The sequence below is a fragment of the Odocoileus virginianus genome, chromosome 3 (genome assembly GCF_023699985.2).
Source record: "Odocoileus virginianus isolate 20LAN1187 ecotype Illinois chromosome 3, Ovbor_1.2, whole genome shotgun sequence".
Classification (NCBI taxonomy): domain Eukaryota; kingdom Metazoa; phylum Chordata; class Mammalia; order Artiodactyla; family Cervidae; genus Odocoileus; species Odocoileus virginianus.
In genome coordinates, this window is record NC_069676.1 from 44,109,296 (window position 1) to 44,162,915 (window position 53,620).

The 53,620-nt window shown below is 40.7% G+C and overlaps 2 protein-coding genes across 7 annotated transcripts; one reads left to right on the top strand and one right to left on the bottom strand.

The window, feature by feature from the left end:
* The first annotated feature begins 21,163 nt into the window (after window positions 1-21,163).
* Window positions 21,164-39,444, top strand: FBXL21 (Putative F-box/LRR-repeat protein 21). Of its 6 annotated transcripts, none has more exons than XM_020875530.2 (6): window positions 21,182-21,255; window positions 27,222-27,317; window positions 29,675-30,041; window positions 30,496-30,618; window positions 36,714-36,885; window positions 37,520-39,444. In XM_020875530.2, exons 2-6 carry the CDS (start codon window positions 27,256-27,258, stop codon window positions 38,161-38,163), a joined length of 1,368 nt encoding a protein of 455 aa, XP_020731189.2. In that variant the 5' UTR covers window positions 21,182-21,255; window positions 27,222-27,255; the 3' UTR covers window positions 38,164-39,444. The 6 variants fall into 6 exon arrangements, with proteins under 6 accessions (XP_020731190.2, XP_020731189.2, XP_070321499.1 ...); XM_070465398.1 differs by lacking the exons at window positions 21,182-21,255; window positions 27,222-27,317 and adding exons at window positions 21,342-21,506; window positions 21,865-21,920; XM_020875531.2 differs by lacking the exon at window positions 27,222-27,317 and having other exon boundaries at window positions 21,164-21,255.
* Window positions 39,445-41,747: 2,303 nt separating this feature from the next.
* Window positions 41,748-53,357, bottom strand: LECT2 (leukocyte cell derived chemotaxin 2). The gene is made up of 4 exons (XM_020875535.2): window positions 53,094-53,357; window positions 50,934-51,030; window positions 49,126-49,271; window positions 41,748-42,011 (listed from the first exon to the last, which is right to left on the bottom strand). Exons 1-4 carry the CDS (start codon window positions 53,137-53,139, stop codon window positions 41,845-41,847), a joined length of 456 nt encoding a protein of 151 aa, XP_020731194.1. The 5' UTR covers window positions 53,140-53,357; the 3' UTR covers window positions 41,748-41,844.
* Between the last annotated feature and the right edge of the window lie 263 nt (window positions 53,358-53,620).

Sequence of the window (53,620 nt, forward strand, 5' to 3'; positions counted from 1 at the left end):
CCAGGTGAACATCCTCTCATGGTAGGATGCCCAACCAGCTTTCCCTTACTTCAATCCTACCTGAACCATTCCAACTGAAAACTGATAAAATGACAAGGTTGGCATATTAGTTACTGACTGCTTATTGTTCAGTCGCTCAGTCATGTCCTACTCTTTGTGACCCCATGGACTGCAGCATGTCCATGGGGCCTCCCTGTCCTTCACCATCTCCTGCAGCTTGCTCAAACTCATGTCCACTGAGTCAGTGATGCCATCCAGCCATCTCATCCTCTGTCGTCCCCTTCTCCTTCTGCCTTCAATCTTTCCCAGCATCAGGGTCTTTTCAAATGAGTCAGTTCTTTGCACCAGGTGGCCAAAGTATTGGAGTTTCAGCTTCAGCATCAGTCCTTCCAATGAATATTCAGGACTGATTTCCTTTAGGATGGACTGGTTTGATTTCCTTGCAGTCCAACAGACTCTCAAGAGTCTTCTCTAACACCACAGGTCAAAAGCATCAATTCTTCGATGCTCAGCCTTCTTTATGGTTCAACTCTCACATCCACACGTGACTACTGGAAAACCATACTGGCTGCTGTATAACAAATTACTCCGAAACTTACCAGCTTAAAAATACACACGGTTATTATCTCATAGTTTCTGTCAGGAATCAGGAATGGCTTAGCCGGGTCCCCTACTTCAAGGTCTCTCACAAGATTGCAGTCAAGTGTCAGCAAAGGCTGTGTGACCTCAATCAAAGCCTCAGTTTTGGGGGAGAAGGACCTGCTTTCAAGCCCACATGGTTTGGGCAGGAATCACTTCCTCAGGGGTGGCTGGACTGAGGACTTTGATTCCTATCTTGGTGAAGGCTGTCAGTTCTTGTCACAAGGGTCTCCCCAATAAAAGACCCATTGTCACCAAAGTGGCCTATAGAGAGCATCTGCTAACAGGAGTCACAATCTTTTATAACCTAATCACAGAAATGATACCCTATCACTAGGTCCAGCCCATACTCAAGGGGAAAGGATCACATAAGAACCTGAGTACCAGGAGATGGGGATCCTTCGGGCTATCTTAAAAGCTGGCCTACCACATGTAAGGATGGGATCCTACTCCAGTCTCCAGTTGGGATACATAATTTTTTCTCAGGTATAGTTGGGTTGATTCTGTGGGATGTTGGGAAAGAACACACATAAGACAAGTGGTCGTAAAACATTGTCTCTGTCCTGGACACCATGAGCTTGCTTTTTTATGTGCTGAGTTTGAGATTATGGAAAGAGCTTCTGGTGAAAATGGTCATCCTGTTGTTTGCATAATAGTAATTCTTTTAACATTTCCTGCAAGTCAACTGTTAAGTTAGATATTCTGTATATACTGTCTCTTAAAACATCACACCAGTTGTTTGAGAAAGGCATTGCTAAGTGGAATGTGGGCTTCAGAAAGTTGAGAAATAGGGAATGGAGGTAAGTTCCCAGTGTCTGAGCAACGTGACATCCTAAGCAGCTCCCTGCTAGCCCAGGGCTGGCTGACTCATCTCAGAGGGGCAGGGCTCTGTGTAGTAACACTTCCAGACTTCAGTGGAGTCCACTTCCTGTGCTCCCCTCCCATCTGTTAACTCTATCTAATCGGCCTCATATGCAAACTATTGCCTGTTTCAGTTTCCACCTCTCTATCTGGCTCCCTTGATGACGGAATGCATCAAGATGACAGTCTCCTCAGTTCCTGACTCAGTCTCCTTATAGGCATGGCAAGCCCTGCCCCTTCTCCGTGACTCGTGACAGGTCTCAGAAGCTCAGCTCAGCTCAGAGGGCTGGTTTCTCACTATCTACTCCATAACCCACCAGATTACTTAGACCTCCAGGGTCACTCAGCTAGTGAGAGGCAGAGCCAGGCTTCAACCCACATTCTTTGTATTATCTCATTTTGTCTCTCAGGTTGACCATTAAAGTAAACAGATAGTTCAAACTAAGCACTATTTGTATTGTTCTCTCCATAGTCTGTGTTCATGCTCAGTCACTTCAGTCGTGTCCAACTCTTTGCGACCCCATGGACTGTAGCCTGCCGGGATCCTCTGTCTATGGGATTCTCCAGGCAAGAATGCTGGAGTGGGTTGCTGTGGCCTCCTCAGAGAGATCTTCTGGACCCAAAGCAAAGAAACAAAGAGTCACCTTGCTGCTGCTGCTGCTGCTGCTGCTGCTGCCTAAGAGGTAGACTGGAGATCCTGTGCAGGACTTTTAAAAGTTCTCAGTGACAGTGTGGATCTCCAATAGCCAGTGATCATCACTTCAGTCATCCTGATGGAGTTTCACTTTGGCTCAAAGACTGCAGAAATTGTTGAATAGAGTATCATCTTAGTTAAAAAGGATTACATGATATTATGAAGTTTTGCTACTAACTAATGGTCCTTTTAGATAAGGTATTATTTTATTCATTCCAGCTCATTCTTATTTTCCTTCTAAGGAAGAAGTTGGGGCCTGAGATAGGGTCAGGATCAGAGTGGAAAGGGTGCTTTCTTAGGCTTGTTCTCTTGGGAATGTTTGATTCAGTTGAACACTCCCTTTTTCTGAAGGCTTGCTCCTCTTGTGGGCTCAGTGATGCACATGCTCTTAACTTTCTCCTGTCTCCTGCCTGACTTCTCAGTGTCCTTCACTGGCTCCTGCCGCCTGTCCAGCGTCTCTGTACTGAGTTGTCCCAGCACTCAGTTCTGGGCTCTCAGCTCTTTTCTACGTGACTTAGCTGCTCTCCCTCACTCCTAGCTTTATCCCATCCACCATTGCTGGTTACTCTCAATTGTATCTGTAACACTGACAGCTTCAGCAAGCTATACACTTGTGTTTTAAGTGTAATGTATTTAAAGATGTCTAGGTTGTGTTTCCCTCTGAATAATTATATCACCATTTCCCACAATCCCTTGGCCATAGCAATGTGACTGGAAAGAATTTTTATATCCTTCAGCATATTAGAATTCTGCATATAGGGAGATTTCATGTCCCCTACCCCATCTCTGCTATCTGGGCTGTGATGCTTGCTTCCAAGGACAAAAGAAGAGTGGACCAGGATGAGTGAAACTTGGAAGCCCATTTCTTCTGGGATGAAGGGCTTGTTGGGGAAAGAAGGTGGGGCAGAAGAGGCAGATAATTAAAGTTTTTATTCAGCCTACTTTGAAGGCTAAAAGAGGAGATTGTCACCCATCTGGCCCTTATGCCAAACTGGGTGATGGTAGGCAGGTGGTGGACAAGCATATCAGAGTAAAATCAGTGCTGTGGTATAGCCAGGCAGAGACAGGGGTGGGTGGTAGCTCTCTATAGCTACCCTCAGTTCCCATGTGGTGAGCATGGGACTCAGAAACGCCCACATGTTACCAAAGTGTCCATGGATTATGGCTGGGTAGAGAACCAGTAAACATGGTCCATCTAGTCAAAGCTATGGTTTTTCCAGTAGTCATATATGGATGTGAGAGTTGGACCATAAAGAAAGCTGAATGCCAAAGAATTGATGCTTTCAAATTGTGGCACTAGAGAAGACTCTTGAGAGTCCCTTGGACTACAAGGAGATCAAACCAGTCAATCCTAAAAGGAAATCGATCCTGAATATTCATTGGAAGAACTGATGCTGAAGCTGAAGCTCCAATACTTTGGCTATCTGATGCGAAGAGCTGACTCATTGGAAAAGTCCCTGATACTGGGAAAGATTGGGGACAAGAAGAGAAGGAGGCAACAGAGGGTGAAATGGTTAGATAGCATCACTGACTCAATGGATGTGAGTTTGAGCAAACTCCGGGAGGCAATGGAGGACAGAGGAGCCTGGCATGCTGCAGTTCATGGAGTCTCAAAGAGTTGGACATGACTTAGCGACTGAACACCACCCATCCATAGGGCCACAGTGTGAATTTGGGTAAGGAGCTAGGCAGAGGATATGGCAGGTACCCAGAGGGCCTTACAGGGCCAGCTGACCAGAGGCTGAATCAGCCAGGGAGTCCCAGAGCCTTTACTTTACTCTCATCAGCCCCTGGCCGCTGGTGTCAGCAATGAATGCCAGCAGGGCAAGCAGTGACCAGGGCCATACACACAAGGTCCGCTGCTGTAGCGTCCAAAGGCAGCAGAAGACACCACGAGGTGTGAGGACTCCTTCCAGGCACAGCTGAATGTGCATCGTGGGCACCCACCGCCTTGGGGGGAGAGCAGTGTCGGGGTGGAAAGCTGAGAGATTGAATCTGTTTGAATTTTTCCCTCAGTGGAAAAGAAGCAGAACCAGGCTGACTCTAGTTCTGTTCCTCCACCTGTCCCCATCCCTCAGTGAGTGAGGAATCTTAAGGAAGATCTGAGAAGAGGCTACGATTTCTTTGCACTTGTGAGTTATATTTAATGGAATGAAAAAAGACCTCAACTCATAAGTCTGACTGTTCGACATCTAACATGTATCTTAGGCTAACATTGAATTGAATTGAATTCTTGAGCCCTGTCTAAAAGTAACCTGGCCCATTCCCCAATGTCTGTAGCTCCATCAGTGACAGTAACATACCCCATGGGTTTAAGGAGCACCATTGATTTCCCCTTTCCCCTGGCCCCCCACATCTAATCCATCAGTAAGTCCTGCCATCTCTTCATCCAGGCATATCCTAAACCCATTTCTTTCTTTTCCACCATAACTATTATCTCTGCAAAGGTTATTTCAATATCTTACTCTCTGTTCTCATTCCTGAGGGTGCTTCCTGCCCATATGATGCATTGTGTGTGATAGAAAAAGATACCCCTTTCTCCAAGTGAATGTAGCCCCAAGCTGGACACAAGGCTTAGTCAATGGTGCAAAAGCTGGATTTCAACCCCACTCACCTACTCTGCCTGCCTTCCTCACATAGAATTCAATCTGCATGAACAGTACCAGCAGCCCTTCTCACTCCTAAACTTCTCCCCGTCATCCATACCCACCAGCAGCCAGAGTGAACCGTCCATGTCTTACCCAAGCCCTTAGCACAGAACTTCAGCTTCCCATCCCTGTCACCTCTTGACCTACAGTGTCCTGTGTGCTGGGACCCCTGTTCCCTCTCCAGCTTCATCATACTCCCTAGGAGTCACTCGCTCTCTTCTGTCCAACATGATGCCAGAGCTTTCTCTGTGCTCCTGATGTTCCCTCACACTCGGAAATGCAGCCTGGCTCCTTCTTGTCATCCAGGTTCAAGCTCAAATGTTACCTCCTCAGTGAGAATTTTTCTAAATGCCTCTCTATTCACACCACCCTCCTCCCACACCCTTTATCATATTACCTGTTTTGTTTTCTTGTGAGGCTTTCAGTTCAGTTCAGTTCAGTCGCTCAGTCATGTCCAACTCTTTGCGACCCCATGAATCGCAGCATGCCAGGCCTCCCTGTCCATCACCAACTCCCGGAGTTTACTTAGACTCATGTCCATTGTGTTGGTGATGCCATCAAGCCATCTCATCCTCTGTCGTCCCCTTCTCCTCCTGCCCCCAATCCCTCCCAGCATCAGGGTCTTTTCCAACAAGTCAACTCTTCACATGAGGTGGCCAAAGTATTGGAGTTTCAGCTTCAGTATCAATCCTGTGAGGCTTTACCAACCTCTAAAAATCTAAAATTTGTGTCGTCTCTCTCTGTCTCTCAAGAATAAAGGTTCTAAAGGCAGGAACCATTTTTGTCTGATCTCTCTTGGTTTTCAGTCTTGAACAATAAATAGCACTTATTTGTTGAATGAACACTTAAAGAATGAATGGTGAAGATGCATGTGGTGCCACTGTAGATGTTTCATAAAAAGACTGCACTGTTGATCGGCAAAGCCAAGTCTTTAGTGTTTCTCCGAGAGACAGTGATGTGGCCCTAGGCATGTACAGATGGAAGAATAAGCACAGGAAACCAGTGAGCAGTTTGCTGGACAGTGAACCATGCACTCATGTTATAAATTTCTCAGTGATAAATGATATGGCAAATTGATATCAGTGACATTGTTGAATCTTTTTTTAGAAAAATAAATGTATTTATTCATTGGCTGTGCCGGGTCTTCTGTTGCTGTGTGCAGGCTTTCTCTAGTTGTGGAGGATGGGGGTCACTCTGTGTTGTAGTACACGGGCTTCTCATTGTAGCGGTTTCTCTTGTTGCAGAGCTCAGGCTCTAGAGTGCTGGCTCAGTAGTTGCGGCGCACAGGCTCTGGCACGAAAGAGTTTCAGTAGTGGTGGCTCGTGGGCGTAGTTGCCCCTCTGCTTGTAAAATTTTCCTGGAGCAGGGATCGAACCCATGTCCCCTGCATTGGCAGGCAGGTTCTTAACCACTAGATCACTGGGGAAGTCCCAGTGATCTTAACAAAAGTCATACTTAGGTCAAGTTTTATCAGTATTTTAAAAGTTCGGGAATAATTCTAATAGTGTACTCTGCTTGGAATATAAAACCTTTGATGAAAACTATTGTTGTCTAGATTACCATATGAGTTAAGGCAAAGCTTTCTTACCTAAAGAAAAACTTATTTGAACAAATAATTCACATACTATATTCTATTTTGCTAATTTAATGAGGGTGAGAATGAGATCTCTACCCCCTTCCTTTTAAATGTCTGTATAACATGGTAAAAGATGCCCTCGGTTCTGTGTTTGTGATACTAAGAAATCTTGGCGGGTATTGTCTTTCATTACTGAATTTAAAACTAGAAAGGAGCAAGTTTTAAAGTCTCTGAGTACTTTACAAAGTCATGCGAAACATATTCTCCTGGTGATCATCTTATTTTCTGACTCTGAAACTTTTTTTTTTCATTATTTGTCCTCATCCTGTTTGTGGTTTAAAAAGTCTGATCACAAAGAATGATATAACATATACTAAACAATAATTCAAATAGAGTAATCTTAACATCTATTCATCATCAAGTGTTCAGGTTTTCTAAAACATTATTCACTGTGTTACTAAATCCAGGAACTGACCACTTTCACACAGTTTACAGTTTACTCTACAGTCCTTGTAAATGAACGTTACTCCTTGTGACTACCTGCGTTGTAATCAGTTCATGGAACTATTGCAGTTAGGGCATTCATCAAGAGTCAGCATCTTCTGTTACCTCATTTGCTCCTAATGTCCAGTCCTCGGCAGATGAGCTGTGGCCTGAGTCTTGACTTGACTTCCAGTTTCTTCTGTTCAATTTAGGAAACACTGTAGTTGCATAACAGGCTCGGTTTCGTGGTGCTTATTGAGATTACTATATGATACTAGTCATTAATACATACTCAGTTGAATAGTATAAAAAACAATTAATTTGTACTTGAGACCCACTCTCCTTTTCTTCTTCTTTCCTCTTTCTCCTCCTTATTGCCTGCTTTCCTCCCTTCTTCCGTATGTCTGCCATGCATTAAGCCTGATGTGAGGCAACTCCACATGAACACATTCATAAAATACCTATTCTGTGCCTGAAGCACAGAAGATATTCCATTGGCAAAAGAATAGAATCACGTACGTGCTTTTTGCTTTTGATCCCTGATGTTACTGAATCTTTTGTTTGGTCTTAACCTAGACAGAAATCAATTAGTCTAAACTCACGTGTTCTATCACAGAATCTTTGGTAAATGGTCCTCTGTATTTTGCTTAAATAAATGAATTTTGCCATGATGTGGTATGGTATGAATAAAGACCTGAACTACCATTCAGCAAGTGTTGAATAATTCACAAGACAGAGCATATAAAGCACAGTGCAGTAGAAAATGTGTTGGAATGGAAATCAGTAGATCTGATTTCAAGTCCAAATTTTGTCCCCAATGTGCTATGTAACCTTTAGGCAATCACTCCCTTTGTGTGAACCTCACTTTCCCCATTTGAAAAATTAGAAGATATATTACTCAGGACTCTTTTAATCAAAAGTGACAGAAATCAAGATAAAGGTAATTCAGGCAAAAATAAAGAAAAATTTCCAAGTCAAACATCTTCAGGCATGGCTGAATCCAGGAACCAAATAGCTTCATTGGAACACTGTCTTTCTCTCTGCTCTGCTTGTCTCTGTATTGGCCTCACCTCTCCTCCTGCAGATGGGATTCCCATGTGGACTCAAGGGAAGGAGCCACTGTAACCTCAGGTTTGTGCCATCCCAGCTTATTCACTCTAGAGGAAAGGACTCATTGCCTAAGACCTGTATACCAGTATGAGGAAATCGGAGACTGGGTCTGCTTTATTCCTGGGGCTATCCTTTGGCCCTACTTCTGTGGCTGAGGGAGTAGCTGTTATCATTGTCCATGTATAGACACCATGTATACCACTGACATTGGCTTGATGTGGGATCTTCTTGGCTGCCACCCTGATATCTGTTTTCTGGCCCCAGAAAATAACTGGAAAGATGAGGGATAGCACTAGTTGTGTGCTTTGCACTCAGCCTTTCTAGGCAATCTGTTTCTCCAAGTCTTTGCTAGATGAGGAGACACTGAACTTTAGAGAGCCTTTAAAGTAAAAACTTCACCTTTAAAGTAAAACTATTACCCATTTACTTTGCTCATCTCTCCATCCTGCCCTCGTGGACGATACTAAGTTTGATTGCTTACTAAGAGGGTTTCTATTGCCCAAAGAGATGAGTGAAGTGAAAGTCACTCAGTCATGTCTGACTCTTTGTGACCCCATGGACTATAGCCTGCTAGGTTCCTCTATCCATGGAATTCTCCAGGCAAGAATACTGGAGTGGGTAGCCATTCTCTTCTCCAGGGGATCTTCCTAACCCAGGGATCAAACCCAGGTCTCCTGCATTGCAGGCAGATTCTTTACCATCTGACCCACCAGCCCAAAGTGAAATGACTAGACTGCGATGAAATCTGGGCTAAAACTCATACCTGCCTTCTCCCATCCAGTGTCCACTTCATACCACCATGCTTCTTTGCTTATACTGATTTACTACTTGGTGCCTGGGGTCATGGGCTTCTCTAGTTTGGAGGCAGATGAAAAATAGCTCCTTACAGGCCCAACTTGAAAATTTTATTATTTTTTATGACTTGTATTCCTAGAAAACAGGCATTTTTGGAGCATCCTGGCTGTCAAGCTCAATCAAATAGCACTGCTTTTGACTAAGAAGATGTCCAGAATGACTGTGTTGAATTATGGGAGCTTTAGCAAGTCATTTACAAGCACACATAAATCAAGGCATGAAATGTGCACTGAGGGGCCCACAGGACAGCAGTTAACATTTAGGAACCTCAATTTTCTCACCTATAAAGTGGGAGAGTTAGACTAAATGACTTCTAAGGTGCTCCAGAAATCTGTGCATATATGATTTAAAGCTGTTGGAGTTTCTTTCAGACTTTAGACCCATGTGGCAGAGTTTGTTTTGTTTTTAACTTGGAGCAGCTACCTGCTGGAGATGCTTGGGGTGTAGGGGTTGTGGGTGTCCAGCCTACTAGACTCTTTCTCCAGGGCACTGGCAGTCAAAGCCCTGACCCCCCAACACAGAGATCTGGCTCATTGATTCCTGAAACCTCACCACTGACACTTCATTCATTTGGTTTCTGGCTTTGATCCCTCCAAAATGACATATAATAACTTTGGAAGAGCCAACTTGTTTAAGCTGTAATCAGGGGCTTTCCTGTGTGTTAGTCTGAAAGCAAGAAGAGTGAGTGTTCTGGGTATCAGAAGAGGGCATTTAAGGTGCTAGAAGCATGCTCTTAGGAAACCAGGGCGCCAAAGCCATATTCTAAACATTCGGCAGCTTTGTAGGGGCTCAGTCTCATAAAGAACACTTGCCTTTACATTGTAAGTGTGGTCAACACAGAGCATATGTCTCACTCACACTTTGACCTCAGAAAAGCACTTTTGGTTAAGAAAAAAGTGCCAAGAGTGAACCCCACTTCCTTTTCAGCGCCTTCTCTCAGCAATCTGCTCAACTGTGATGTGCTGAGTAGACAGGAAGAACCAAGTAAAATCAACTGAGGTCATTGGTTCGCCCAAGGTTAGCACCACACTCTGTCCTACGTGTCAGTTCACTTTTTTCTTATGCTAATGAGCAAGGCAACAATAGACTTTCTAAGGCTTAAATGACATACTGTAAATGGCAGACTGCTGCTGGGGCTTTTCTTGCATTTTTTGTTCCATTACAAAGGTGTCAAAAGCAGTGAGATCTTGAATCCATTAAGCCTTCTACTGCTGCCTGATTTTTAAAGTGATGTATAAGTACATGTAATTATGGTACTCTTTTTTTAAAAACACATTTTAAGCTGTTCCAATGAAAGGTATTATTTAACACTTAATTTCTAAGAAATATAAAATGTATAATGATTATATGCTATCCTAAGGCTAGAATGAGGAGTTCTATCTGTAATTCTGTAGTGGCGTTTATCCTGCTTTTCCTGGAGTAGGAGTGGGGGAGTGGTAGTAACAAGTTATACCAGCCTATCTCTATATAGGCTTACTCTGTCCACCTATCCATTCACCCATCCATTTTCTATCTATTTGAACAATTTTGTGAGATGACAAGACATTCATTTACTCATCCCCTTTACAATTGCGCATTGAGTACTTGCTATGTGCCAGGTGCTATTCTGAGTAGTGAGGATACAGCAGTGAATGAAACAGACAAAAATCCTGCCTGCCTGGAGCTTACATTCTAATGGGAACAATAGATAAGAAAAATGAAAAAAAAAAAAAAAAAGAAAAACGTATTTGTGGTTGTTGTTATTGTTCAGTGGCTAAGTTGTGTCCAACTCTTTGCAACCCCATGGACTGCAGCACACCAGGCTTCTCTGTCCTTCTGTTAGGGGAAACACATGGACTGAAACCGCCCACCCTGGCCGGTCACCCTAGTAACCATTTGTGTGAGCTATTTTATGACAGGAGGGCCTAGGAAGGAACACTGAACTAACAAGCCATCACCAACCAAAGGAGTTCAAGAAAGCTCAAAAGGACACACCACATGTCCAGCCACCTCCCAGAATGCTTCTCACTGGCATCCATCTTGGCTGAACAATGCGTGTGCCTCCAGAAGGACTCTGAGTCAGAATGATTGGCTAAAGACAACCCAGAAACTAATCCCATCACCATAAACCTGAGACCCTGAGCCACGTGGAAGAGCAGTTCTCCTGGTTCCTTTACCCTATGGCTCTCTTCCTGGGCACCCTTTCCCAATAAAGCCTCTTGTTTCATCAGCACGTGTGTCTCCTCAGACAATTCATTTGTCAGTGTTAGACAAGAGCCCACTCTCAAGCCCTGGGAAGTGTTCCTCTTCCTGCAACACTTCACTATCTCCTGGAGTTGCTCAAATTCATGTCCATTGAGTCAGTGATGCTGTGTAACTATCTCATCCTCTGCCACACTCTATAGTATATGATACAGTGGTTAGTACTAAGGAGAAAATGAAGCAAGTGACATTTGAGTAAAGCCCTGGGCTTTCTGAGTAGCTCAAATGGTAAAGAATCTGCCTGCAATGCAGGAGACCTGGGTTCAATCCCTGGATCGGGAAGATGCCCTGGAGAAGGGCATGGCAACCCTTTCCAGTATTCTTGCCTGGAGAATCCCATGGACGGATGAGCCTGGCAGGCTACAGACCATGGGGTCACAAAGAATTTGACATGACTGAGCAACTAACATTTTCATTTTCTGAAGGAGAAGAGGGAGTAAGCCTTGTAGGTATCTATGGAAAGAGCATTCCAGGTAGAGGGGAAAGTAAATAGTGAAGGCCCAAGGCGAGAGTATTCTTGCAATATTTGGGGAACAGAGACTAGAGTGAAGGATGGAGGGAGGAAGCAGCAGAACATGAGGTTAAAGGGATGGGGTAGCAGAGGACAGATTGCAGGGAGGGTTCTTAGGTCCTTATAAGGACTGTTTTTACTCTGAGTGGAGAGAGGGACACCATTGGTGGGTTTCAAGCAGAGGATTGACATGAGTTGACATCCTTACAGGAGTCCTCTGGCCCTCCGCATTTAGAACATTGTAGGACAGGAGTGGAGGCAGGGAGGCAATTAGGAGGCCCCCAACACTCCAGGTGAGATGATAGTGGCTTGGACCAGAGTTGTGATAGTCAGGGTGTGGAGAGCTATTTAGATTCTGGACATGTTTTGAAGTTAGAGATGAAATTTGCTGACATATTTTACATAAAATGTGAAAGAGAACAGAGAATTCCAAAGTTTTGGGCCTGTAAAACTAAAAACATGGTATTGCTATTTAATGAGATAGGAAACAGCAAGAGAAATATGTTTTTAAGAAGGGAATCTGAAGTCACCTTGGACACAAGTTTGAGATGACTATTGTAAATCCAGCAGAAGTCAAAGGGAGAATTGGATATAAAAGTCTGGAGTTCAAGAGAGAGGGGAGGACTGGAGATCTAGATTTGGGAGTCAATACTATATAGACTGAGCTTAAAACCAGGAGGAGTGATGTCACCAAGAGAATCAGCGTAAATAGAGAAAGAAATGCTCCTAGAACTGAGCCGAGCCAGGGCACCCCTGCTGTCAAGAGGTTGAGGTAATGGGAGAGGGGGCAGCCTAGCAGAGAAGTTGTTGGAGCAATCAGGTTTGGAAAGCCAGAGACTGCATCCAGACTCTTTGCGGTGGAATAGGACATAATTAAACAGTGTATTCAAAAATGTTTGTTCATTGCAGCACTATTTACAATAGTTAGGACATGGAAGCAACCTAGATGTCCATCAACAGAGGAATAGATAAAGAAGTTGTGGTACATATATACAGTGGAATATTACTCAGCCATAGAAAGGAATGCATCTGAGTCAGTTCTTGTGAAGTGGCTGAACGTAGAGCTTGTTATACAGAATGAAGTAAGTCAGAAAGAAAAAAAAATACCTTGTATTAATGCATATATATGGAAGCTATAAAAATGGTACTGATGAACTTTTTGCAGGGCAGAAATAGAGATGCAGACATAGAGAACAGACTTTGGACACAGCAGGGGAAGGAGCAGTGCCACGAACTGAGAGAGAAGAATTGAAACAAATACACTGTGCTCAGTCGCTCAGTCATGTCCAACTCTTTGCGACCCCATGAACTGTAGCCCACCAGGCTCCTCTGTCCATGGGATTCTTCAGGCAAGAATACTGGAGTGGGTTGCCATTTCCTTCTCTAACATATACATTACCATATGTAAAATAGATAGCTAATGGGAAGTTCCTGTATAACACAGGAGTTCAAAGCGATACATGGAGAGCCTGGAGGAGTGAGATGGGGTTGGAGGCAGGGGGATTCAAGAGGGAGGGGCCATATGTATACTTATGACCTGATTCACATTGAATAGAAGAAGCCAATACAATACTATAAAGCCTTTACCCTCCAATTAAAAATAAATGTAATAAAATAGTGTACTAAAAAAAATCATTACATGTTACTGTCCTATATCTAGAAAAGTGTCTGTGACTTGGGTTGAGAGGAGAAGAAACCAAAGCTAAAAGAACAGGCTAATGCAAAGTAATCCTGAGAAAGAAGAATGGAACTGGAGGAATCAATCTGCCTGACTTCAGACTCTACTACAAAGCCACAGTCATCAAGACAGTATGGTACTGGCACAAAGACAGAAATATAGATCAATGGAACAGAATAGAAAGCCCAGAGATAAATCCACGAACCTATGGTCACCTTATCTTCGACAAAGGAGGCAAGGATATACAATGGGAAAAAGATAACCTCTTTAACAAGTGGTGCTGGGAAAACTGGTCAACCACCTATAAAAGAATGAAACTAGAACACTTTCTAACACCATACACAAAAATAAACTCAAAATGGATTAAAGATCTAAATGTAAGACCAGAAACTATAAAACTCCTAGAGGAGAACATAGGCAAAACACTCTCCGACATAAATCACAGCAGGATCCTCTATGACCCACATCCCAGAATTTCAGAAATAAAAGCAAAAATAAACAAATGGGACCTAATGAAACTTAAAAGCTTTTGCACAACAAAGGAAACTATAAGCAAGGTGAAAAGACAGCCCTCAGATTGGGAGAAAATAATAGCAAACGAAGCAACAGACAAAGGATTAATCTCAAAAATATACAAGCAACTCCTCCAGCTCAACTCCAGAAAAATAAATGACCCAATCCAAAAATGGGCCAAAGAACTCAACAGACATTTCTCCAAGGAAGACATACAGATGGCTAACAAACACATGAAAAGATGCTCAACATCACTCATTATCAGAGAAATGCAAATCAAAACCACAATGAGGTACCATTACACGCCAGTCAGGATGGCTGCTATCCAAAAGTCTACAAGCAATAAATGCTGGAGAGGGTGTGGAGAAAAGGGAACCCTCTTACACTGTTGGTGGGAATGCAAATTAGTACAGCCACTATGGAAAACAGTGTGGAGATTTCTTAAAAAGCTGGAAATAGAACTGCCATATGACCCAGCAATCCCACTTCTGGGCATACACACCAAGGAAACCAGATCTGAAAGAGACACGTGCACCCCAATGTTCATCGCAGCACTGTTTATAATAGCCAGGACATGGAAGCAACCCAGATGCCCATCAGCAGACGAATGGATGAGGAAGCTGTGGTACATATATACCATGGAATATTACTCTGCCATTAAAAAGAATTCATTTGAATCAGTTCTAATGAGATGGATGAAACTGGAGCCCATTATACAGAGCGAAGTAAGCCAGAAAGATAAAGACCATTACAGTATACTAACACATATATATGGAATTTAGAAAGATGGTAACGATAACCCTATATGCAAAACAGAAAAAGAGACTCAGATGTATAGAACAGACTTGTGGACTCTGGGAGAAGGCGAGGGTGGGATGTTTCAAGAGAACAGCATTGAAACATGTATATTATCTAGGGTGAAACAGATCACCAGCCCAGGTTGGGTACATGAGACAAGTGCTCGGGCCTGGTGCACTGGGAAGACCCAGAGGGATCAGGTGGAGAGGGAGGTGGGAGGGGGGACTGGGATGGGGAATACATGTAAATCCATGGCTAATTCATTTCAATGTATGACAAAAACTACTGTAATGATGTAAAGTAATTAGCCTCCAACTAATAAAAATAAATGGAAAAAAAAAAAAAAGAACAGGCTAATGTGATGATTTCTGGTCGGAGAAAACTGATGCCTTCCCATCATTATTCCTACTCTGCAAGAGGCTTCACATCAAAGTTTAAAATTTGAAGCATTTGGTATAAAAACTATTTGGGGATTTTTTTTTTCCCAACATAATTCAGAAGTAAAGTCATTATAATTCTCAACATATTTCTATTGCATATTAGCCAAAAAAAATCTAAATTAAATTTAGGCTTCTTGAAAATAGATTTTATACAGCTTCCAGAATATAGGGGAATCTGAGTTTGTGAAAAGGAATTTTTACTCAAATCCATTATCTTTTATGGATAATGTTCTAGCTCTATACTGAGAATGGTTAGGAAAAGTGCTAGGGATGCCATGAATATTGTAGGAGAAATGCTGTGGTTCATTAATTAATGATTTTAGCGTTCTCTAGGTAGTTAATTCAAGGAAATATAACTAAATTTTACATGAGTCAGTGACATAGTTGCACATCATGACTGTCACTTGTCAAAGGGATCCTATATATGGCATTCTACAAGCTTGGTGTTAGTTAATTTTTTCCGGATTCAAAATGAAACCTTTGCTCCAAAGGGAATACATCAATATATTAAGAATTTGACTTGGTTCCTCTCTGAAGCACACAGTTTTCTGTTAAAAAGAACAAGTCACTTTCAGGATATGACTCAACAGTAATTTGCTCTTAATGAAACACCCTTCATTCAATAGTAGATGGTGTAGTGATTTCCTTTCAAAGGTTTGAAAAGTTCCCTAAAGGCAAGAAGTTGTGATTGATGTTGATAAAGGAAAGTGAGTAACCAAATTTTCTCTGAAGAGAAAACTTCTTTTATTAAATGTAAGCGCAAAAAAACTCAGTAAGGATTTGGGGATCTAAAATACACTTTTTTACTATGATTCAGCCCAAACTGAATACATGCTCTGTGAATCATCATTAAAGGAAGAAAATAGCTCCAACTCACACATGTGATCTGCTTCCCCCTTCTGGAGGAAAATCATTGCCCCTCAGCCCAAAGTTTTGTGCATTCTCAAAAGCTTCATGCGTTCTCAAGACTCTTCCTCAAAGCCCAACTGAGAGCCACACCATGCCACGTACTGGGTATGCATGGGGTCCAGAAAGAAGTGTCACTTAGATTTTTTTTTCACTTTGATTCTTAGTCGACATGTTTTGCATACCTCATCCTTTGTTTGTAAATCTCAAATAAGACTACTCATTTGAAAGAGTCAAAGCTGTAACACTCTCTAAATGTTGAGCTTTGCAATTTTACTCAACACAGGGAGTTCACACAAGGAAATGTAAAAGCCAGACATGCTGTGCTTGGTTTGAATTTCTACCGAGGTAATGCTTTCATTAACACCACCATCTAGGCGACATGGTGGTAGGTGTGTGATTGATCGGCAGTGATGTGAGCAGCAGTGGACATTGTGGTTGTGACACTGGCCTGTGTTGCACAGGTGACTGTGTGGCTCAGTTATTTCTTTAAATTTTACTTATTCATTTATGTATGGCTATGCTGGGTCTTTGTTGCTGCGTGCAGGCTTTCTCCTGCTGTGGCGAGTGGGGATACTCTTTGTTGTGGTGTGTGGATTTTTTATTCTTGTGGCTTCTTTGGTGCCAAACACGGGCTCTAGGTGCAGTTGTTGGGGCACACACGTTCAGTTGCCCCACATCATGTGCAATCTTCCGAGACCAGGCAGCGAACCTGTGTCCCCAGCATTGGCAGGCAGATTCTTAACCACTGGCCCACCAGAGAGGTCCACCTCGGTTTGTTCTTGCTCTGTTCTCTGTGCTAGACTGGTTGCCGTTGCTGTTGAGTGGCAAACTCTTGATGTCTCTGAGCCTGTGTTTACAGGGTCTCCTTAATACCTTGTAACAAAGAGCTACCCTGCTTCTGTTTGCTTACTTATTGGTGTGTTTGCTGCCAGTCTACTGCTATCCTGTGATATTTAAACTATGATTTCCCTAAAATATTGTAGTATCTTTTCCATTTCCTCTGACAGCTGTAATGTAATCAACTGGCAATACAGTGTATTCTTTATGATAATGAATAATAATTATTAAAAACAAAACCTACTTTGGAGCATTTATTTATAAAGCCAGTACATCAAATTAAACTATTGTGTATTTAATTTCCAATCTTAAGACTTGTCATTTTTCAAAGATTTTAAATTGTCATAGGAAAACATAATAAAGAGGAAATTTTAACACATTGAAAGCATTTGCTGTTCTTTATAAGGAAAATATTTTAGTATTAAATTTTTCCTCTAATTAAAAAGCTAAGAAATCTTCATTCTTGCTAATGACTACTTTAGACACATTGACAGCCTTTAGAGATGGCTGATCACCAGGACAGCTATAAAACATGACCTACTAACCTCCTTTATCACATGATTTGAAATGACTGACCTTGTTTCTCTCTATAATCCCAGATTTGTGTGGACAGTCAAATTAATAATACACATTTTGCCTTTCATAGATGACTACAGAAAATTATCTCTAAATTAACTATTTCTATGAAATGTTTAGTTAAACATAGCAATAAATCACTGTCCTTTTAAAATAAAGTGTATTTGCAGAATCATTTACAAATTTATGTTACAGCTTTTAAAACTAGCTAATCTATGTTACAGTTTTTAAAATCAGTTGGAACACACAATTAAATGTTACCAAAAATTATCTTTAAAAATTATAAATTTATGTTACAGCTTTTAAAACCAGGTAATTTATGTTACAGCTTTTCAAACCAGTTGGAACACATAGGTCAATGTTACATTTTATTTTAAAGACTTTGCACTATAAAAACTTGACTTAGAAAAGCATTAGTGAAAAGGAAAATGTTCAAAATTATTTTTCTTCTCTGTTTTAAGAAATGATAAGTTCAGATCCACAAGATGGTACAAAACAAGGCTACCTTATACAAGACAGAACACAGTGTTTATGGATCTTGAGCTCCACACAATCCCCTTGTTTTTATTCACTTTTCAAAACAGGATAGTGGCTTTGAATCAGTATTGTTAAGGATGACTAGCCCTGACCCACTTAGAAATGCTCATTTCATAATTCCCTCTCTTATCAGGAGCTTCATACTATGTCTGAAAACAGCAGCAAGTTCTTCCACATTTAGAGACACACTAGCTGGCATTTCTGATTTTAAATGAAAACCCTTAATTTTTACTTTACTAATTTCACATTTACTAATTTCCTTTGGGGAAAGCTTAATTTAAAGGAATATGAAGCAAAAGCAAAAAGTCTTAACTTATTTAGAATATAGATTATATATCTTTTTAAATATTAAACACCAAATTCTTTTTTAATTAATTAATTTATTTTAATTGGAGGCTAATTCTAATATTGTAGTGGTTTTCGCCATACGTTGACATCAATCAGCCATGGGTGTACATGTGTTCCCCATCCTGAACCCTCCTCCCACCTCCGTCCTCATCTCATCCTGCAGAGTCATCCCAGTGCCCTGGACCTGAGCACCCTGTCTCATGCATCAAACCTGGACTTAAACACCAAATTCGTAAAAGAAAGGCATAATAGATCTTCAGAGCATAATTATATTGGTTTAGCATTCAATTGGGACAAACAATAACTGCCTTTATGACATGATTGTCTATATAGAACATCCAGTGGAACGTACTAGATGCCAATGGAGGTTTCTAGAACTAAAAGTGATTTGAGCAAGTTTGCTTCCTGGTGGCTCAGACAGTAAAGAATCTGCCTGCATTGCAGGAGACCTGGCTTATGATCCCTGGGTTGGGAAGATCCCCTGGAGAAGGGAATGTCTACCCACTCCAGCATTCTTGCCTGGAGAATTCCATGGACAGAGGAGCCTGGTGGGCTACAGTCCATGGGGTCACAATGAGTCTGCCATGACTGAGTGACAAAGCACAGCACAGCAAGATACAAGATCAATGTACAAAAGTCAATTATATTTCTATATATTTGCATCAAATGATTAGGAATTAAAGCATAAAAAGAAATACTGTTTATAGCAGCATTGTAAAAACTACAAATACAGAGAGTGTGTGTTGCTCACTCGGTCATGTCTGATTCTCTGTGACCCCCATGGACGTAGATGCTAGGCTCCTCTGCCTGTGGAGTCTTCCAGGAAAGAATATTGGAGTGGGTTGCCATTTACTCCTCCAGGGGATCTTCCTGACCCAGGGATCAAACTCACGTCTCTTGCATCTCTTGCATCTCCTGCACTGGCAGTTGGATTCTTTACCACTGTATCATGTACGAAGCCAAAAGATTAGAAGGCTAAGGATTTGTGCATGCTCAGTTGCTCAGTCATATCCAACTCTTTGCCATGCCATGAACTATAGCCCTCTCAGTTCAATTCAGTTCAGTCGCTCAGTTGCGTCCGACTCTTTGAGACCCCATGAGTTGCAGAATGCCAGCCCTCCCTGTCCATCACCAACTCCTGGAGTTTACTCAAACTCATGTCCATCGAGTCAGTGATGCCATCCAGACGTCTCATCCTCTGTCGTCCCCTTCTCCTCCTGCCCTCAATCCCTCCCAGCATCGAGGTCTTTTCCAACGAGTCAACTCTTCACATGAGGTGGCCAAAATACTGGAGTTTCAGCTTCAGCATCAGTCCTTCCAATGAATACCCAGGACTGATCTCCTTTAGGATGGACTGGTTGGATCTCCTTGCAGTCCTAGGGACTCTCAAGAGAGTCTTCTCCAACACCATAGTTCAAAAGCATCAATTTTTCAGCACTCAGCTTTCTTCACAGTCCAACTCTCACATCCATACATGACCACTGGAAAAACCATAGCCTTGACCAGATGAACCTTTGTTGGCAAAGTAATGTCTCTGCTTTTTAATATGCTATCTGGGTTGGTCATAACTTTTCTTCCAAGGAGCAAGTGTCTTTTAATTTCATGGCTGCAGTCACCATCTGCAGTGATTTTGGAACCCAAGAAAATAAAGTTTGTCACTGTTTCCATTGTTTCCCCATCTGTTTGCCATGAAGTGATGGGACCTGATGCCATGATCTTAGTTTTTTGAATGTTGAGTTTTAAGGCAGCTTTTTCACTCTCCTCTTTCACTTTCATCAAGAGGCTCTTCAGTTCCTCTTGGCTTTCTGCCATAAGAGTGGTGTCATCTATTATACAGTGCAGCTCTTCCATACTGGGTGTTCACCCAAGAGAAATGAAACAAATGTCCAAAGATGTGTACAGTAATGTTCATAGCAGCTTTATTTGTAATAGCCAAATGTCCATCTTCAGATGAATGTATATATAAACTGTGTTATATCTGTAAAATTGAGTACTACTTACAATAAAAACAAATGAGCTATGATATTTCTCTGGCGGTTTCCCTGGTGGTTCAGATGGTGAAGAATCCACCTGTAATACAGAAGACCTGGGTTCAGTCCCTGGTCAGGGAAGATCCCCTAGAGAAAGGAATGGTTACCCACTCCAGTATTCTTGCCTGGAGAATTGCACGGACAGAGGAGCCTGATGGGCTACAGTCCATGGGGTGGCAAAGAGTCAGACACGACTGAGCGACTAACACTATGATACTCAAAATAAGTATGCTGAGTGCAAATAACCAGATGGAAAGAGTACATACTCTATGCTTCAATTTATGTAAAATTCTAGAAAATGTGACCTAATCTGTAGTGTCAGAAAACAGATGGGGAAAGTGTTGGAGGAGGGATTATAGACAGTCATAAGGAGACTTTTGGAAGAAATGTGTATGTTCAGACTTATCGAATTGTATGTTTTAAGTATGTGCAGTTTATTTTGTCAATTATACCTTAATAGAGTTTGCAAAAAAAAAAAAAAAGTATGAGGGGGATCTGTGTTGATAGAGAAGTTTATAGAGAAATATGTCCGTGGTGTAGTAAGCAAAAGAAGTTCCAGAACATTACATATAATTTGATCCCAGAGTTTTTTTCAAACGTATCTGATGAGAGTAATAAAATCCTTGCTTCTTGCTGGATCCTTCTGTGTATGTACGGAAGGTCTAGTAATTTACACAAAAACAGTGGTTATCCCCAGGGAGTGAGATGTGGCACAGGATAGGGAGTTGATATACACATATTTAACACTGAACTGTTAACACTTTCAGTATTTTAAGTTTCATGTATCTGTGTATTAATAAAGGGTGCACTTTCCAGAGAAGTTACGTTCTAGAATGTGGAACTGTGAATTCACTCCCATTCGGATGGGCTGGTCGTTAAGGTTTCACCGCGCAGGTGTCCCGTCAATTTAGCTGAAGGCCAGCAGGCAGAAAAACCTTCCAGTCACCACTTAAAGAGATGCCCCTGAGCAGGTGGGAGCCGGCACGCCCAGGTCCCCTGAGACATTTGGAGCTGCGCGCATGCGTTGCCGCCCGGGGGCGGGGCCGGGGCCGGGGGAGGGCCTGGGGGACGCCCGCGGGCTCTGGGGTCTTCGCCCCGGGCCCAGCGCATCCGGTTCCAGGGCAGCCGCCCAGATCAAGGACGAGGCGGACCTGTCCCGCCGCCGCAGCCCGGCCGGCGAAGGCCCGGGCGCGCGGAAGGACACGCGGTTGTAGGTCTCCAGGTATCCTTTCCTTCTGGGGAGCGCGGAGGTCTTCGGGGGGCTGCACCTCCGCTAGCTTTGAGGAAGCCGCGAGCTGGAGCGCGGGTCCTGCCTGGGGCGGGTTGCGGTTTGGGGACCCGGCCAGCGCGCTTTCTCCGGGAACGAGGAGGCGCGAGCTGGCGTCCTCAGCCCGGGCACTGGGCTCCCCGAGACGGGGAGCGGGAGGGGGCACCCCCGGCTAGAGACTCCCCCCGCCCCCAGGCCAGATTGCCGTGGCCAACCCCCACCCCCGCATTTGCCTTTCCTTGAGGTGGGGTCTTCTGTCTGAGGTTTTACAGCTTTAGGTTGTTCGTTTCTTCCCACGGTGGTTTTTCTGCAGAGCTCAGCCCGGGACCTGGGTTTCCCGAATTTAGTCATTTTGTTCATCTTTGGAGGGTAAGCTCTGAACGGATTATATTCGTTTTAATCTCTCTTAAACGCGTATTAGTTGATGTTTTCATTACCTGTATGATTACTGATTACGCGTTCGCTTTTGCACGACGACTTGTTTTCCCTTACAGGAGGAGCTTGTTAAGAATTTATATTTACAAAGGCATGTCCTGGAGAAAAGTAGACACAAGCTTTCCCTGTGATTTGGAATAATCTCTACCCTTTTAGGTGTTACTGGTTTTGTCTTTAGTTATCTGTGCCCAGAAATTTCCCCCAAAATATGAAGTGGAAAAACTGATTATTTGCTCAGAAAAATGTTGCAAAATGCCTTCTTGAACTCTTTGTATTAATTAAGATCCCTGGGTGTAAGCAACACTGAGAAGAGACTCTCCCCATTTCAGAAGCCTTCCCTGTAGAGAGCCTGGCTTGCAGTCTTCATTCCCTTTTCTCTTTGGAGTTGGTAGGAGAGGTGGGGAGGGTTAAGAGAGGGGAACAGCTGAGACCCTCCCCAACCCCAGTTTCAAGGCTTTAAACACACTGCCCAGTTCAAATTTTTAAGAGTCACAACAGTAGAAAGTTGGCAATCACTGCTTTAATAAAGATTTGTTTGACATAAATACATACCAATTATTTATGTCCTGTTGGAACTTTGATGATACTGTAGTTTGACTTTCATGTTTTAAGAACTTGTAGATTTTAGATTTAGAATGGAACTCAGAGGTCATGTGGGTAGTAAAGAACATAAATATTTTTGACAACATTTGTAAAAAGTTATGTTTTGTCCTCTGGGATATGTTCAGTGGGAAGAGTTTGCCCTTTGGCACAATTTACTCTTTTATTAGTAGTCTGTCAAGCAGTCAAGTTTCAAAACTATATTTTGAAATGAATCTTCTGCTCCCCTGTCCAGGCCACACCTCTCTGGCCATTGCACTGTTGACTACTAGGATTTCAGACCTCCTAACAGAGGTCGCCTGCGTGTGCGGGGAGCAATCTGATTTCTCCGTGTGCCATTTTAGAACCGTCGTTTTAAGGACATTTGCTCATTATTTTTGTTCATTTTCACCTTGTTGCTTCCATCAAATTTGTCTCATTTTTTAGGTAGTTTTAAGTCTTTAGTCTTTATCTGTAGTATTTACACAGTATTTCTACTGTGGTGACTCTTAAACACTTGAAGCTTTTAGAAGTGCATTCTGTGTATTCATTGCATCAATCTGGAAGAACCTGGTGATGGTGCAGAAGATAGTTGCTTTCATTACTACTTCCAGGCGGGCTTTGGATGTTTAGTAACCTGTCTTTGATTATCTTTCCCTCAAGAATACTGTGGGAGAGTTCCTAGATACTTTTAGAGGCTCTGATTCACAGGGTCACCTATCTGCCAAATTAATAAGCATATTTTAAAAAGGGAACTGGGTTAGGGTTTCCCCAAGTGCTGATAAACCCATTTTGTGCTTGTGATCACTGTCCATTGTTCTCATTTCTGCATGTTTCAAATTGTGGCTTACCACCTGCTGGGGTCCTAAATTCTGGTTTTGTCTTCCACCAATCCTCACTATTTGGTGACTCTTAAAACAGCAGTCAAGTTCCTTTAGCCACCAGGAAAGTAATTCATCTGATCTTAAAAACTCCAGTGAGCTGATGTGAGTTAGGTACCTTCACAACGCCTACTTCTGGGTCTTAGGTAGAGAGTCCCTATTTATATACCCTTTTCAGATTTCTTCAGTGTTTTCTAGCATAAAGCATGGCCTGCATACACAGAATTAGCCATATTGATAACTCAGTAGAAAAGTTTCTGTGGTAAATAAAACTGTGTGTCATTTGGTTAGGAAAGTGTGAATCACTTGACTTAGCTCTCTCTCCCTTTGTAAAGTGTCCCTGGTGGCTCCCCTCTGCTTCCTCCTGGAGTAAAATGTAAAGGAGAGAGAGCTGACCTTGCCATCATCTGGAAGATAGGGTTTGTATGATAGAGCAACACTTGGCAGTCTGGAAATCACATTGGGGATGCTGAGCTCTAATTCATTCTCCGTCTGTCCTCCAGAGCTCTGTTTTAGGAGTAGGGTTCAGAGAGAAGAGAGCTGGCTGGTGGTGGGTATTAGAGATAGAAGAGAAGTTTTTAGTGGATTATTAAGAAGTTGTCTCCCCCACCCGATATGTGTAACTGAGTTAGGCCTGCAAAAAGTAGCTGAGTGCATTTATTTATTTTTACTTGATGACACTTATCCGTGATGCCCAGACAATGAGTTTTATCCTGGTATTGTTGTTGTTGTTCAGTCGCTCAGTTGTGTCCGACTCTTTACGACCCCCTGGACTGCAGCACCCCAGGCTTCTCTGTCCTTCCCTGTCTGCCAGAGTTTGCTCAAAGTCATGTCCATTGAGTCAGTGATGCCATCCAACCGTCTCATCCTCTGCTGTCCCTTTCTCTTCCTGTCTTTAATCTTTCCCAGCATCAGGGTCTTTTCCAGGGAGTTGGCTTTTCATATCAGGTGACCAAAGGGTTGGAACTTCAGCTTCAGCATCAGTCCTTCCAATGAATATTCAAGGTTGATTTCCTTCAGGATTGACTGGTTTGATCTCCTTGCTGTCCAAGGGACTCTTAAGAGTCTTCTCCAACAGCGCAGTTTGAAGGCATCAATTCTTTAGCACTCAGCCTTTTTTATTGTCCAGCTCTCACATCCATACATGACTACTGTAAAAACCATAGCTTTGACTGTATGGACCTTTTAGAGCCAAGTAATGTCTCTGCTTTTTAATATGCTGTTAAGTTTGTCATTGCTTTTCTTTCAAGGAGCAAGCTTCTTTTAATTTCTTGGCTGCAGTCACTGTCCACAGTGATTTTGGAGCGCAAGAAAATAAAGTTCTGTCATTGTTTCCATTGCTTCCCCATCTATTTGCCATGTCTGGTGTAGACCTGTTATTATTTTCTTCTGTGTCCATAGACTGCTTCTAACTCTGATAAGTCACAGAAATTGATCAAACCTCAAAGAAAATATGAATCAATCGTGAACAAATCAATTATGTCTGTCAATACAGGTGAAAAATTTAAAAACCACAGATGCTTATGTTAACAGCAGACTAGTCAAACTACTTTCATATGGGAATGATAAATAATAAAAGCTCTGTCTGCTTATTTAATTATTGTAACTGTAGAACAGTTCAGTTGCTCAGTCGTGTCCAACTCTTTGCGACCCCGTGGACTACAGCACACCAGGCTTCCCTGTCCATCACCAACTCCCGGAGCTTGCTCAGACTCACGTCCTTCAAGTCGGTGATGCCATCCAACCATCTTATCCTCTGTTTTCCCCTTCTCCTCCTGCCTTCAGTCTTTCCCAGTATCAGGGTCTTTTCTAATGAGTCAGTTCTTTACGTCACATGGCCAAAATATTGGAGCTTCAGCTTCAGCATCAGTCCTTCCAATGAATATTCAGGATTGATTTCCTTTAGGATTGACTGGTTTGATCTCCTTGCAGTCTAGGGGTCTCCCAAGAGTCTTCTCCAACACCACAGTTCAAAAGCATCAATTCTTCGGAACTCAGCTTTCTTTATAGTCCACCTCTCACATCTGTACATGACTACTGGCAAAACCATAGCTTTGAATAAACAGACCTTTGTTGGCAAAGTAATGTCTCTGCTTTTTAATATGCTGTCTAGGTTGGTCATAGGTTTTCTTCCAAGGAGCAAGCGTCTTTTAATTTCATGGCTGCAGTCACCATCTGCAGTGATTATTGAGCCCAGAAAAATAAAGTCAGCCGCTGTTTCCACTGTTTCCCTATCTATTTGTCATGAAGTGACGGAACCAGATGCCATGATCTTAGTTTTCTGATTGTTGAGTTTTAAGCCAATATTTTCTCCAAGATGGTGGAGTAGAGGAATGTGCGCTCATCTACCCCTGCGAGAACTCCAAAATTACAACTTGCTGCTGAATAACCGTCAACAGGAGAATGTTGGATCCCACCCAAAAAAGAGACCCTACGTCCAAGGGCAAAGGAGAAACCCCAGCAAGATGGTAGGAGGGGCAAAATCATGTTTAGAATCAAACCCCATACCCACCAGAGACTCTTGGAGGGCTCAAACAAACCTTGTGTGCACCAGGACCCAGATACCCTGTAGAGACTGAGCCAGAACTGTGTGTGTGTCTCCTGCGGAGGTTCGGGTCAGCAGTGGACTGCTGTAGGGGCAGGGGCTCTGGGTGCAGCAGACCTGGGTGTGGCATTAGGCCTCTTGGGAGAGGTCGCCATTAACCCCCCATAGAGCCCCCAGAACTTGCACAAGACTGGGGAAACAGACTCTTGGAGGGCACGAACAAAACCTTGTGTGCACCAGGACTCAGGAAAAAGGAGCAGTGACCCCACAAGAGACTGAGCCAGGCTTGCCCGTGAGTGTCCAGGAGTCTCCGGTGGAGGCGTGGGTCGGAGGTGGCCTGCTGCAGGGCTGGGGCACTGAGCGCGGCAGTACACGCATGGGGCGTTTTGAAGGAGGTCGCCATCATCTTCGTTACCTTCTCCATAGTTTGGCCTCAGGTCAAACAACAGGGAGGAAACACAGCCCTCCCCATCAACAGAAAATTGAATTAAAGATTTACTGAGCATGGCCCTGCCCATCAGAACAAGACCCAGTTTCCCCTCAGTCAGTCCCATCACGAGCTTCTATAAGCCTCTTTTCCTTCTCCTTCAGAGGGCAGACAGAATGAAAACCACAGTTACAGAAAACTAACCAATCTGATCACATGGACCACAGCCTTATCTAATTCAAAGAAACTATGAGCCATGCTGTGTAGGGCCACCCAAGACGGACGGGTCCTGGTGGAGAGTTCTGACAAAACGCGGTCCACTGGAGAAGGCAGTGGCAAACCACTTCAGTATTCTTACCTTGAGAACCCCATGAACAGTATGAAAAGTAGTGGTGTTACGTGCTTCTAAAAACTGGAACTGAAAGATTTACATAGCCTATTAACAAATGTAATCATGGGCTACCTTGATTGTTTTATAGTAACTCCCTATATGTTTGTATTAAAATGTGAATTTTTAAAGCCCTCATTTGACTATTTGATCCCAGTCTTCTGTTTGAGTAGAGCTTCGTGTGTAATTCCTGGTGAGTGTTGCACTGTTTCTATTGATCAGGCTAGTGGTTTTTTGTTTTTCTGCTTTAATGGACAGCTTTTCTTCTGAGTGGAAAATAGTTTGGGAATCAGTAATTTTCTGATAAAAACTTCCAACATATGCAATGATATATACATGCCCTAAGCATAAAAATTGCTGAATTTTTACTTATATATTCTGATGAATGTGTTTTTGTGGTGTTTTGCCAAGCTAGGAAGTGAAATCAAAAGGATATTGGTGAGTACCCTATGGCAGCAGTTACTTCATTTCATTCATTCACCGTGAACTGTAACTTGGGAGCCTTCTTTAGGTAAGAAAGTTGGTAGTTTGAAAAATGATTAGTTCTGAAAAATGATTGTATATGCTTACGCTGGAATTTCTATGTCAAGGTTTTCAAGCTAATAAAGATCCCTTTGTCTTGCACTTGATAATATTTTCCTGATGCTCATTGCTAAACATTTACTTCATATAAAATTTATGGTTTGTGGATGGGTTTTCTATTTTGAAAGTTGATATACGTGAGGAAAAAGAAAACTAAGATGTTATTTTTTGATAGAATTATGGCACATACTATTGTTTAGTTATTTATGGTGACTCTGTCAGTGAATTGGCAACTTAATGATTTTAACAGATACACAGGTTTAACATTTAATCCCTGTTGCATGCAGTTTTAATATATAGCACAATTCCTTTATTTAGCATCACAAGGCAGTTTTCTAACTGGGCATTTGGATGAAGTCTTTGTTTTATTTTTGGCTTCACTGCTTTTTTAATGAGGGATTATGTTAGGGATAACTTTTTGGCAATTCCTTAGTAAAATTTTAGCTTTCCATTCTGTAGGCTTCCTAATAAAAGTTACAAGCAAAATGTCAATAAATATGCTCAACTTCAGAGGTGAGTATCTAATGTCCATTCCTTCGCTTTCCTTGGGCCATTGTATTTCGTTTTAGGGAATTAACCCTTTAAAATAGTATATGCTTTGAATTATTGATGTCAGCAGTTGTGCATATTCTACATTGTATTGCTCAGTTATGCACGTAAACTGGGTTAGTCAGATTAAGATCTGCACTGGCTCTTTTGCCTAGTGCTTGAGATACAATTTTTTCCTATCCGCCCCCTTCCCTTTCCCAAACCCTAAAGATGACCTTTCATTTTGCTCAGTGATTTTATAGGCCATTCCTGTTTCTAGGATCCATCTCTACGTTGTGGTTAAGAAATGTTTCCCATCAGTCAGAGTGACTCACCAGATAGGGATATTTACATATTAAATAAATATTTCATTAGATTTGAAGGTATGTTTCAGTTATGATACCAAATCTTCCACATATACATTCCCAGCATTCAAGGATGAGAAGAGGGTTAAAGAGTCAACCAAAGTTAAATAAAATTCAGAACTACCTTCATCACTATTTTAAATTGTATACTTAAAATACTTTGAATTTTTATGTAAAATATATGTACAAGATAGCCCTATATATTTGGGTATATCTAGACCTGAATTTTGTTGGCACTTAGTTTTGTCTCAAGCTGACTAATACCTGATGGGGAGTCATCGTTTCTTTCTGTTGGGAAAGAATGCTCATTCCTTTGCTATATTTACATCAGCTGGTGAGGACCCAGTATGTTGCTACGGCTTCTGTCCCTGCCATATCCTGCTTCTCTAGAGCTCCCATGTCCTGGGTGTCATCTGAAAACTGTCACAGGTCATTTGGCTTTTTGTTGGAACTGTGTTCTAGCTTAAGCAACATAATGAAATTTGTTCAGGAAAATGCATTAGACGATTTGACAATGACTGCAACATTTATTGAGCACTTACTCTGGGCTGGCACTTGAGTTACTTTAATCCTCTCAGCAACATTATGAGACTGGCAATGTAGTTCTCCCTGCTTTTCAGGTGAGGAAGCTGAGGCTTGTATTAATTTGCTCAGACAGGATCACATGGTTGGTAAATAGTAGAGTTGGGACTCACCCAAATCCATGCTTTTAATTATGTTTTCTATCTCCCAACGATCCCCACAATCCCACCCCTGCCTGGAGTTCTCAGAACAATCGCAGTGTGAGAGTGAGAATACAGTAATTGACTAGAAATGAACCAGGCACATGCACTGCTTCCCTGGACCCTTCTTCCTGGAAACTTACCCCAACTACCCCCTCCCACATACAAACTCAGAAACATGCCATTCCCTTAGACTTCCATCAGCTGGCCGCAGTTTCAGTGATGGCAGTCATCAGCGTGTTTTGCTGTTTCACCCTAGCTCTTTGAGAACAAGTTCCCTCCTATTGAGGGCTTCTCTGGTGGCTCAGAGGGTAAAGAATCTGCCGGCAGATGGGAAACCTGGGTCAGAAAGATTACCTGGAGAGGGGAATGGCTATCCAATCCAGTACTCTTGCCTGGGGAATCCCATGGACAGAGGAGCCTGGTGGGCTACAGTCCAGTGGGGTCGCAGCAAGTCGAACATGACTGAGTGACTTCACTTTGACTTTTCCCTCTTGTTTATCTCTGTATGTCTGGTGCTAAGTAGTGCCAATCAATGCATGAGAGAAAGATTCCTGTCAAAATTGTCTTAAACTGCTTCTCATCTTCTGATGTTATTCCATACAATTAAAGCAAAATATGGGATGGGAATGTGGGGGAAATTACCACTTACCATTGTTTACTGTTTACAGAATGAAGAGGAGCCGCTTACCTTGCATGAATGAAGTTCTCCAGTCCTCACCTGCAGTGAAACAGCCAAAACTTGGGTGCTGTCCTTCTCTCAGCCAGACTCACATGTGTGCTGCTCTTCTGGACTGGGGGAATTTGCCTCACCACGTAGTGTTACGCGTTTTTCAGTATCTTCCTTTAATAGATCGAGCCCGGGCATCTTCTGTCTGTAGGAGATGGAATGAAGTTTTCCACATACCTGACCTTTGGAGAAAGTTTGAGTTTGAGCTGAACCAGTCAGCTACTTCATATTTTAACTCCACTCATCCTGATCTCATTCAGCAGATCATTAAAAAGCATGCTGCCCATCTCCAGTATGTCAGCTTTAAGGTAAGAAAAATAAGCAGTATATAAAAGCAATGACTTAAGTTTTATTAGTATTTGTGTTAGCTCATTATAGTGAAACAGTCAATGAATTTTTCAGAATTCTTACCCCAAACTATTTCCTGTTTCTTTGTTATTACTTGCATAGATTTAGATGTAGTACTTGAGCTACAATTGAATAAACTTCAGCTTCCTTCATGTAGATGCCATTATTAAAATTCAGGTGATCTTACAAGATTCGAAAGTATAAAGTGCTTAGAAAGTTCATTTGTCATCATCTCTGCTTTTCCTTTTTTGTCCAAGATAGTGTGTATTAGAGAAAAAAATACTCATTTATTTTATAGGTTGAAGGTATAAGTACAGTTTTGTAGTTGCATATTGAATTCTATTAAATAATTATATTGCCAGTAACTTTCTAATGTAACATTCATGAAATTAAGATTTTAAATTGTCTTTGTAGGTTGATAGTAGTACTGAGTCAGCAGAAGCTGCCTGTGATATACTTTCTCAGCTGGTAAATTGTTCTATCCAGACTTTGGGCTTAATTTCAACGGCCAAGCCAAGTTTTATGAATATGTCAAAGGTAAAGATGATTTTTTTGTGAGATCAACTACAATTCTTAAATATTATTGAACTAGACAAACAAAGGGCTTCCCAGGTGGTGCTAGTGGTAAAGAATCTCCCTGCCAATGCAGGAGACACAAGAGATTTGAGTTTGATCCCTGGGTTGGGAAGATTCCCTGGGAAGAGAAATGGAAACCCACTCCAGTATTCTTGCCTGAAAAATTCCATGGACAGAGGAGCCTGGAGGGCTACAGTCCCTGGAGCTGCAGAATTAGACATGACTAAGCGACTGAGCATGCTTTCAGTCAAACATAATTCTTTTCCTAAAAATAGATCACAACCTTACTTGCATTCAAATAATTACTTAAAAGCAGGTTTTTGTTGACTAGCACTTAGATACACATTAGATATTTTTAATGAGATATCTAATGCATGGTTTCATTCTTCAGATCTATTTTGTAATTTTAATAATTGTTTCACAGCAGATATCATTAATATAAAATCTAGGTGTTATATTTTCAAGTGCCAGTTTACATAGTTACATTGAATGTAGAATGTGTAGGGCCAGTAGTGGATATCTTTCCTGTAATTCTGTAGTTGCTCCATTGGAGGTAGAACAGTGTAATATTTAACTAAATGTACTATACTGATTAGGATAGTGTTGGCATCCTTGCAATTCCAAAATAACAGTGGCTTGAAAACATGAGTGAGGTTTATTTCTGTTACACTAAAGAAATCCATAGGGCCACAGTCCCTAGCTTGTATGAAGTCATTTGGAACCCACATTCCGCCTAGGCACTTCCTTTCTCTCCACGGTGTTTACTTCATTTTCATTTCCCAAGATGGCTTTCTGTGCTCCAGCCATCACATCCTTGTTCTAGACCACTGGAGGGAATAAATGGGGGGAGAAGAGTGTGCCCTCTCCCTTTCAAGGTGTGCAAGACTAGCCATGAGTGCCACATAGGGCTTTTGTCTGTCTTACTGGGCAGCTTAGTCTGTGGCCACAGCACATCTCTGGGAAGCGAGGAAAGTCTTTTAGCTGGGTGGCAGTATGCCCAGCTAAAAATTAGAACCAGATTACCAAAGAAGAAAGGATGATGGTTCTTATGAAGCAGCCAGCAGTCTCTGCCACAGAAATTAATGACTGACTTATCTTCATTCAGGCTTTGACTTGATTGCCATGTCCTCAGAGAGACCCTCCTTGACCCATTTTGCTAAAACAACACCCCTCTAGTTACTCTCTACAGTGTTTTATTTTCTTTACATCATTCATCAGGACTTGAAATCACCTTATTTATTAGATGTTTACTCTTCTTCTCCTCAAACAGGAGACATCAACTCCTTGAGGGCAGGGATTCTCTTGCTTATTTACCATAATAAACCCAGAATTAGAATAATGCCTCATGTGTAATAAGCCCTGAATTCTGGTCATCAGTAAAACTGACTAATGGAAACCTTCCTATAGAAGAGGATGGAGGAATAGCAGCATCTCCTTTCTCATTAACTGGGTCATGGCTCTCTTTTAGAATGCATTTCTGCTTAGCCTGTTAATCTTTTTAAGAGGTATGCTGAAAAAAATGGGTCACTTGGGGATTCAAGTAATCAGATGAAAGCTTACTACTTCTAAATAGCTATTTCCTTGTTTATGAGATAGGGAGGCAGATTAGCCTGAAATTCTTAGATTCTGGGCTATCTCTCTGCTGCACATCAGCTTCCAGGGCCAGCTTCTGGGTTAGCTGAGGCAGTCACCAGAGGCTTCATTCCAAGCCCCGCAGCCGCACAAAATGAGCTCTGTGGCTTCTGGCAAAGTTGTGGATGTCTCTGCGCCTCAGTTCTTTCATTTGCAGACTGAGGGAAAGTGATGTATGAATACAGAATTTTGATCTGCCTGAGAAGTATTATCCTAGGGACTTTCCTGGCAGTTCAGTGGTTAAGACTTTGCCTTCCAGTGCAGGGGATGTGGATTCAGTCCCTGATTGGGGAGCTAAGATCCCATATGCCTCACAGCCAAAAAACCAAAAACATAGAAAGAGAAGCAGTATTGTAATAAATTCAATAAAAGCTTTGAAAATGGTCTGCATTTTTTAAAAAAAATTTTTTTTAAAAAGCACTAATACATTGTTACTATAATGAAATATGTACTCTGATGCTTAAATGTGTCCTTCAGGACTGAAAAGTCCTTTGGAAGTTGATTAAAAGTGAAATAAACCTTACATTTCTTAAGGAAAAAGAGTGAACTATTTCTTTCCCTCTAATAATTTTTGGCACCATAAAGTTTAGTAGAACTATTCAAAACCCTAAAGAATGATGCCACCAAGGTGTTACATTCAATATGTTAGCAAATCTGGAAGACCCAGCAGTGGCCACAGGACTGGAAAAGGTCAATCCTCATCCCAGTTCCCGAGAAGGGCAGTACTAAAGAATGTGCTGAACATCAGATAATTGCACTCATCTCTCATGCTAGTAAGGTCATGCTAAAATCTTGCAAGCTAGGCTTCAGCGTTTTGAGAACCAAGAACTTCCAGATGTCCAACCTGGGTTTAGAAAAGGAAGAGGAACCAGAGATCAAATTGCCAACATTCAGTGGATCATAGAGAAAGCCAGGGAATTCCAGAAAAACAATCTACCTCTGTTTCATCGACGACTCCAAAGCCTTTGACAGTGTGGATCATAATAAATTGTGGAAAGCTCTTAAAAGAGATGGGAATACCACACCATCTTACCTGTCTCCTGAGAAACCTGTATGCAGGTCAAGAAGCAATAGTTAGAACCCTGTATGGAACAACTGACTGGTTCAGGATTGAGAAAGGAGTACAACAGTGTTGTCTGCTGTCACCCTGTTTGTTTAACCTATACGCTGAGCATATCATGAGAAATACCGGTCTGGATGAGTTACAAGCTGGAATCAAGATAGAAGGGAGAAACATCAACAACGTTAGATATGAGGATGATACCACTCTAATGAAAGAAAGCAAAGAGGAACTAAAGAGCCTCTTGATGAGGGTGAAGGAGGAGAGTGAAGGAGCCAGCTTAAAACTAAATATTAAAAAAACTAAGATCGTGCCGTCCAGCCCCATTACTTCATGGCAAAGAGAAGGAGAAAAGGTGGGAGTAGTGTCAGATGTCCTCTTCATGGGCTCTAAAATCACTGTGGATGGTGACTGCAGCTATGAAATCAGAAGATGATTGCTGTTTGGCAGGAAAACTATGACAAACCTAGACAGTGTGTTGAAAAGCAGAGACATCACTCTGCTGACAAAGGTCTGTATAGTGGTCTTCCCAGTGGTCATGTATGGTTGTGAGAGCTGGACCGTGAAGAAGGCAGGGCGCCAAAGAATTGATGCCTTCAAACTATGGTGCTGGAGAAGACTCCTAAAAGTCCCTTGGACAGTAAGGAGATCAAACCCGTCAATCTTAAGGAAAATCAACTATGAATACCCATTGCAAGGACTGATGCTGAAGCTGAAGCTCCAGTATTTTGGAGAAAAAGCAAGAGAATTCCAGAAAAGCATCTACTTCTGCTTTATGGATTATACCAAAGCCTTTGACTGTATAGATCACAACAAACTGTGGAAAATTCTTCAAGAGATGAGAATACTAGACCACCTTACCTGCTTCCTGAGAAATCTGTTTGCAGGTCAAGAAGCAGCAGTTAGAACTGGACATGGAACCACAGACTGGTTCCAGATTGGGAAAGGAGTATGTCAAGGCTGTGTATTGTCACCTTGCTTATTTAACTTATATGCAGAGTACATCATGCAAAATGCCAGCTTGGATGAAGTGCAAGCTGGAACAAGATTGCTGGGAGAAATATCAATAACCTCAGATATACAGATGATACCACCCTTATGGCAGAAAGTGAAGAGGAACTAAAGAGCCTTGTGATGAAAGTGAAAGAGGAGAGTGAAAAAGCTGGCTTAAAACTCAACATTCAGAATATTAAGATCATGGCATCCGGTCCCATCACTTCATGGCAAACAGATGGGAAAACAATGGAAACAGTGACAAGAGTTTATTTTCTTGGGCTCTAAAATCACTGCAGATGGTGACTGCAGCCATGAAATTAAAAGACGCTTGCTCCTTGGAAGGAAATCTGTGATCAACCTAGACAGCATATTAAAAAGCAGAGACATTACTTTGCCAACAAAGGTCCTTCTAGTCAGAGCTCTGGTTTTTCCAGTAGTCGTGTATGGGTGTGAGAGTTGGACTATAAAGAGAGCTGATTTCCAAAGAATTGATGCCCTTGAACTGTGGTGTTGGAGAAGACTTGAGAGTCCCTTGGACTGCAAGGAGATAAAACCAGTCAATCCTAAGGGAAATCAGTCCTGAATATTCATTGGAAGGACTGATGCTGAAGCTGAAACTCCAATATTTTGGCCACCTGATGCAAAGAAGTGACTCCTTGGAAAAGACCCTGATACTGGGAAAGATTGAAGGCAGGAGGAGAAGGGGATGACAGAGGGTGATATGGTTGGATGGCATCACTGACTGGACAGACATGAGTTTTAGCAAGCTCTGGGAGTTGGTGATGGACAGGGAAGCCTGGCGTGCTGGAGCCCATGGGGTTGGAAAGAGTTGGACATGACTGAGCAACTGAACTGAGCTGATGTGAACAGCTGATTCATTGAAGTCCCTGATGCTGGGAAAGATTGAGGGTAGAAGGAGAAGAGTGTGTCAGAGAATGAGATGGCTGAATGGCATCACTGATGCAGTGGACACAAACTTGGGCAAACTTTGGGAGATGGTGAAGGACAGGGAGGCCTGGTGTGCTGCAGTCCATGGGGTCACAAAGAATCGTGCACAACTGGACAACAACATCAAAGTTGAGTAAAGAGGTTTAGCTGTCCACCATTTGAGAATTAATGCAACTAGTTTACAATAGTATAAACCATTGTTTTCTTGTAAAGGAATTAGGATGTATAACCAATTTGGTCATTCTGATAGGGACAATAGAGCCTTTGATAGAATCCAAGTTGATTTTGAAAAGGAAAATGCATAGATTTGTTTTCTAGACTTTCTATCTGTGTCAAAAAATACTGGATCTGAAAAGTTCTGAATTCCACCCATTATGAAGTCAAACTGTAGCTAAACTTTTGTTTGTCAATCTTCAAAACAAAGTTTTCAAAATGTATCTTTGTTTAGATAATTTGCTAGAAAAAAAATGTCTCTGAAGAATATGACATCGTTTATTCATCAACAGTAAATGTTGACTTTTACTATGTGCCAGATACTATTTTAGGTGCTAGAAATACAGGAATGAATAAAACAGATAAGAATTTATTTATTCTAGACTAGGGTGTTGACTCAGTCCAGATAGTAAATTTCAGGCTTTGTGGGTCGTATCATTCTGCTCACCTCTAGCACTGTAGTGTGAAGGCAGACATAGCAGTGCATAGATGAGTCCCACACTGCAGTCAGACTTTAATTATGGCCCCTGAAAGAGCTTCACTTAATTGTTACATACCACAAAGTACTCCTCTTTAAAATTTTTCTTTGAACTATTTGAAAATGTAAAAACCATGCAGTGGCTTAGATGATAAAGAATCTACCTGCAACACGGGAGACCTGGGTTCGATCCCTGGGTCCGGAAGATACCCTGGAGAAGGGAATGGCGACCCACTCCAGTAGTCTTGCCTGGAGAATTCTGTGGTCAGAGGAACCTGGTGGACTACAGTCCGTGGAGTCGCAAAGAGTCAGACATGAATGAGTGACTAACACTTTTCATACTTAACTCATGAACCATACGATAAAGTGGACTGGACTTGGCCAGTGGACCATAACTTGCCAACCTCTATTCTAGGAAATACATAAGATTATATCCTCTTAATGTTGAAAAATAAATCCTTAAGATTGAAAATAATTGGAAGATGTGTTTTTGAAATCTTTGAAACTTCTTCCTTTCTCACTATTCCATTTAGCAATGATAAAAGTAATAAAACTATACTTCGCTATTTCTCCTGGCTAATGGCACTGTGAAAAGCAATAATATGTTGATCACTTTTATTATGTTATTATAAGCATATGTTTATATATTAATGAATAGTTTTGATGAAATTATTGCAGCTGTAGATTTTAAAATAATGTTTTTATAATTTTTTCTTATTGCCATGGTAGTCTCATTTTGTGTCAGCACTTACAGTTCTTTTTGTTAACTCAAAATCATTGTCATCAATCAAAATTGAAGACACGCCAGTGGATGATCCTTCTTTGAGCATTCTTGTGGCCAATAATAGTGATACTCTAAGACGCCTAAAAATGAGTAGCTGTCCTCATGTTTCATCTGATGGTAGGTTATATTTTTAAGCTTATATGATGTTTTTATTATAGTAATAGTAGTAATACAATTTCCTGTTGAGCACTATATGCTTATGAGATGTAATTCATTAATCTTTCTTTCAAAAGAACTCAGTGTATTGATGTAAGCTAGATATAGTTTAAATTGCTTTTCCTAAGAGTATCTTACTTATATATTTTTTATTGTATGTATAATTATATATATGGGGCTTTTCAGGGTGGTGCAGTGGTAAAAAATCTGCCTGCAAGTGCAGGAGACAGAAGAGATTGGAGTTTGATCCCTGGATGGGGAAGATCCCCTGGAGAAGGAAATGGCAATCCACTCCAGAATTCTTGCCTGGGAATTTCCATGGACAGAGGTGCCTGGAGGTCTACAGACCATGGGGTTGCAAAAGAGTCAGACATGACTAAGTATACATATGCACACAATTATTTATACCCCCTCCCACACACACACACACACACAAATACAGATTTGCATGCAAATTATATATATCAGCATCCATCTCTTCAGAAATCATTAGATGTCTATTCTAGGAAATAACTGATACAAATTTAAATTTACAAAATGTTGTGCGAGTATCCATACTCTTTGTGTTTAAGGATTTTTCCCCCATTTCCTGCAGGAATCCTTTGTGTAGCTGATCATTGTCAAGGTCTTAGAGAACTGGCATTGAATTATTACATGCTAAGTGATGAACTTCTCCTGGCGCTTTCAAATGAGACTCATGTTAACCTTGAGCATCTTCGAATAGATGTTGTGAGTGAAAATCCTGGACAAATTGAATTTCATTCTATTAAAAGACAAAGTTGGGATGCACTTACTAAACACTCTCCTGGAGTGAATGTTGTTATGTACTTCTTTTTATATGAAGAGGAAATGGAGACGTTCTTCAGAGAAGAAACCCCTGTTACTCATCTTTATTTTGGTCATTCAGTCAGCAAAGAGATTCTAGGACGGCTAGGTCTTAACTGTCCCCGACTAATAGAGTTAGTTGTATGTGCTAATGGTCTTCAGGTCATTGATAATGAACTTATTTGTATTGCTGAACACTGTAAAAACTTAACAGCCTTGGGCCTCAGTGAATGTGAAGTTAGCTGCAGTGCATTCATTGAGTTTGTGAGACTGTGTGGGAGAAAGCTAACCCACCTCTCTATCATGGAGGAAGTTTTGATACCTGATGATGTTTATAGCCTAGATGAAATTCACACTGAAGTCTCCAAATACCTGGGAAGAATATGGTTTCCTGATGTCATGCCTCTCTGGTAATTGACTACTGAACCAAAGATTATTAACTTTTTTAAAAAAATCTGTAAGATTAGCTTCTTTCTGTCTATGCAAATGTAAATTTTAAGATGCATTGCTGGAATGTGTTAGGTGAAATCTTGTATTGTTTACAAACTGTCTTAATGGATTATAGCAGAAGCATTTGAGAAACTATGAGAGATTTGAAAAGACAGAAATCATAACTAGAGCACAGACACTGTATGGTGGGTTAGATAGTTGATAGAAACAGTCGGTTTCTAGTTAAGTTCCTCAGCCTTCCTTGAAGGCATATTTTGACTTGCTAAATAAATTTGTAATATTGAGCTTTGGATCCCTTAAATTATGTCACTTCCAATTTTATATTGTTAATTGTTTCTGTTTCATCTTGGTATTAATACACTTTACAAGAGATACAGAGGCTGGCTTAATTGTACTGTATTTTTTAGCGGTATATAAGATCATGTTATGATTCAGTAAATAACTTGTAATTTCTAGTGGATTTTGAATTCTACTTTGTTGTACTAACTTGGGAGAAAATGGGCATTAGATTAACATTAAGAAAGTGAAGTCGCTTAGTCATGTCCAACTCTTTGCGACCCCATGGACTGTAGCCACCAGGCTCCTCTGTCCATGGGATTCTCCAGGCAAGAATACTGGAGTGGGTTGCCATTTCCTTCTCTAACATTAACATTAAATAACCCTAATTCATTTTATAAAGATCCTGTGACTGTAACTGGTTAAATACACTACTGAGATAAAAAGTAAATTTTTTAGAGGGTGTTTGTGAGGGAGTCAGCATTTACTGGATATATTTACTGTGTATTTGAAACTATACCAGATCCTTTGCAGAAGTGGTTGTTTAATTAGTAACACAACCAAAACTCTTCAATGGCTGCGGTTTATTGCCTTTAAGATGAATATGTGTCCTTAAAATGACCCATCAGACCCTCCAGGTTCTGGCTTCTCCCTGCTTCTTTGACCTTGTTTCCTCCCACCAGGTGCCCTTGGCCCTGCTGTTCTCATCCTCTTTCAGTTCCTTAAAACTGCCGTGCACCCCCTAGTCAGAGCACATTTGTACATATTCTAGGCAGCTTTTAAAGTCATATGTTATTGTTAATATGCTCTGAGTGTGATAAATGTTGTCACAAGAATGTAGTAACTCTTCCTGTCCAGCTCTGGCTTCTTAAATTGACCACTTATCTTGTTCTTTCATTAAATTACTTACTTTCAGAAAACTAAAAACATACTCTAAATAAAGATGGATTTTATAGTCATTTAAGCTAATGCTGCTGCTGCTAAGTTGCTTCAGTCGTGTCTGACTCTGTGCAACCCCATAGATGGCAGCCCACCAGGCTCCTCTGTCCATGGGATTTTTCCAGGCAAGAGTACTGGAGTGGGTTGCCGTTGCCTTCTCCGATTTAAGCTAATATCTGACACCAAAATTTTACGTATGTGTTATAATCACCTTCAATAATGAAATTAAGTTACTCGGTGCTGTTACCTCCCTGTCATTTGAACCTGTGCAATACTTTAGACTGAACATTTTAACACTCAAACCTAAAGGGAAAGGAAATTAAGAAAACGAAACAACCTTCTGGTACAGTGCACTAGAGGGCGCTATATTCTAGTGATTCTGAGGAAAGAAGTCCTTGAGTCTGAAGTTCGCATTTGCGTTCAACAGATATGAGCGTGCCTGCCTGTGGGAGGCGAGGCAGAAAGCAGCAATTTTACTCTGCCTTGGAGAAGCCATCTGTTCCGGGTAGGGAGTCTGGTTTCTAAAACAGTCACTTCAGAAGGTTGATTATTTAGAAGGCTAAGTGTATATTTCATTGTTCAAAAATTTTAGAGCTCCTTTTAAAATTGCCTTTGAAATCTGTATGCTATTTCCTTTTTTGTGATCTCAATGGGAGCACAGACTTTGTTTTTTGAAGAGAAATGTAATCTTTGGGAATGACCTAAAGTTATTTGGCACTAGGGAGATGAATAAGGTAGATGATCAAACCAGGCAGTGCCAGTTACAGTTTTCTTCTTTTTAACCAAAACGTAAAGTCTTAATTTGCTAGCCTTGTATAAGATGTTATGACACAGTAGAGAGTAGTATCTAACCGGATATGAGAAAGTACTGATGGTGTCGTATAGACTCTAAACTACCTGAGAGCCACCAGTGAGTCGTCTTCCTGGATACCAACCTGAGTCCCATTGCCTCTGTAACATCTTATTCATAATCATAAATACTCGTGAAGTCACCTCCCAACGATAAAACTACAGCATTGATAGTAACAAATTTTTCTGTGTGGTCCTTCCCTATCCAGTCCTGAGATAACTAGTGTTTATTATTTGCTTGATTTCCTTTTTATATGTTTTTATCATATATACATGTGTTCCTAAAAATTCTGTTTTTGCTTTATAAAATAGTATCATGCTATATGTTCTTTTGAGCTTTTTTAATGATTCATCTATTTTGTTATGTTTAGCTGAGGTTCATTTATTATGATTGCTGTATAATATTCCATTCTGTAATGAAACCACAGTTTGTCCATCTGACTATTGACAGGCATTTGAGTTGTTCTGGGTTTTGCTATGACAGGTAGTAATATCATGAACATTCTTGTACATAGGTGCTAGTATACCAATGCAGCCCCTTCTCTCTAGGAAACAAGTTCAGTTGACTACATTTCCAATAGCATAGCTACACTAGTTAGTAATGGAGTCATTCAACTGGAGTTTTCTACATTCCAGAAAGTTTAAGCAGAAATTCATGAAGAAAGTTTCCAGAAGGAGGAATTCACCTCACTCATTTCTTACTGACTAAGATCTACAGAGCCGTATTATTTCTGGTCCTTTGAATAGTCATATGGTCTTATTTCCCACTTATACCTGTTGTCAGCATAACCAGGAAAGAATCATAAGGATATACAATGATGTGTAAAAATAAGTAGCTGTTACAGGCATATGGCTCAATGAGGCTGACGGACTTGGTTGCATGAGATACTTCAGGTCAGGGTAGATCTCTTTTTCTTTTTAGTATTCCTTATAATGTAGACTTTCTGAAATCAATGTTCCATATTCCCTTGGACTGCTGTCATTCATTACCTGGAAGATCGACAACTTATATAGAGTGTTGGGAATGTGTGGATGTCAAGACTGGCAAATTCTGTCATATCCATGTAAACCCTTCACCCTCCAACGACCAAAGTGGTTGGGTATACCAATACCAAAACCTAAGGGTATTCCTGAAATTCTTTACTGCCTTAACTCAAAAGAAGCCTTGAGTTTATTCCCTTGGTATTTATGAACTTTGTGTGTCTAGCATTATATAACACTCTAATCTTGTGCCCTAAAAACATTTAAGGTTTTTTTCTTATTTTCAAGCAGAAAGCTAGTTTTAGAAATGTCAACATTGCTGTTGGCACCAGTTTGAAATTGTATGTTTGTTTATCCTATTTATTTAGGACTGAGGAATCTTTAAGAAAAAACAGACCCCTGATCCCATAGGTTACAGATCAGACCTGAGAAATGAACTGACCCTCAAAACATCAAAGTGGCAATGAGTTGAAATCAAAATGCTTTTTTCTTTCTTTCATTCATCATGTTCTATTTGACCACGAATTTATTGAAAAGCGGGATAGGTGCCTAGGTTTTAAGAAGATGGCTGTCTTTTTCGAAGATTGGCTTGTCTTCCATCTATAGGTAAGCAGTAGGATCACTCAAGTCACAGTTTTCAATATGTATGTGGGATTGTATTCCAGGGTAAACTTTCTGCAAGGGCAGCACAGTGCCCAGTTTTTCTCCCTTCTTGATAGAACCTTTATATTTAATTGGCTTGATGTAGAACATTTTAATGCAGAAACCTAAAAGAAAAAAGAAGTAAAATTATTATCTAGGTTTTAGTAGCCTTGAATCGGAAGGTTTTTTTTAAAGAAGAGCAGAAATGAAAAAAAAGACAAACAGAAAGGATGGTTGATTGAACTCTGCGAGAACAGAAGAAAATGACAATCATATCAGAAATGAAGACTAAAATTACAAGATGCTGAAGGAAGAATAGACTCAAATGAGTAGTTTAAAAAGGCATTGAAGAATAGCTGAGAAACACCAGCTAGCTGAAAAAATTGACCCAGAGCAATGTCAACTTCAAGACAGATTCTGATAAAACAGACTTTTAAAAACAAAGCAAAATAGAAATAACAGGCACAAGAATACAAAGCTTTCTAAATACCAGAAGAAAAAAAAAGACCTGTCAGAGCATAGAAATAATACCATTGTAATACCATAATTATAAAATAATAACAGTGTTGGGACCAAATATATGAGTTGTATCTGTAAATGTTAATTCATGTTTTAAAAAGATTTTCATATTGGCTTGAAAAGCAAAATGAAAGTCTGTGCTGTGTACAATTAGACAGTCACTGAAAAGGTATAAAAATTCAGGGCTGGAAAAGATTTACCTTGCAAATGGAAGGAAAGGGAAAGCAAGGGTTATGATCTTGTTACCTTCAGGCCAAAAAGCACTGAAGCAAGACAAAGAATGACAATTATAATGCTAAATCCAATGAAGATATAATAGTTAAAACTATCCAGGCACTAAATAACACAGAAATCATTATAATCATTATATAACACAGAAATCATATAAAGGAGAGATTACAGGAGATACAAGGAGAAATAGAAACCCGGTAGTAGTGGAAGACTTCAACACATCTGGTGTCAGTGCAAACAGGTCAGCTGGACAGAAAGCGTAAGAAAGGCTATAGACGTGTCCTGTCCAACACAGTAGCTGCTAGCCACTGACTGGTCAGCACTTGAAATGTAGCTAATTAGGTGCACTTTAAGTATAAGATACACATTGGATTTTCAAGACAGTACCCCCCCAAAGGTAAGCATTACTAATTTTATATTAATTGCATTTTGAAATGTTAATAATTTGGAGATCTGAAAATATTAAAATTAAGTTTCTTTTTACTTAATGTGGATGCGGAAAAATTAAGATTACATATGTGGCTTTCATTATACTGCTGTAGAAAATCTAAGCAAAATCCATAAGCTACATTTTATATATGTAAGTTAAACAGAATATGTCCAAGAGTGCTACATTGATACTAGCACAACTACTAGTATAGCAGTGCAAGAAGATCTAAATAAATGAAAGATACAACATGCTCATTGATTGGAAGACCCATTACTTCTAAGACATCAATTCGCCTCAGTTTGATCTGTATAATCAATGCAAACCCAATCTAAGACCCAGCAAGATTTTTGGTGGAGATTGACAGACTGCTTCTGCAGTTTATTTGGAAATTCAGATAACCCAGGGCTTGGCAAGGCAACCTGAAAAGAAGAGCAGAATTGGAAGATTTATACTATTAGAGATCAAGATGTATTTTATAGCTAAGATAATTAAGACAATGCAGTACTGCTGGAAGATTAACCAACTGGCCAATGAAACACAGTAGAAAGATCATAAACAGACCCACATATTTGCAGACCTTGATTTATGACAAGATACTGCTGTGCAGTGAGGAGAAAACAGTATTGGCAAGTTAATGGTATGGAGTCAGTTATCTATATGGGAGAAGAATTTGATTCTTCTCATTCCTTACACAAAAGCCAATTCCAGAAGGATTATAAATCTAAATATGAAAGGTCAAGCAATAAAGCTTGTGGACAAAAGCATAGGGTGAATATCTTTAGGGCTTCAGGGTGGGCAAATGTGTCTTAAACAGGTAATAAAAATGTATTAACAGTAAAGGAAGATACTACTAAATTGGACTGCATTAAAAATAAGAATTTTGGTTTATTAAAAAACAACATTTGAAAAGTAAAAAAAAGGAACCCATAAAATGGGAGAAGATAGTTATAATACATATTTGGCAAAGAACTTGTGTCCAAAATACACAAAAAGCTCCCACATACCTCTAAGAAAACACCGGACATTTTGCAAAATATATGAATAGGCACTTCACAGTATCAATGTTATCAATAAATATGAAAAAGGGCTCAATATCATTAGCCATAGGGAAATGAACATTAAAGTTAGAGGAGATACCATTACACACTCATGAGAATGGCTGAAATGAGAAAAATAGATAATACCAAGTATTGTGTATGGAGCGAGTGGAATTTTCACACATTCCTCGTGGGAGTGTGAATGAGCAGCACCACTTTGGGAAACCGGGTGGCAGTATCTGCTAATGCTGCAGATACATCTACCAAGTGACCCAGCAACTCCACTCCTCTAGCGTCTGCCAGTTGCTGAATATATTGATTCCAGCTATGCATTCTGGACTGGGGAAGTTGCTACAAGGGAGTCATGTGGATGCACTCAGTCCACTTGTAAGATGGACCCTAGTGAAAAACTATCTTGATCACCTGACTCCATGAGCCCTAGTCAGGGACCGCAGTGCCTTTTGTGTCTTTAGGAATTAGTGTCAGTTTTAAGTGTCTTCATCTCCAGTGTGCAGTCATCCTGCTAAAAAGCTAGAGCAGGTCCCTTTGAGAATGGCTACAAATAAGGTTTATAGTATAAATTTTTGGCTTTGTGACAGCCCTTCCTTAGAAAGGCTCAGCCTCCCTTTCATTCAAGAGAGCCCCAGGACTGTAAACGGATTCAAGTCTGGGAATCAGTTGATAGCGCTGGGGGAAGATTTTCAGACCCAGAATTTATTGAGGTCAGAATTTTTTGTTCATCAGATCTAAAGTGTTTCCTTTTATACAAATCAAATAAAGCTTTAGTACGCTGCCCATCTATTTGGTTCTAGGTCACCGTGATTAACCAGACAATGCCATAGATCCTTGTTTCTGATGCATCTGATGACTGTTTCACCTCTGCTGCCTGTTGGGTAGATAGTCAAGGTAGCCAACTGTGACTGCTCAGTGGAGTCCTTTCAATGGCAGTCGTTTCTCTTATTTTAAGCCTAGAGAAGATAGCCTCCAGATAGCTCCTTAAGCAGGTGGGCTGCCTAGCAAAGTGTTTCTCATAGCCTTGGTGAGAGGAATGTCACTGAACCCACCCCCAGCAGGAATGCAAACTTATGTTCATGAAAAGACATGTATTAGAAAGTTCATAGTAGCATTTTCCTAATTGCTTAAAACTGGATACTGCCCATATGTCCATTTAGAGAATGATTAAATAAATAAACATACATGCATGCAATGGATACTATAGGTAAAAAATGATGAATGAATCTTACAAACATCATGGGAATAAAAGAAGGCCCCTGCTCAAAAGAGTGCATGCTGTTTAATTCTATTTAAGTCATTTTTAAAAACTAGGCAAAAAGGTTTAAAAAAGCTAAAAAGTAGTACAAGGGCTCTCTGGGGTGCTGCTGTTGTACTTTTTCTTGAAATAGTGTAACCAGCAGGTTATACTGGTGTGCTTACTTCATGAAAATTCATAAAGCTGGCCATTTTTGCTTTGTGCACTTTGCTGTGTGTATATTCTACTGCAATAGATTTAAAACAACCAGATAAGAAACCTAGGACCTGAAGTACCAGGAGACCTGACTTTACCTAGAACATAGAACTTCTGAAAATGTTGTTTTTGTTCAGTTGCTAAGTTGTGTCCCACTCTTTGTGAGCCTGTGGACTGTAGCACAGCAGGCTCCTCTGTCCTCCACTATCTCCTGGAGTTTGCTTAAATTTTTGTCCATTAAATTGGTAATACCATCTAACCATCTCATCCTGTGTCACCCTCTTCTCCTTTTGCCTTCAATATTGCCCGGCATCTGGATCTTTTCCATTGAGTCTGCTCTTTGTATCTGGTGGCAAAAGTATTGGAGCATCAGCTTCAGCATCAGTCCTTCCAATAAATATTCAGGGTTGATTACCTTCAGGATTTGATCTCCTTGCAATCCAGGGAACTCTAAAGAGTTCTCCAGCACTACAGTTCAAAAGCATCAATTCTTCGGCGCTCAGCCTTCTTTATGGTCCAACTATCACATCTCTACATGACTACTGGAAAAGCCATAGCTTTGACTCTATGGACCTTTGTTGGCAAAATGATGTCTCTGCCTTTTAATACACTGTCTAGGTTTGTCATAGTTTTCCTTCAAGGAGCAAGTGTTTTTTAACTTTATGGCTGCAGTCACCATCCACAGTGGTTTTGGAGCCCAAGAAAATAAAATCTGCCACTGTTTACAGTTTTCCCCCATCTCTGCCATGAAGTGATGGCACTGGATGCCATGATCTTAGTTTTTTGAATGTTGAGTTTTAAGCCAGTTTTTTCACTCTTCTCTTTCACTTTCATCAAGAGGCTCTTTAGTTCCTCTTCACTTTCTACCATTAGAGTGGTATCATCTGCATACCTGAGGTTGTTGATATTTCTCCCAGCAATCTTGATTCCAGCTTGTGATTCATCCAGCCTGGCATTTCACATAATGTACTCTGCATATAAGTTAAATTAGCAGGGTGACAATACATAGCCTTGTCATACTTCTTTCTCAATTTTGAACCAGTCAGTTGTTCCAAATCCAGTTCTAACTGTTTCTTCCTGACCTACATATAACTTTCTCAGGAGGCAGGTAAGGTGTTCTGTTATTCCTATCTCTTTAAGAATTTCCCACAGCTCATTGTGAACCACATAGTCAAAGACTTTAGCCTAGTCAATGAAGCAGATGTTTTTCTGAAACTCTCTTTCTTTCTCCATGATACAACAAATGTACACCTGGAAGTTCTTGGTTCATGTACTGCTGAAGCCTAGCTTGAAGGATTTTAAGCATAACCCTGCTAGCATGTGAAATGAGTACAACTGTTCAGCAGATTGAATGATCTTTGGCATTGCCCTTCCTTGGGACTGGAACGAAAGCTGACCTTTTCCAGTCCTGTGGCCACTGTTGAGTTTTCCAAATTTGCTGACATGTTGAGTGCAGCACTTTAACAGCATCACCTTTTAGGATTTTAAATAGCTCAGCTGGAATTCTGTCACCTCCACTAGCTTTGTTTTTATTAATGCTTCATAAGGCCCACTTGACTTCATACTCTGCCTCTAGGTGAGTGACCATATCATCGTGATTATCTGGGTCATTAAGACCTTTCTTGTATAGTTCTTTTGTGTATTCTTGCCACCTCTTCTTAATCTCTTCTGTTTTTGCTTACCGTTTCTGTCCTTTATCATGCCCCATTCTTGCATGAAATGTTCCCTTGATATCTCCTTTTTTTTTTTTTTTGAAGAGATCTTTAGTCTAACCCATTCTATTTTCCCTCTATTTCCCTATTTTCCTCTATTTCCTGGCATTATTCATTTAAGAAGGCCTTCTCATCTCTCCTTTCTATTCTCTGAACTGTGCACTCAGTTGAGTCTGTCTTTGCCTTTCTCCTTTGCTTTTCACTTTTCTTCTCTTCTCAACTGTTTGTAAGGCCTCCTCAGACAACCACTTTGCCTTCTTGCACTTCTGTTTCTTTGGGATTGTTTTTGTCACTGCCTCCTATATAGTGTTAGTGTTAGTCGCTCAGTCGTGCCCGACTCTTTGTGACCCCATGGACTGCAGCCCACCAGGCTCCTCTGTCCATGAGATTTTCCAGGCAAAGATACTGGAGTGGGTTGCCATTTCCTTCTCCAGGGGATCTTCCCAACCCAGGGATCGAATGCAGGTCTCCTGCACTGCAGGCAGATTCTTTACCAACTGAGCTACAAGGGAAGCCCCAGTAGTGTTACACAAACCTCTGTCTGTAGTTCTTCAGGCATTCTGTCTCCAGATCTAATCCCTTGAATCAATTTGTCACTTCCACTGTTTAATCATCAGGGATTTGCTTTAGGTCGTATCTGAATGGCCTAGTGGTTTTCCTTACTTTCTTCAATTTAAGCCTGAATTTTGCAATAAGGAGTTCATGATCTGAGCCACAGTCAGCTCCAGGTATCATTTTTGCTGATGGTATAGCACTTCTTCATCTTTGGCTTCAAAGAACATAATCAGATTTTGGTATTGACTACCTGGTAATGTCCATATGTAGAGCTGTCTCTTGAGTTGTTGGAAAAGGGAATTTGCTATGACCAGTGCATTCTCTTGACAATATTCTGTTAGCCTTTGCTCTGCTTCATTTTGTACTCTAAGGCCAAACTTGCCTGTTATTCCAGGTATCTCTTGACTTCCTACTTTTGCATTCCAGTGCTCTGTGATGAAAAGGACATCTGTTTTTTGGTGTTAGTTCTGGAAGGTCTTGTCAGTCTTCATAGAACTGATGAACTTCACCTTCTTCAGCATCAGTGGTTGGGGCATAGACTTGGATTAGTGTGATGTTGAATGGTTTGTCTTGGAAATCAACTGAGGTTATTCTTTTGTTTTTGAGATTGCACCCAAGTACTGCATTTCAGACTCTTTCTGATTATGAGGGCTACTCCATTTCTTCGAAGTGGTTCTTGCCCACAGTAATAGGTATAATGGTCATCTGAATTAAATTTGACCCTTCCCATCCATTTTAGTTCACTGATTCCTAAAACGTTTATGTTCAATCTTGCCATCTCCTGCTTGACCACATCCAGTTTACCTTGATTCACTGACCTAACATTCCAGGTCCCTATGCAATATTGTTCTTTACAGCTTCGGACTTCACATTCACCACTAGACACATGTACAGCTGAACACTTGAAAATAGTTCACATCAACTCTGGCAGAAATGCCAACATTTTCCAGTTGTGGAACTGGTAAACGAAAGCATCTATTCTTTATAGCTAATATTGCTGAAAGTGATTTTGCTTGGAGGATGTTAAGCAAAGCCACGTGGGCCTCAGGAGGACAGTGCCCCAGTGAGGTACAGAGCCAGGTGGGGAGTGTGTGCATAAAAAAGATGACTGTAGGGAAAGTGGTGAAACATCTTGGAAAATGTGTGGGCTGTTTTAGTATGGTACCCTTGTCATTTAGTTCCTAGGTTTTGTTCCTTTGAAAGAAGAATGAAACTTCTCTGTATAGAATTACGTTAAATAAGCATCAGAGATCTCCACTATATGCCCCAGGTACATACACCACTTCTTACCTCTTCCAGAGATCCGAACACCATTATTGATGGCATTTTTGTTTTTATAAGGTTTCTCCTGGCCCATGATCATTCCGGTGAAAGGTGCGTAAATAGTAGAGCCGTCTGAGCACAAGACATCTACACCCTGGTGAGGCCTCTGGTTTCTAGGATGTGAATAAGAGTGAACATTCTACATTCTACATTCTAGGATGTGAATAAGAGTGAACATTCTACATTCTACATTCTAGGATGTAAATAAGAGTGAACAGACTGAAGAACTGCCCTGGGAATTTTATTGGCCAGGAACAGAGGTTAACTCACTGTTCCCAGTCCAGGGTATCAAAAATGTTGGGATGTCCCAGGTTTCCTCACTCTGTCTAGTCAGTTTTCACCTCCTTCTGTGCAGGTATTCATAATCACATTGTAAAGGTTAAAGCATGTAAGATAGTATTTGGTACACAAGAGGCTTTTTTTTTTTCCACAAGAGGCATTTAAAAAAAATGTTAGCCGTTAATATTATATGGCATCTGGGGAAGATGAGGCAGTCAATTTAAATAAATGTTATAGATACCTGAATCTTTACATCTGCAAGACCACTTAGAAAAGAGTTGACTTTTTATGGGAACCTATTATATAAAAAGAATCATAGTCTTATTTTCTCTCAGTGATCTATACACATCATTTATTGTGTATGACATCTTAATATAGTGACTGATCCCTCCTGCAATTTTTAAACTGTGTGGAGCACAAATGCAAGATGACCCCAGGTTGTAAGGTTTCCTGAGGTTGTCTCTAACAGGCTCTTCTCCCTTCTAATAGGCTACCTGAACGTCAGATTCACCAGGATTGTTAGCCAGATACACCAGGATTGTGTGTATAGCAACATCGAGCAGGTTCCATGTGAGGGGCCAGTAAGTTACTGAATGAGTCAAGTGCATAAACTTTAGGGTTTATGAACTAACTGAGCCTTAATTTTGGCAACTCAGAGGCCACTTTCCCCGTGTCCCATTTCTCAGCCCTATTCTATGAATGAGACGGTGCTTTGTGAATAGTGCCTGTGTGAGTGAGAGTTCTGGGATTAGAGTGGTGACTGGTAATGCAGTTGCTGCATGTGCTGTCCCACTTAGTCGTGTCTGACTCATTGCAACCCCACGGACTGTAGCCCACGAGGCTCCTCTGTCCATGGGATTTTCCAGGTAAGAGTACTAGAGTGGGTTGCCATTGCCTTCTCTAAATGCAACTGGACATGTTGCTATTTCATCAGAAAGTGACTCTCCCTAAGTAGTACTGGGAATTGTTGAAAATTCATAGTATGTCCCTCACTGTCTGGAAGAGATTACCTGCTTAGGGCCAGACTTTGGTATTTGCCTCCCAAAGCCTGGGTCAATAACACCATAGTCTGCTAGGAAGAAGAGCTGAAAGCCTGAATCCTAGCCCACCAGCCTTCAACCACCTTCAACTGTGTTTGGCAGGTCCCTCAACCCTTTGGTGTCCCATTTCAAGTTCCTCATCTATAAAATGGGATGGTAAAGTTTGGTTTTCATGTTGAAAAATCCAGGTGAGACGAGTCAACATATGAAAACAATGAGAGAGAAAACACTGCTCTCCTCTCTGTGGTCCGTATTCAGTGCTCTGTTCTCAATTCAGAGCCCCCAGTTGAAGCCCTGTTCTTGGAAGTTGCTCCAGACATGGTAATGTAACTGGTTTTGCCTCTGAATTTTCCTGCTGTCAGAAGGGAGAGGATGGTGAGCACTTGTGGAAACTTACAGCAAGGACACTGAGCTAAGAGGTTGAGCTGAAAGAGTGTATGTGTGAAACCCCATTACCTTTGAGCTGTGTACTGGCCACAGCCGTGGCCATCACATGTCCTGATCTCATTGGAAGACTTGCCAGCACATATAATGGCCCATGGTCCAGCCAGTGCTGAAAAGGAAAAACATGAGAAGCAGATTTCCTGACCACATAGTCCCAATATCCGGTATCCTCATGTCTCCCAGTAGATTCAAAATTTCTTTTTTCATTACACTTTTTCACTGATTTTTTCTGTAGTTTATGGGGTGGCCTGCCTTTAACTCCTGATTCAGCTATAAGATGGCTGTTTTTTCCCTGGCCATGGAAGTTTGTTTTCTGACATACAGAGTATTTGTAAGTTTATTTACAAGCATTCATCTTTATTATTTGTTTTATATTATCCCCCCCCCAAAAAAAGTTGTAGATTGTGCTTTAAAATTTTTCTTTGCTTATGACTTGGCGTGGGGAACTCTTATGATTAGGTTAAACAAAATAATCGAACAACATGGCTCAAAGAAATGATTCTAGAGTAACTTTGAAATGTTCTTTATTTTTAGTCTTGATCCAAGAAGATGTTTGAATTTAAGGAAAAACAAACTATGAGTTAGCAAAGTTTATTTACCACTAATGGATCTCTTTCATATTCGTTAACATAGAAGAGGAGATTCTTAGAAATAAGAACATGTCAAACTAATTTAGCCTAGAGTTGAGTGTGAAGAGAAGTTGGGGAAGTGAGTAATAACAATTATTTGAAAAACTGAGAAGCAGTAAAACATGGAGGAAGGAGGCTGGCTGTCTTCGTATGTTTTGTGCAGACTTTGCAGACACTTCTCGTTATTAGAGTAAGCACTTGATAAATGTTCCTTTAAATTGTTTCCTGGATTTCTAATTATTTATATTCACAGAGAGATGCATTAAGAAACTCATTGTTTTACTTCAAAGCAAACTAACAAAAATGGAAGAAAAAGCAGGAATCTGCTAATTTGGTTGTTGATTGTATTTAAAGCTATTTTGCTATTCATTAATATATGTTATGAAAAGAAGCTACAGAATATGACCATTAAGCATATTCTTGAATATACCTCTAAAAGGTGGGTTTCACAAGTCTTATGCCTTGGGACCAAGCTTCAAATCCCTTTGGCACTAATATTTATCCTTCAGAATTGAGGCAGATATTAGTTGTTATTATTAAAAATTAATGTTCATGTCAATGTATGGCAAAAACCACTACAATATTGTAAAGTAATTAGCCTCCAACTAATAAAAATAAAGGAAAAAATACATAAAGAGAAAAAAATTAATATATTCACTTGCTCTTTTGCTATGACAGGCGAGTGTACTCCTTGTCATAATCCATACAATTTTTGTGTCAGGGGTTTTCTAAATCAGATTCTCATACAAACTTTATTTTATAATTTTGTTCTAATTAGTTCCAAACTAAGATTGTTCTTCCTTTTCTGCTTTTCTCATTAAAGAAATAGAACATTCAGGTGGAAATCATTGAGAACCACTCCTGACCCTGTGTATTCTTCCTATTCTGCTTTTTTTTAATGTTCTTTTTAATTGTGGTAAAAGTCCCATGACATAAAACATACTGTGTTAACCATATCTAACCGTGCATTTCAGTGACACTAAGTACATTCATATTGTAGTGCAACTCTTCATCCATCTCCCAACTTGTTCACCTTCCTAAATGGAAACTCTGTCCCCAATAAGCACCAACTCCCCACTCCCCTCACTGCCCCCACCAACAGCATCTACGAGTATACCTTCTAACGCTATGAGCTTGACTCTTCTAGTTACCTCATATAAGCAGAATCAAATAATATATGTCTGTACCTAATGTTTATTGGAATGCATTTTTAAAGTTAACAATGTATGTCCTACACACAGACAAAGCTGCTTTTTCCCCTATGCAATGCGGTAGATTCTCATTAGATTTCTATCTTATACGTGGTAGTGTATATATGTCATCCCCAGTCTCCCAGTTCATCCCACCCTGCCATTACCCTCTTGGTGTTCATATGTTTGTTCTCTGCATAGGTGTCTCTATTTCAGCTTTGCTTCCTATTCCACTGTTAACAACCAAATATACAAGTTTTTGTTGTGATTGTAATGTTAATGACTTTAAAATCTGTGCTTGGAATCAATTTTTAAAAGTCAGCCAGGATTCTAAGACAGTAATTTTGACTTACCAGGAGAAATCAGAGCAGCCAGAAGGAGGGCTCCTGTGGAAAACATTTGTCTTTGTCTCTCTAGAATGCTTCTTCCTCTGACACTTTCTCTTGCCCCCACGCACTCTGTGAAGAATATTCCAGTCTGAATTAGTATTTTCTAGCTATTTAACCTTAGAATTCTGCATCTCTAGTGTCTTCAATTTGGTACGAGACCCAAAAATTTATGAGAATGGAAGGAGTCAGATTTTAATACTCTGTGGATGGCTATGTAGGACCTACGTAAAAGCTTTTCATCTGAAGAAGTTAACTTTATTGGAAATGCTGACTAAATATTAACAGAAGTGATAAGACAAGGCTGAGTGAAGAGTGATTTTTCTCTGGGCTGTGACTGGTGGGAGGATATCCACATGAAAAAAAATGAATATTTAATATTGTCTGCTAGTAGATCTATCTTTCATTCCCTGGGTAGGACATGTTTCAGAAAAGAAGATTAATAATGTATGATCTTCTATAGTATATTCTTTAGTATATCCCTTGGGTTTTTT

Coding starts and splice junctions, on each gene's coding strand:
- LECT2 (XM_020875535.2), bottom strand. CDS start 53,139: ATGTTTTCCACAGGAGCCCTCCTTCTGGCTGCTCTGATTTCTCCTG. Junction 51,031..53,093: donor GGCTGCTCTGATTTCTCCTG/GTAAGTCAAAAT, acceptor TTTCCTTTTCAG/CACTGGCTGGACCATGGGCC. Junction 42,012..49,125: donor TGTTCGGATCTCTGGAAGAG/GTAAGAAGTGGT, acceptor TTTTTCTTTTAG/GTTTCTGCATTAAAATGTTC.
- FBXL21 (XM_020875530.2), top strand. CDS start 27,256: ATGGCAGCAGTTACTTCATTTCATTCATTCACCGTGAACTGTAACTTG. Junction 27,318..29,674: donor AACTTGGGAGCCTTCTTTAG/GTAAGAAAGTTG, acceptor TACTGTTTACAG/AATGAAGAGGAGCCGCTTAC. Junction 36,886..37,519: donor TCCTCATGTTTCATCTGATG/GTAGGTTATATT, acceptor CATTTCCTGCAG/GAATCCTTTGTGTAGCTGAT.